The sequence below is a fragment of the Ochlerotatus camptorhynchus genome, unplaced genomic scaffold (assembly GCF_037179485.1).
Source record: "Ochlerotatus camptorhynchus isolate MF236.1 unplaced genomic scaffold, CSIRO-AGI_Acam_v1.1 ptg000336l, whole genome shotgun sequence".
NCBI lineage: Eukaryota > Metazoa > Arthropoda > Insecta > Diptera > Culicidae > Ochlerotatus > Ochlerotatus camptorhynchus.
The window spans coordinates 2302748-2374836 of NW_027040824.1; the positions used below are offsets into that span (position 1 = coordinate 2302748).

General features: G+C 40.7%; 3 protein-coding genes across 4 annotated transcripts; all 3 read left to right on the forward strand.

Moving 5' to 3' along the window:
- Positions 1 to 22309: 22309 nt before the first annotated feature.
- On the forward strand, positions 22310 to 25290 carry LOC135708862 (uncharacterized). Its single transcript, XM_065231036.1, has 2 exons — positions 22310 to 25211; positions 25277 to 25290. The coding sequence occupies exons 1-2, from the start codon at positions 22310 to 22312 to the stop codon at positions 25288 to 25290; spliced, it is 2916 nt and encodes a 971-aa protein (XP_065087108.1).
- Positions 25276 to 28272, forward strand: LOC135708868 (uncharacterized). Of its 2 annotated transcripts, XM_065231042.1 has the most exons (3): positions 25276 to 27936; positions 27997 to 28071; positions 28125 to 28272. In XM_065231042.1, exon 1 carries the CDS (start codon positions 25328 to 25330, stop codon positions 27689 to 27691), a length of 2364 nt encoding a protein of 787 aa, XP_065087114.1. In that variant the 5' UTR covers positions 25276 to 25327; the 3' UTR covers positions 27692 to 27936; positions 27997 to 28071; positions 28125 to 28272. The 2 variants fall into 2 exon arrangements, with proteins under 2 accessions (XP_065087114.1, XP_065087113.1); XM_065231041.1 differs by having other exon boundaries at positions 25276 to 28071.
- Positions 28273 to 54734: 26462 nt separating this feature from the next.
- On the forward strand, positions 54735 to 65424 carry run (segmentation protein runt). Its single transcript, XM_065231043.1, has 3 exons — positions 54735 to 55667; positions 56364 to 56540; positions 64520 to 65424. The coding sequence occupies exons 1-3, from the start codon at positions 55202 to 55204 to the stop codon at positions 65266 to 65268; spliced, it is 1392 nt and encodes a 463-aa protein (XP_065087115.1). The 5' UTR covers positions 54735 to 55201; the 3' UTR covers positions 65269 to 65424.
- Positions 65425 to 72089: the final 6665 nt, after the last annotated feature.

The window sequence follows — 72089 nt, forward strand, 5'->3', positions numbered from 1 at the left end:
TTACATTTCCATCCGTATCTCATTCATGCGTCTTTGGAGCGTCTCATTTTAAGTGGAAACTTAAGGGCTGAACACAATGATAGCGGTATAGTGGCATGAAATCCGTTGGACAACCCACAATGAGCGCGTTTCGGCAAAAGCAGCATTGTACTAAAACGCGTTTTTTTAACATTTTGGAAAAACGTGGTGTTGTTGAGCGGCAATCTGAGAAGTTCTCAATGATTTCAGTGGTATTTTTTGTAATTTTGAGACCTTCAAGACCTTCAAGATGTGAACCAAATAATCATCCAAGGTCGTAGTAAGTAGTCATGCATTAGAACATGTTCCGGGTATCCCCGAGAAAGTGGTAAGATTCTTCTTGAACCAACACCCTCATGCGACTCATCAAATTACATGAAAAATCAAGAATATGATCAGTGGTGGCCATAATAAGTACTGAAGACCACGTTAGCCAGATTCAGACATGTTCCGGGTACTCCCGGGGAAGTGGTCACAGTTTTCTTGACCCTACACCCTCATGTGACACATAAATAAGATCATTGGTGGCCATATTAAGTACTCAGGACCATGTTGGCCAGCTTCAGAGAAGAGTAACTTGAACCTCCATCCTCATGTGACACATCAAACTACATGAGAATTCAAAAATAAAGAATATTGGTGGCCATATTAAGTACTCAGGACCACGCTGGCCATGCATGTTCCGGGTGCTCCTGGGGAGTTTCATAAATTTCCCGACATTTTCCTAAGGTCAATGGAACTTTTCTTGAGCTCTCGGAACTTCCCTGAAATTCTCTTCAGAACTACTCTAAAGTTCTTCTCTGACTTACTCTGAAACTCTCTACAGAAGTACTCTAAAGTCCTCTTGAGAACTACTCTGAAATTCTCCTCAGAACTACTCTGAAGTTCTCCTCAGAACTACTTTGAAGTTCCATCAGAACTATTTTGAACCTCTCCTCAGAACTACTCTGAAGTTCTCTTCAGAATTACTTTGAACTTCTCCTCAGAACTACTCTGAAGTTCTCGTCAGAACTAAGTTCTCTTCAGAACTCCTCTAAAGATCTACTCAGAATTACTCTGAAGTTCTCATCAGAACTTCTATGAAGTTCCCTTAGAACTATTTTGAACTTCTCAGAACACAGAAATACTCTGCAGTTCTCCTCAGAACTACTCTGAAATTCTTCTCAGAATTACTCTGAAATTCTCCTCAGAACTACTTTGAAGTTCCCTTAGAACTGTTTTGAACTTCCCCACAGAACTACTCTGAAGTTCCCCGAGTAGCACACTTTCATCACAATAAGTTACAGCAACTTGTTTATGACTGAAATAAGTCGTATATAAGTTTCTACAATTGATTTGTGACAAGCGTACTACTAGTGTCTCCTCAGAATTACTTTGAACTTCTCCTCAGAACTACTCTGAAGTTCTCCTAAAAACTACTCTAGATCTTCGATGAACTTTTCATCATTTTTCTGAAATGTACGAAGTTGTCTGAATATTCTCTAGAAGATCTTTAAACTTTACCGAAAGTCAGGACTTCCCAAAAGATATATTTACTTCCCAGAAGTTTTTTTTAAACTTTTCAATAAATTAGAGTTCTCTGGACTTCCCTAAAACACATGGAACTTTCCTTAATCTCCAGAAGTTTTCCTGATATTCATAGCTCTTCTCCGAAGCTCTCGATATTTCCCCACGGTTCAAGGTACTACTTCAAAATGCTACCACATTTTTTGAAGATAATGCAAATTTACATACGCTCACTGAACTTCGGAGGATCTCAAAGCCCTTTGGATATTTTTACGAGGATTCAGATTGATTAATTATTCAGAAGACCTTCTACTGATCTTTCTTCACTATGTTAGTTGAATCAGAGATCATTCAAATAACAAATAACTCAAAACTACAATGAAAATAATCCCGTTTACGTGGTTTGTTTACGTACAGCATGCAGCGGAAGAGGAAAAATAAACAGATTTTGCGCACATGGATTGTGGGTAAGGATTCGGCGGTACTAGTACATTGTACGAGTTAACGACGTTGCTACCTGTACTTGGACAAATTCCATCGACGGTGCCACCAGCGTCAGCAACTTTCATCAACACATTAGGTTTTTTTTATATATTGGCAGTGGTGAGGGGGACACCCCTCACCATTCCTCTCCAAAGGGGGAGTTTGGTAAAGAGAGATGATAAAACTGATTTGTACCTTCCTAAAAAGTTGTCTAGCTCGCTTTTTACTCCCTATATTCAATTTTCACACTGCCGTACTCTAAACGGAACTATCAATTCAATACTTTCATCTCCTCATCTATCGTATAAAAATTACCACTTCAGTCTGTTATTTGAAATAAGCTACTTCAACTACATTAGGTTTATTTGAATAAGTGTGTAAAAAGTTATAGCTATTTCCATCTTACTAAAAATAAAACTACATTTTCTTGCAATACGAAAAATCAATCTATTTGTAAATTTTTCCCGAAAAATTAGAATTTTACTAAAATTACTCAATTTTCATATAAGCTATGCAAAACAAGTCCTAAATCAATAAAAAGTTGATAAACCAATAGTCAAGATTCCAAAAATCCATCTTATAACAGTGTTTCAAAAAGTTGTCCATTCAGATGTACGGGCAGTTTTTTTGGCAAACTTCTTTACAATGATCATCACGGATTTTCCTGAATGACCGTTAATGTTTCAAAAACGTTTGATTTCAAAATCATAATTCCCTTTTTCAATGGACAATCACAAACCAAAGAAACATAATTACTGTACCATTGTTAATCAAACCGAGGGTGCAGGACATAAACAGAATGATTATTAACTAATTGATACTCTCTACCTGTTTCTTCAAATCAGTTCTATAGTATAGAAAAAGAGGGTGGAGCTTGTATCGCCAACATAGCAAATGATTTGCCGTCCTTCAAGTAGCGCTAAGTGCTTTAACATAACGATCATTACTAAACAGGTAAATACTGCGAGTAGATCAGTGTCGAATATTACCTGCGAGTAATGCTTTCCAACGATTCATATATCTCATTTTGTCACGTGAAGGATGTTAATGAATCCCAAATTTAGTCAAATCTTTCGCCTGGTACAGCTAAGCATGGAGATCCAGATACTTAGTCCGCGAATTCATACAATTTTAAAATTGTATTTTCAGTCTAAAATGCTGAAAAATTACGTAATTCATCTTACCTTCGTAATATTAAATAAGAAAAAGACCTAACATTTAATCAAAAATGTCCAGATTAATAAAATGTCTGATTTTCGGTGCATGACAGCACTAACAAACTTTGTTTTTTGTTTTCGCTTTTAAAATCGATATTTTTGCAAACGGTAATCCATTGATTTGAATTTTAAACCATGTTGAAGTCGTACAAATTGGGCTGCAATACAAACCTGATTGTTATTTTTATGCTACTGAAAACGACTTCAATTTTAAACTTCTGAGAACATTCTGATATATTTTTTTTACATAAATTTTCAACCAATTTGAGGAAACAATTCGAATTATCTTATAATAAATCAAACCTTCCAACAAATCCTCTACGGTGTCTCTAGATGAAATACTTATATTAAAAAATCAGTATCACTGGAACACCCGTCAAACGAAAGTTCATATGAGACAAATATAGAAATGTTGTTTCGGTGGGCCTAGAAAATAATTTCTCGGTTTTTTCAGTGTTAAATAATGTCCAAAAATTAACTCTCTCGACCATCGGACCCAAAAAATGAATGGAAAAATTACCCCCCGGAAAAAAAACATGTTAAAACCAGTTTCAGACCCGCTATCGACAGCTGTTAATTTTTTTGTGCGCTTTGTTCATTAGCTGCAGCTCGGTCAATGCCTTTGTTGTCGCCGTTGGAAGCTAAAATGTCTTCTTTTAGTTTTATTTTTATTTTTTTTAACTCTTTATTTCTTCCAAATTCAAAATAAATTACATTTCATTTTAACCTAGGTGCTCCAGTTACACCAGTAACTTACCAGCCTTTATGGTTATGATATATGTATATGTATGTATGTATGTATATATATATACCGTTCCGATTCAAATTTCGGACGATTCAAATTTCGGACACTTTCATTTTTAATTAAATATTACATCCAGTTAGAAACAAAGTAATAATGTTAGATGATCGTGGAGGGCACTAGTCAAAAAAATTTAAAATTTACAAGACATGTGGATCATATTCGACCGAGATAATCAACTTTTAAAAGTGTCCGAAATTCGAGTTTAAGTGTCCGAAATTTGAATCGGCACGGTATATATAGATGCATGTCAGTATAACAATTGAAATCTTAAAACTGAAAACTAAAACTCAACGATTCTTCTTTTCCTTTATTTAACGTCGGTCTCTGTTCCGAAATCTAGTGCCAATCACCGACGGACATTGATTGCCATCCATTGACGGCAATCGAATGTGAAAGAAGGCAGCTTCCACACCTGCGTAGGATATCGCACCCATTCAATATACTTGGCCGGGACCAACGGCTTTACTTTCCTTCCGAAGGAAGACGTGACCAGAGATTTTTATGCCTCAGAAAAATTCCACCGACCTCGGCTGGGATTGAACCCAGACCCATTAGGGTGAGAAAGAGGCTAAAATTTCAGGAATGTTAAAAATAAAGTGAGCCCTTTGTTTTGCCTATACAAATGGGTAATATTGGATTACGATCCCGCTGACATGGATGCCACGTACTCGATTGCGGAGAATAAAGCAATCTTCATCAAGTTTAAAACTGAATCAAGTTTGCATGATGCGCTGATGCATAACCCAGAGCAATTAATTTTATATTATGCTAATGAACAGCAATGTAGCGGCAATAGCACTAGTAGCAGAAACGCTAACAAGTACGAGTGTACACGGTTAGAAAAAAGTACCCAAAAGTAAGTTATTTTCACTCATCTCAGCACTATAGTGCAGGAACCCAAAAGTAGGTAAAGCTAGTCAAAGTAGTTTTCATTTACTTGTGTGCAATTTGTATGGAATTTTCCACTAGCTTTCTACCCAAAATTAAGTTAGTTGTACCCAAAAGTAGGTAAATATCATTATACTCAACGTTGGGTTCCCACACTTTGGGTGGTTTTGCTCCTCCGTTTTTGACAACATTAGGAGGAGAAAAGGAGAAAAAAAACTAGTCAAAAGTAGGTAAAAGTGAGCTGGCCGTTGGGTACTTTTTTCTTACCGTGTACGGTTTACCTCCAGAGTTGCCAGATAATGATCCAACGTTGCACAGTGCTTCAAAACGCGATAAACGTGATCGTCAGCATTTTAAATGTATTTAGGGGCTGTTAATAGACTACGTACACCGATTTTTAGAAGTTGTAGACCCTCTCTATCGCATAGACAATCTTCCATACATTTTTTTTAAATTTGTATGGACCGTAGACATTTGTCAACCCCCTCCCAAGTCTACGTATTTTATGAACAGCCCCTTATGTAGATAAATGCTTTACTATGTTCGGCGAAGTTCTTGCACATATCAAGGGATACATTTTGGCAAAACGAATTTTTAACGAAATATTAAATTTTAAAAATAAAGCAAAACATTACGGCCAAAACGCGGTTCCAAAAGTTATATGACCAGGTACTGACCAAATTCAACGGATGCATCCTTATGGACGATGAAACGTATGTCAAATTTGACTTCACACAGCTTCCGGGATAGAAGTTTTATGCTGCCAGGGGTGACGGAGATGTTCGCAAGAAATATAAATTTGTTTTTGGGGAAAAGTCTACCGGTAAGCTGATGATCTGGCAGGGAATCTTCAGCTGTGACCAAAAGACTCCGATTTCCATCATAACCAACAATATAAACGTACAGTTATACATCAACGAATGCCTGAAAAATAAAACGTGTATTGCCATTCATTAGGTCCCACCAGGGCAGGGCCCCGTCAAGTTTTGGCCAGATTTGACAAGCTGCCACTGCAGTAACAATGCACGACAGTGGTATCGCGATAATGGAGTAGACGTCATTGAGAAAGGGATGAACCCCCTAAACTGTCCGGACTTCCACCCAAACATATCATGAAAGTTAAGCTGACGAAGAGTGGAAAAATGGCTAAGGATGCTATTTCAATGGCCAGGTACTGGAAAAAAGCAGTCGGTGAGGTTGACCAGCAGCTTCTGCAGAAGTTGATGGCACGTAACAAACCCATAGTTTCGAGAGGAATAAAAATCGCAATACCCATATTTTATCTTCAAATTACAATAAATAAATAACATTTTCTTCCAACAACGTTTTATTCTAAGAAGAGATGAACTAGCCTATGGCTAAACATCTCTATAGTAAAGAAAAAAAAAAAAAAAAAAAAACAAAAAGTTTTATTCTAAGCCAAGCAGTTTTTGAGATACATCCGATTGAAGGCGTACCGATTCTTAATTGGCAGGGCTTTATAATAATTTGTGAAATACACTAGAATGATTCTGATAAACTGCTTTAAAAATTCTAGCTAATTGAGTAGGGTGGCCATAATGCCAATAATTTCTTCTTCTTATTTTTTTTTCAAAATGTAGCGCCCTTGTAGTGGCGCACAGCTGACGATGATGCGCACAATCTGGTGATTGTCGGAGCACTTATTCCAAGAGGCGCGATCGGTCCTCTTCCACTGCACAGTGGTCCAGAATGCATATTTAGGTGGAATGATATGTTTTGAGCCTGAAATTGAATCTTTAGACTAAAAGTATCTTCAACAAAGTTGTTTCTTATAGTTAGGACAATTTAACGACAATGAATTCTTGGGTGGTTCTTATTATCATTAAAATCAAAAATCTAACTTTTTGTTTTTTAGAAATTAAGGTATACAAAGTTATAGCTGAGCTAATTTGAAGCAACTTTCTATAAAAAACTTTTTTGTTGATGACTGATTTAAATCTATTTTCTTGAATTGAGTTAGGATGTCTCTAAAAAAAACAGTTGTTTTGTTCTAGTTTTCGTATTTCAAATTTCTCAGTAAAGGTGTTTTCAAATAACTTTTAGATCTTTAGAAGGCCGCACTAAGCTTGTCAATATTTTTTGCCGATCAAGAGTGATTGACGTTTTTCTACTAAAAATTGGCCCTTTCGAAAAGTTTATATCTCTGGATGGGGCAAACACAAAAAAATTACCGGCATTTGAAAGGGCGTATGTTATTCCTAATAATATGAAAAATTAGAGGTATGTTATTTTTTAAACTCGTATTAAATCAATTTAAATTTATTCATATTTTTTACTATAATTGGGTATATCTTTTTATTGGAAGAGAAACAGACCGCAATTTTTGCTATAAAACGTGCATATTATAAAGCTTTAAAGGTCTCTAGAAGATGACTTTAATGAGAAATTTCAAATAGCAAAAAAAAATTAGTACTCAAAAACAAGTCACTCGAGCCATCCAAAATGTTCGTTATTTTATAAATTTCGGTTATAACTCGAGTGACACTTTGATAAAAAAAACACGTCTACTGAGGATTCATATTTCTAAAAAAAAACATCTTTCAATGAAACAGTCATCGGTCATCATTGAAGAGCAATGCAACTGTGTTCTATCAATCTAATTGAAACTTTTATTGGCTCTGTTGTCTTGTGAATTTTAGATAAAACGGCCTCTTTTCTGATTTTTATCCCTCTATCTATGGAATCTACACGAAAAATATGTTTGAACGAAATTTATAGAACAGTATAAGGCACATTATGCCGTAGAATACACATTTTTATATCATATGGGTAGAAAGTTCGCAGAACAAATACTTTAAATTCTTCACTTTTTAAGATATCTTCGAGTATGAAACTAAGTCAAACTTCAATAAAATCAGTTTGAATAGTCAACCTTTTGTCATAAAGTTGGTCGAAAACACATTAAGCTTTGCTATGAAAGTTGTTACAACAGTTTTCGTTGTTTCAGTCTCGAGATACAAATATTATAAGCCGTAAATTACCTTAAAAACATAAAATTAACTTGAAGCACCTCTAAATTATCACCGATTTTGCTGAAAATTTGCACAGAATTCCAAATTAACATGACAAACGGTAATCACGGTTGATCCGGTACATCCCGAACATTTCTGTTAAAATGAACACGTCTACGCTACATGCTGCCCTGTCCCTTGTCACTAAGTATGGATCGGTAAGCCATCAAGATCGTAAATTGGAATGCTTGCTCCTTGAAGAGCAAAAATATCGAGTTTGTTGACTTTCTCAACGAACGGCACATCGACATAGCCATCATCACCAACACACTTAGAAATAACTATTTATACACGTGACGTAATTCAAGTTTCACGTAAATCATGGAACGTAAACAAAGATTTCATGTAGAATTAATTGTTCCTAAACCAAAGCATACACAAAACGACGAGAAGTGTGTTTGATTAAATTGATTTTCTCGTCTCTTTCAACTGATTCTTATGTCATTAGGGCCGCTTGCAAGTGTCGGTCTCAGAGAACCAACATTTACATTAATTTTTCGACTCACTTGAAACCCGAGCTGAACGTCTTCCTTCCCGACTTTCGGTTCGTAAGGCTAGACCGCACCAGCTCCGGAAGAGTGGGAGTAGCCATCGCTGCGCGACGGAACATTAACTGCCGGCTACTACCAAGCTTCCAGCTGAAAACTATCGAAGCCATCGGAGTTGAGATGAGCACTTCCAATCACCATCTGCGCGGTCTACTGCCCCAAGCAAACCAGCATTAGGGACGGCTCGGCCGCAGACCTCCGAAGAGACATCATCAAGCTAACTCGACGGCGGTAAAATTTCATCATCACTGGTGACCAAGCTGAAATGGTCGGCGAAACCAGAACGGCACAATTTTGTACAACGACCTACAGGCATCCCACTACAACATCCTGTCTCCGGACACTCCCACCCGGTTAAAATCTTTATCAGCATCATTGGCGATAACATCTCTCAGCCTGTCACCTATCCCGGAACTGAGTTCGGACCACTATCCGGTGATGGCCGAAGTAGGTTCCTCGGCCAATAGGTTTCAAGATTCCCGGCGAAATTTCCATCGTGTCAACTAGCAGCAGTACCAGCTCTGTGTGGACAGAGCAATCGGCTACGACATCCTACCGGAGTCGTTCGAAAAAGTCGGTCGGTGCCTGTAAACCATCGAAGAGGCGTCCCGTGCCAGGGAGCAACATGTACTAGCATCCAGACAGGTGAGTCATACTAGGAACCTTGACAGCCTAACAACCAAAGATCTTATCAGGCTCCGTAGCACCATTCGTAGGCAGTTCCAGCGTTCTGGGCTGCCCCACTTGAAGACCAACAAGATTCGCTCTCTCCCAGATTGTGCAAAGCCGCTTTGGAAGATGACCAAAATTTTGAAAAATAAGCCGATCCCGATCCCTCCGCTTTCCTCTGTTGACCAGAACTGAGATCCCAGTTGAAAAGTCCAACGCTCTTGGCCAACATTTTGTGATTTCACATAATCTTGGCCAAACCATGGTGAGCCCCCATAAGTCTGCCGTACTGGAAGCAATGTCTAGAGTTACTGACACCCCCGTAGTAGTGCATGATGATAGTAGAATATCGGCTGATGAGGTGATAGCAGCTGTTAGAAGCACTAAAAACATAAAGTCCGCGGGTGCGGATAGTGTAGTCAACCAGGAGCTGAAAAACTTGAGTATTGACTTCTTCAACCATCTTACCCTTATCTTCAACAAATGTTTGGAGCTTGTCTACTTCCCTGTATGCTGAAAGTTAGCCAAAGTGATTCCAGTACACAAACCTGGCAAAGATAGTGCCAAAAGCTATTGCCCCATCAGCCTCTTGTCCTCCATCTCCAAGCTATTCGAAAAGTTGATACTCAGCCGATTGTTGGAGTTCTTAAACGAAAATAACATCTTACTCGAGGAACAATTCGGGTTTAGGAAAGGTCATTCAACGATCCACCAACTAAGTTGAGCTACTAGCATTATCAGGCGGAACAAGTCCGTTTCAAAAACATCTGCTATGGCATTGTTGGACGTTGAGAAGGCGTTTGACAATGTCTGGCATGATGGCCTAGTGTACAAACTGCATCGATACAGCTTTCCGATCTACCTCATGGAGATCATGAAAAACTACTTGTCGGGCAGATCATTCCAGGTCTACTTAAACAATGACCCCTCTGATACGTTCCACGTTGATGCAGGGGTACCTCAGGGTAGCTTGCTTGGACCTATCCTATTCAACATTTTCAGGTCAGACGTTTCTCCCCTACCGGGTGGTGGTATCCTGTCAATGTTCGCAGATGACACCTCCATCGAGTGATCCGTGCTCTTGCAAGTAAACTACAATCAGGCCTGGATGTTCTGTCCGACTATTTCAAGAGCTGGAAGACTTGTAGCAATGCAGTTACAACACAAACCATTCTGTTTCCACACTCGAATTCACCTCGGCTTGTTGCACCTGCTAACGTCAAGGTCCATCTTGATAGGACTCCCATTGCATGGTCGAGTGAAGTAGTCTACCTTGGTCTCACCCTCGATATCAAATTGCTATTCCGATCCCATGTGGGCAAGACATCCACCAAGTGTAACATCTTGATCAGGTCACTCTACCCTCTGATAAACAGGAAGTTCACCCTGTAGCCAAAAACAAGCTTGCTGCCCACAACCAGATCATTCTGCCAGCTATTTAGTATGATATGCCAATCTGGGAGAGTTGTGCTAAGTGCCTAAGCTTCAGAGGATCCAAAACAAGATCCTTAGAATGATCCTTAACAGTCCACCACGAACTCGTAATTCTGAGATTCACCACCTGGCCTGTCTTCAAACACTCGAAGAGCGAAAGACGTCTGGAAAGGTTCATAGTCGCCTGTCTGCGATCAAACCAGCAGATCACTCGTGATTTGACCTAGTTCAAGTAGTTAGGTAGGTTCCTGTGCTCAAGTAGGTATGTTATCAAATTTTTAAATTCCAACGAAAACAAGCTCTTAAAAGGGTAACCTGTAAATTAGCGCTAAACGCAATCATCATATTAGAATAACCAATTAACTAGAACAAAGATGAAGAGCAAATAAACGTAAATTTTACTACTACTACGGTGGCTGGTACCATATTGCAATGAAGTGATAAGACAAGTTCACAAGATTTCATGCACAGATTGTCAGATGCTTATGGGATTTTACCATAGAAGTAAAGAGTTGCAGAGTCACCGTCAACGTCAATATTTACTGAGCATGCAAATAATTACTTTTTCTTCGAATTTTTCGAGAATGGAAACTCGCTCTAGTAAACCACCACGATGATTGTGTACAGCGAGAGTCATCATGAGAGAAATTCATGAAAGATGCCATTGTCTACGTTTTTGACATTGGTCCTTATGAACGCTAAGTGTCGATATCACGCAAACTTTATTTTGACAGATCGATGTCCAACTACGCCAGTTATACCAATCAGGCAACACAAAAAAAGGGTCAACTTTTAGTCAGCTATTTTGCATGAAGTTCCACATATGTTATGTGACGGTGGGCTTTCACAAAACCCACTTTAATCAATCCCTCATGGTGGCTTGGTTCGGAATTTTAGTGTTCAAATTTTCCCACATGCTGTCAGAATTAAAAGTGACATCAAATATAACATTCTGTGATAGAATAATCTGTTTTTGTCATAAAAAATAGTAAGAGGAATTTTCGAATCGTCATTTTGATTTACAATCATGCACAGCTTGATGCATCAGTCAAAGGGAAATATTTGGTAAATGATGACTGTCAGCAGAAACTTAGCATACATTACAAATTCCAAATGGTGAAGGCATTTTTTAGCATTAATCAGCTTTTTGAACAAAAAATGCAATCCAAACAACAAGTAATGTTACATTTCACATGCTCACATATGATAATACGCCTGCTTCAAGCCTTAGTCCAAATTCGTTCATATTTCATTTTAACAACCGTTAATGAAAAAAGACAGCGAAAATTCACCTCATTCCATGATCTGAGCAGAAAAAAAAACTAAAAACACATCACATCGAAATGCCTTGCATAAAAAAAAAAACGTAAAGTAAAAAGCAAAAAAGCAAAGCAAAAAGTATAAATTTTATTATTTATGTATAGCCCCATCAGCGTGAAGTTTTCCCACATATAGCCATCGACGGGTTTTTCGCGGCTGCGACAATGATCCCAAAAAGGTCGGTCGGGTTGGTCGGGTTGGTCGGATGATCCCGTATGTGCCGCACCGTGTATCCTATGTGTGTGTATCTCTTGGCTGGGATAAACAACACGTAATAAATAAAGATAAACATTAGGTTTTTCACTCGCGGCCAGAATCTGGTGCTTCTGTTGTGTCAAATGAGGGAGTCCCCCGGGCGGTGGCAACGGCTGACTGGGTGGGTGGGTTTTGGCAAAACCCCAGAAATGTGGAAAAATCTCCGCTTGCTCGGCCATCATTGATATTTGCACCGAACAGCGAACGAGATGAGCCAGAGAGGTAACAGCAACAGAAGAAAAAAAATGCAGGCAGTGACATGGAAAAAAAAGGCAATACAAATGTGAAATTTCTCTGGCCCAGCCGTAGCGGGATGAATTTTCCGCCAATCTCGTGCTCGGTCCATACTGTTCTTGCTCTCGCCCAATTTTCGGGCTTCTCATACTTTGAGATCGCCAGAGCGGAGAGTATTCCGGGCTCCTCGTTAATATCAGCAACTAAGGACAAAAAAAAGTCACCAACCACATCGTTCGTGGCGTTGGTGATTGTGTATTGGTGGCCACCACACACCGCTGCTGCCGCTATTGCTTCTGGTGGAAAGCCTTCGCTACTCCATGCCACCGATGTTGATGGCACGGGTGTTGGTGGGATATGTATGGTGCCACAAACAGCTTCCAACCCACAGGCGAATATGGAGCTTAACAGAGTAGCAATTTGCGAAAGATGGTTTCGGGGAAAAAAGTGCCATGGGTCGCGGTGGGTCAACAGCAGATTAAAGCGTCAAAAATATTTATTTGGTATTATATTGAATTAATCTATTAACTTCTCAGCCATTAGCTCCATCAATGGTTGCCTCTCCCCATTTACAGCCACTTCTCTTATAATAGGAATACGTATTTTTTGACGTAGTATTGAGTCTTTTGGCAACATATAGGGGGTGCAATTAAAAAAAGAAAACCAAAATCGACCGCGTAACGAAAAGTGATCAGGTTTTGACCACTTATAGCTCTGTCAATAACAAATGGATTTTAATTCTAAGCAAGGCAAGCTATTGGAAATTTTTCTACAAATCTGCTAAAATGAACACTTCATCTATTAACAATAGGTCAGTATTGTCAGTACATAAATGTTCAACTATTGCCGTGATTCAGCGAGTTCACGACTTGCAAAAGTGTTCCTGGCTAGACGTAAACCTCCTCCCAGATGACCATGGCAATGCAGAAAGTATTACAACAAAGGTAATTGCTTTTAGATATTTTTGCAAACAGTGACAGATAGCAGACATGAAGCTCAAGTGGAGCTGCCAGGCAAAGGTTTCACATCCTAGACAAATGGTAAGTTACAAATTCGCTGTTGTCGCTGTCGTAATCGCCGTCGTAGTCGCCGTAGGCAGTACTGTTTGTATATTTAAAATTAACCATCAACCGCCGAAACTATATGAATTATCGCGTATTTCTGATGTTCATTACGTACCAAGTGATATTCGAAAACGTAAATTAATTTGAATAGCTTGTTTAACCAGGGCTTAAACAATCGTCACGTCGGTCATAGCTTGTTATGATTGCCTGAACAATGCGCAACTCGAAACAGTCAACGTCGCGTGAATGTAGAACTTAATGAAAGTCAAAGTACTCTTTAGTAGCTTTTAGTTTTAGAATTTGAAAGATCGTCGATGAAAGTGGCTTGCTTACTGAGCTGAAAAACGCGGTCTTTCATATTAAAAATGTATGGTAAAATCACTTGTTTATCGTGCATTTTGTAAAACTTTTCGTTTAATCTCAAGCCCATTCACATTCAAGATTTGTCAATCGTTTTATTTGTTAACATGAATACATGGTAATAACAGCAACTCGATGATTAAAAAGGAGCTCGTCTGCCTAGTGGCAAACGTTTTTTCTTACTGAGCAGAAGGCCGTGGGTTCAATCACAAGCTCCTTCGCGTTATATGATCTTTAGGACATCAATTCAGCTTATTGTTTACCTAAACGAACCCTGCTGCAAACCCAACCCTATTACCCAATATTCCAGTGATTCTTCGTGGAAGTGTAGAGGTGTTCTTGGCTTCCATCGAAGCGAGTGCACGTCAACACATTCCTAACCCTTCCTTTCTTGACCTGTAAACTGCTCAAAGTCAATACTCATCGAGGATTATTGATGTGATGTTTGGCGATAAGAACGTCGTTCTGATCCTTCGACACAGAGGACATCCAGGTATAGACCTAATTAAATCCGTTGCTCGAAGCTTTGTCTACTGACCGAACATGGACGAAGAAACCAAGAAATACTTTTATTGAATCCTGGCTGATACCTACTAAACCCTGGGATAGAATTCACATCGACTATGCTGGATCAATCGACGATTTCTACTATTCAGTCATCGTGAACGCTTTCTCGAAGTGGCATGGAATTTACTGCACCCGCTCCAGTACTACTTCTGCAACAATTGAATTGAAACCCATCAAATAATATTCCTAGATGAAGTCTCCGGCAAAAGCTTTGCCGAGTATCACTTCCGTAACCAAATAGCTTGGGTACCAGGTCGAGTCATCGCACTGAAGGATTCTGTGAACTACAATGTTGGGCCTTTAAGATCCAAAAAAGATAATCCAGTCACTTACGAATCAGATCCTACCTCGTGTCGAAGCAGCAGAGCTGAAGCCTATAATTCCTACTCTAATTCAGGTTCCTTTGATTCTTATCCAAGAGTTTTCCAGTATAGTACCACCACCAAAATATCCAGTAGCTCGACCTGTTGATCCATTACTTCCAAATGAAGACATCGAGTCCTTGATCCTGTCATAAAAGAGCTTTCACCTGCGCACCACTCTCCTGAAGAAGCACGTCTGCATCCTCTCCGCACGCTATGTCTGAAGGCATTTTTGACGTAGCACTACGTCTGTGATTTTTAACAGGGGTACACTTTGTGAAAACGTAAAATGGAACATGTAACAAAATTATGAAAGATTTTGAACGTTAATTACTCAGCTGCCCCTGGACCAATTTCATTTATGTTATCACCAATCGATCAGAAATATTTCCACGTATCGATAACAATACTTATGATTGTTGATTTTTTAACAAAAAAAAACTTTGAAAAAGTGGCATGTATCAAGCATTGTCAAATTTACAAATAAAAAGTGATAATTTTATCTCTGTTTTCTTGAAATAAACGTTCTTCCCAAACCCAGTCGTCATAATCGAGTACTACTTGGTTGCACATAATTCTGCTTGAACCTGAAAATATATAAGAGAGCGCTTTTGTCTAGACTTAACTCGTTTTCGTTTCGGACGGCGTGGTGAGCAGGCAGCAGAAGGAACAGGATCATAAATTCGCCGAAAAAGTGTAAAGCGTCTTTTTGCTAAAGGCTAGGATTTACCAACATGTTGAGAGAAGGAGTTTAACGAGAAAAAACTATAAAGGGGAGGAGCTTTAGCTGGGTGGATACTGATATTCTGCGGCCTTTGAACCTGTCGCAGACACCAGTTCAACCCCTGTCCAGCAGCAGAAGGGCCGAGACTCTTGCGAGTGCCCAATCATTGGGCCGAAGAGCATGGTATTGTCCGGTCCGATTTGCTTATCAAGCTGCCTACTCGTCATCATCATCTTCCAAAGGCTTTAACCTGTTATACCATCGGCCCTTTTCAGGACCACTAAGATTTTCCAAAATAGTTAAATTTCTGAACATGTCTCAACTAAAATTCATAACAAAAAGTTTTTTTTTTTTCAGGGCAATCATAGTCATACTAAAGAGTATAAACAGAGAAAACTCCGCTCAAATTCCTATTCCTACACAAGACCGAAGACAACATATCAAGAAGACTGGTAACTCTACCATTTTCTCAAACAACCAATCACGTCATCTGCCGCTCAAAGGTAAATGCTCCGAACAAATTAGATAGTAAAGGTTCCATCCTCAGAAGAAAGGTTTGTGTATTTGCTCATTTTTCTATGCGTTGGTTCCACCTTCACTCGAGCGCAGCGGTACTGTGGCTGTCGCTCGGATTCAGGAAAAGTTGTCAGTCTTCTTGGTATGTTGTCTTCGACAAAACACAAGCTCCTGCTGCAGTTAACAAATAACATGTATTGTATAAGACCACGTAGTCCTACGTTACCATTTCATACAACCCCATAGGGCTGTCCCTTCTAGTTTTTTGCTACTTTTATGTACCTCAGTTTTTTCTGCACATGAAGATTTTAAAACATTCCATATTGGGTTTTTTTAGAAAAAGTATTTTGAAGTCTACATAGTCGTTTATGAAGGCTGATAGGAACTATTGATGATCCAAAACTATTGCGGATCAAATAATAATGTGCTGAAAAACGGGATCAAAGTAGTCAAAATACTAAGTTTCAATGGTTCAGTAAGATTCCTTCTTTAGCCGTAAGATATCGTGACTTTGTAACGATTCCATATATTTTTATTAATTAAATATTTCAACAATGGTTCGACTTTCTAAATTTACTATTATTATCAAATACATCTAATGGATGGATTAATCTTATCAATCCTTATATACAGCTGTGTTCGATAGCAGCGCATGCCGATGGCCATACAAAAAGGTCAAATTGGACATTATGTAATTATATTAACTTATGATCAATTGTGCTGCAACGTTCGCCAAAGAACTACAAATATGTTCAATTTTACGATAACAAGCACCTGCCGGAAAGTGAAGCACCAGGTAAAATTGTTCAAAATAATAGCATTTTTTTTATTTGAAAATTTACGTGCTGCAAACTTTATAAACATTTTTAACTTTTATGTACATTTGTTAATTGGGTGGAAATTGTTAGAATTTTGAGAAATGTAAAATTTAAATCTAAAAATTGAGCTGAAAGGCAAATTATTAGTACTGCTATTATTTTGAACAATTTTATCTACACGAAACGAAAATCAATTATTTTATTGATAAATTTCACTTATACATTTTTGCCAAAACATCAGCCTTATACATTTCGAATACAAACCACATAGGTCCTATAAGAATGCATGAAAGGTATGTGTGACCGCTTATACATTTCATTTGACACATGATCTTCATTAACTTTTTGCAAGACGTCTGCTTATAAGTTGACTTATACATTTTATGAAAATTCAGCAATAGAAATTTGCCAAAAGGTATAAGGAGATTTCTATCCGTGTAGTGTCTTACTTTCTGGCAGATGCTTCCAAAAATTTGGTATTTTGTAATCGTAAAATTGAACATATTTGTAGTTCTGTGGCGAACGTTTCAGCTCAATTGATCTTAAGAGAACAAAGATACAACTTGTCAAAGTTGACCATTTTGTATGGAAATCGGTATGCGCTGCTATTATATCGAATACAACTGTACATATTAAGTGATTTTCCGCTACACAGCATCAAATAAATTTTAATATTAGACCAAGAGGATGCACTTCAATCATCTCATGTAATTTTTATGGCCTCAAAAATAAACAAATGCAGTAAAAGCAGCGTAATGTTAGTTCATGCACTTCATTAATGACAATGCATTTATCACCATGTGTTTGGATTTTTTTTAATTTCTGTGCCTTTCATAATAATTTCCATCTTTTGAATTGGTTATGCTGGTAATTTTGTGGAGCATTAACATTTAAGCCGAAAAAAATCTTTAACACGGTAAGACATATAAATTGCACCACCCTGTTTGAAAAGCACCTTGCCTCTTACTTACTTACTAGCTTAAGGGTCCTGTGCTGCACCAGCGGTGCAAAGGGCCAACGTGAAAGACTTCCATCCTGGGCGGCTGGTCACTTTTGCCTTGACCTGGGCCCAGGTCAGATTCCTATCGACTTGCTTAATTTCCTTATTGAGGTTCCGCCACCATGAGCCCCTGGGTCTGCCTCTGCTGCGATGTCCTGCCGGATTCCAATCCAGCGCTTGCTTGCAGATTTTGTTTCCGCCCCGTCGAAGTGTGTGGCCGACCCACCTCCACTTTCGCTCTCGAATTTCTGTTGCTATCGGCTTCTGATGACATCGACGATGGAGCTTGGCATTCGAGATCCAGTTGTGAGGCCACCAGGCACGAATTATATACCGCAGGCATCGGTTGATGAAGACCTGCAGCTTTTGAGTGTTCTCCGCTGATACACACCACGTCTTGCTGGCGTATAACAACACAGATTTCACGTTCGAGTTGAAAATTCGGATTTTGGTGCGTTGACTTATCTGGTTGGATCTCCATACGTTTCGTAAACTCGCAAAGGCAACCCTAGCCTTCTTGATTCGTGCACCTATGTCGCTCTTGGTCCCGCAGTCCGACGCTATTTGGCTGCCAAGATATTGGAAACTTTCGACCTTCTACACTGCTTGCCCCGCTACCGTAAAGTTGGAAGGGTTGCCCGTGTTGATATCCAACGATTTGGTCTTGTTGACGTTGATGGTGAGACCCGCCTCAGAGGAGCGTTCGGCTAGGTCATTGAGCTTACTCTGCATATCAGAGCGCCGTTGTGCTAGTAGAGCAACATCATCAGCCAAATCGAAGTCGTTGAGATGCTCCATGGTGATATGCTGCCAAAGCAGCCCACGGTTCGGTACACGGTCAATTGCACCTACTATGATTTTGTCGATTACGATGAGAAACAGTAGCGGTGATAGTATACATCCTTGTCTCACACCAGCGACTACCCGGATAGGGTCGGACAAGGCTCCGTTATGCAGAACTCTGCACGTGAAAGCCTCATACTGCGCTTCGATGAGGTTGACGATTTTATCCGGGACTCCCTTGCGTCTCAGGGCGCCCCACAGATTCTCGTGATTGAGACGGTCGAAAGCTTTTTCGTAGTCAATGAATACCAAATAAAGAGACTCTTGGAATTCATTGACGTGTTCCAGGATGATGCGGAGCGTGACAATATGGTCCACACAAGATTTTCCGGCACGGAATTCTGCCTGCTGCCGTTGGAGAGTCACGTCGATCTTCTCCTGTATCCGATTCAGGATAACTTTGCACAGAACTTTGAGAACAATACACAGTAACATGATGCCTCGCCAATTGTCGCACACAGTCAGATCCCCCTTCTTTGGGACCTTCACTAAGATGCCCTGCAACATTTGTGCGGATAGCATGGGGTCAACTTTGAGCATCTCTGCTGACATGCGATCGACCCTCGGGGCTTTGTTGGACTTCATACTTCGGATAGCTGCTTCTATCTCCTGCAATGATGGAGCTTCAGTGTTGACGCGAGTAACGCGCCTCATACTTGGTGGATCATGCCGAGATGTCGAAACTTGAAGAAGTTGTTCGAAGTGCTCAAACCAGCGTTTCAGCTGGTCAGTACTTAGCAATTGTCCAGTCGTGTCCTTCACTGGCATCCTCGGGTTCATCCTTGCTTCACTCAGGCGTCGTGAGATATCGTAGAGGAGGCGTATATCGCCAGTGTTTGCGGCTTTCTCCCCTTCGTCGGCCAGGGAGTTCACCCACGCTCGCTTGTCCAGTCTGCAAGAGCGCTTGACTTCCTTCTCTAGAGCCGAGTACCGTTGACGGGCTTCGTTCTTGGCTCCTCTGGTTCTCGCCCGCTCTATAGTGGCTTTTGCTTCTCTCCGCTCCTCAATCTTCCACCAGCTTTCATCTGTGATCCACTCTTTCCTCTGGGTGCGCAGCTCATCCAAGTTGTTCTCGCTTGTTTCTATAAAGGCATTCTTAATGGCCGTCCATTGTTCTTCTACGCTGCCACCTTCTGGAACGTCCGCAGCTCGAGTCTCAAGTTCTTCAACAAAAGACCTTTTTACCGCTGGATCTTCAAGTCGCCGTATGTTGAACCACCGCCCGAGTCTCTCCTCCCGTCGCTGGATCCGCACCATGCGTAGGTGGATTTCACAGATTAGAAGGTGATGGTCAGACGCGATGTCGGCACTGCGTTTATTCCGGACATCAAGAAGGCTCCATCTCCATTTTCGGCTGATGCAGATGTGGTCGATCTGATTTTCGGTATGTCCATCAAGGGAAACCCACGTGACTTTGTGCACTGGCCGATGAGGGAAGAGCGAGCCCCCGATCACCATGTTGTTATTGCCACAAAATTCTGCAAACAGCTCACCGTTCGCGCTCATTTCGCCGAGACCATGGCGTCCCATCCCAAGTAGCATTTCTTGTTTTATTGCACTCTATTAGTGGTTATTGAGATCAATTTCATAAAACCGCCAATAAAATTAATAGCTCCAGCACAACCTTTTGATAACCGCTATAAGATCGTCTTACAGCTTAGTGGACCACTCTTGATAAGGTTTATAAAGCATGTTTGAGAATCACAATAAAGCTGTCTTAAAGCCTTTTGTCAGGAAGCCTCATACTCTACAAAAGGTTCTCATAGCCTCTATAAGAGTAATATTGTATCCAAGCAGTTTTATTACGCTTTTGTGAAAATCAGTTATAAAGCCAATTTAGTTTGTATTGGCTTCAAAGCAACCGCCATAAATTAGCTTGTTGTTGTTCTGTTCTGTTGAAACTTTTTTTCCAAATGGAAATCTTTAGCGGTAAAAATAGGTTTGAATGTTGGTGTCAAGATCACCATGCAATCAATTTTGTTTCATGGCGACATTAGTGAAAATCTTAGAGAAAATATACGACTTTTTTGAAGTTCCAAAACATATGTGTGGCGACCCCTCGGTCGGCGCGCCTCACCACCTGGGTTAGATCAACCGTGCATTCACATCGAAATGATTTTTATCACCAGCTCGCGGTTGATGACAACTGTCAAGTTGCTGACAACGAACGGGAGCAGTGTGGCGTGCGTTTTTGAGGTCATTTTGGTCAAGTGCAAATTTATTACCCTACAATCTCTTACAAACTACAATTATTAAAAGCTAAAATAATAGTGAACTGTAATCTGAATTAAATTTACTTATACTCTAATATCGACAGTTAAGTGTAACGCTACGGTAAACAGTAAATTATAACATAACATTGAGTTGAAAACTTACAGTTAAAATCTCTTAAAGCTAACCTTAAAACTAGAGTAAAAATCTCTTTGTGGAACCATACATCGTGGAAATCGAACTGGGCTGCCGTATACGGTAATAGAAATATGAAACCAGAAAAGATAGATTATTAATATAATGAATTACAGCAAAAACACATATAGAGGACAGGAAAATAGGAACAAAGGTCGTTTTACCAACAATTGAAAACACTAAACGTAAGTAGCCACTGTGTACAATGTTTGAAAATTGCCTAATTAGCTACACTATTGTAGGATTTTTTTAATACACGCTAGTTATTAAAAAACCGGAATATTATTTCAATTCCCGTTGGCCGAGCGCCAACATCTTAAAAAAATCGTTTATCCCCGTCCGGATAACGATGTCGAAGCGGAGTGAATCGGAAGCGACTAGTACCAGTTCCGATGCGGCAATGCCGGAAACCTGCAAGGCGTGCAACGGAACGGATGACTCCCGAATGGTCCAGTGCGACAAGTGTGACGACTGGTACCACTTCGACTGTGTGGGGGTGAATCAGGACGTCGAGAATCAAGATTGGCTCTGCTCGGTCTGCCAAGAGAAGCAGCAAGCCAAGAACAAGGAATCGACGGAACCTATTCCTCCTCCGGTGCCACCCGTAAGTACATGCGTCACCTGCCCGGTGAGTACTACCAGCATGATTCCGTTGAACTCCTCATCCGATGTAATGACGAGCACATCCGTCACATCATCCGTGATTTTTCCGCCAAATACACTATGTCCTCCATTCATGCAAAATGTGCCAATGCCATTCCACTCACTAATGCCACCCCACTCGCTCATGCCACCCCAGTCGTATATGTCGCCTTATTATTTGATGCCACCCAATCAGTCAATGCAAATTAATTGCCCTATGTCAATGCCACCAATATCGTCGTATCGTCTGTCAAGTTCGTACGCTTCGTTTTCGGGAGTGAACAACGGGTCATGTTATACAGTGCCATCAAGTTTCGCTCAGCCTATTCCGTCAGTGCCCAGCACCGTGCCACCAACGCCCAGTCATGTTGTACCAACGACCGTCCCAAGGGAAAGACTTCGAAAACAGCTACCGGAGCCACTGCATCCAGAGAATCCTCTGAAAACCAAGCAACAAATTTTGGAGGATAACACGAGCCAGTATTCCGAAGCAAGTTCCAGAAGGTCCACCAAGCAGAGACAGTTGAAGTTGGAGTTGCAAATTCTGGACGAAGATAGGAAAGTACAGGAAGCAGAAGAAGCACACCGACGCGAATACATGCGCAAACGACACGAGCTGTTGAAGGAGATGATCAACGAGAATGGTTCGATGACCGATGGGGAGAAAGAGCGATCGGACAATAGGATAGCTGAGTGGCTTAATGGATCTTCTGACGCAGATATCTGTTCACAGAAGTCACACGATATCAGCAGATTTGGCGATCCAGAACCGATCCCAGCAAGAATTCGCCCTAACCAAGGTCCCAATCCACTACCAGTAGATCACCCAAGCGTGACTACAGGAAGCAGACATCCACGTTTTGACCAGCAGCCAGGCAATTTCATTCCGATTCTACGTTCTACTCCAAGACAGATGCCATCGGACGATGACAACAACTTGACACGTAATCAAGTCGCCGCTCGCCAAGCCGTTTCGCGAGAACTCCCCCAATTCAGCGGAACTCCGGAAGAATGGCCGTTGTTTTACTCAACGTTTACAACAACGACCACCATGTGTGGTTATACGCAAGAGGAGAATCTGATACGCCTGCAGAAGTGTCTAAAAGGGAAGGCGTACGAAGCGGTTAAGTGTAGATTGATGCATCCTGCCAACGTTATGGGAATTATATCTACTCTGAAGATGCTGTACGGAAATCCAGAGATTATCGTGCAGAATATGGTGACCAAGATCCATGCTACTCCAGCTCCGAAAGCGGATAGGTTGGATACACTCATCGAGTTTTCGCTGGCTGTGCAGAACCTGTGTGCTACGATCGACGCATGCCAATTGGAGGAGTATTCGTACAACGTTGCCCTGTTGCATGAACTTGTGGATAAGCTTCCTCCAGGGTTCAAAGTGGAATGGGCTAAACATCGTCGAACTATACCACGGGTGAATCTCGAGGCATTTTCGAAGTGGCTGTACGAGTTAGCGGAAGTAGTGTGCCCGATCGCAAATTTACAAATCAGCGAGTCAAAACCATTGCGTGGTAACAAGAAACCTCCTGCCTTCCTCAACGCGCACAGTGGAGAGACGTCATACAAGCTGGAAGACAAACTGCATCATCAAGTGAAGAGTGGCCCAGCCGGCTCCGACTCCAAGACGTGTGTGGTATGCAAGGGCAGCTGTCCAAATCTGGATAAGTGTCACCGTTTCAGTGAATTGGGGTACAACGCCAGGTGGGCTGCGGTGAAGGAGTTCGGGTTATGCCGGAAGTGCCTCCGGAAACACAACGGTACGTGTAAATCCAAGCAAGTTTGCGGGAAGAATGGGTGTACATTTAAACACCATCAACTTCTCCACAACAACCAACGTGATGGAGCTGCCACCAACGTTTCCAGAGCTTCGGGCGAGAACTCCGCTACAATTGCGCAAAACACTTCCGTTCGTGAATGCAATGCTCATCACAAATCCACAAACAAAGGACTTTTCCGAGTAGCGCCGGTTATCATCCATGGACCGGGTAAGTCCATCAAGACCTTTGCGTTCCTGGACGATGGGTCGTCACTCACACTTGTGGATTCATCGATAGTGCAGGAGTTGAAGCTACAAGGAAAATCGGAACCGTTATGCCTCAAGTGGACTGGCAACAAGAGGCGAATGGAGAGTGATTCAGTAAAGTTGGACCTTGAGATTTCCGGAACAGGAGAGATACAGAAGAAATATCGCCTCGCAGGAGCTCATACTGTTGCTAGTCTGGATCTGTTCCATCAATCCGTAGATATGCGAAAGCTGAGTGAACAATATTCTCATCTGAAGGGTATTCCGATCGAGTCTTATAAAAATATTCAACCACGAATCTTGATCGGAATCGATAACGCCAACCTCACATTTCCACTCAAGGGAAGGGAAGGAAAGATGTACGAACCAATCGCAACGAAAACGCGTCTTGGATGGATCGTCCACGGAGGTGCGGATACCGGAGAAGCTCTAGTGGGGCACCACAGCCACAGCGTCCAGACTTGCCCATGCAGCGAGCGGTCCGATGAAATGTTGCGGCAAGCTGTACGTGACTACTTCTCTCTGGATGGGCTTGGGATCTACAAGTCGGAAAAGCTTCTCATCTCTAACGCAGAACAGCGCGCGCAGCGAATACTGGAGTCAGCCACCCAGAAGGAAAGCGGTCGATACGAAGTTAGCCTTCTATGGAAGTTCGACGACATCAAGTTACCCAACAGCAAACCGGCAGCTTTACGGCGTTTCCATTGCTTGGAGGCTAGAATGAAGAAGCAGCCGGATCTAGCGGAAGTATTGCGAGAGAAGATCGAAGATTACCGACTGAAAGGGTACATCAGGAAACTTTCTGACGAGGAGTTGCAAACTTCACAAGAGCGGGTGTGGTATCTGCCGTTGTTCCCGGTGTTCAACCCAAACAAACCCGGAAAGGTGAGAATCGTGTGGGATGCAGCAGCTAAAACCAACGGTGTTTCGCTGAACTCAATGCTCCTGACAGGGCCGGACCTTCTCACACCGCTTGACTACGTTCTCTACCGGTTCCGAGAATTCCTAGTGGGGCTCAGTGGTGACATCAGGGAGATGTACTTGCAGGTGTTCATGTGCAAGAAGGATCAGCATTGTCTCAGAGTGCTCTGGTGCGACGACTCGTCTGGTGACCCAAGCATCTACGTGACACAAGTTATGCCGTTCGGTACCTGTTGTTCGCCAAGCTGCGCACAATACGTGAAAAACCTCAACGCCCGCAAGTTTGAACGAGAATATCCTGCAGCCGCTCAAGCGATCACCAAGCAACACTATGTGGACGACATGCTGGTGAGCGTCGAATCAGAACAGGAGGCCATTCAGCTCGCCAGGGATGTAAAATTCGTGCACGCTCAAGCTGGGTTCGATATGCGAAACTGGATTTCCAACTCACCTGCAGTCGTGGAGGCAATGAAGGAAGAGAAGACCAACGAGAAGAGCTTAAATCTCACGATGGAACTGGGAACAGAGAAGGTTTTGGGTATGTGGTGGTGTACGTCTACCGACACGTTCACCTACAAGCTTTCACCAAAGCATGACCGGCAGCTGCTCGAAGGTAAACGCAAACCGACGAAGCGGGAGGTTCTACGGACGTTAATGGCTGTCTTTGATCCGCTAGGACTGATATCGAACGTGCTCATCTACCTGAAGGTTCTCTTCCAAGAAGTTTGGCGAGCTGGCATCGGATGGGATGACGTGATTCCGGAAAGTCTCAACGAAAAATGGGAGAAATGGTTGGAGATTCTACCGAAGGTGCAGGACATCAGCATACCTCGCTGTTACCGTTCCTTGACGGAACTGAGTCCACACACGAACATCCAATTGCACACGTTTGTCGACGCAAGCCTGTCAGGCTACGCAGCGGTCGTTTATCTACGTTTTGAGCAGGGCAGCACTGTGGAATGTGCTATCGTAGGTGCGAAGACTCGGGTGGCTCCCCTCAAGTTTGTGTCCATACCGAGGTTGGAGTTACAGGCCGCGGTCATCGGAGTCAGGTTGGCTGATAGGATTACGAAGTCCTTGTCGTTCAAGGTTCATCAGCGGTTTTTCTGGAGCGACTCGCGTGACGTCCTGTGCTGGATCCGGTCAGATCATCGGCGGTATTCGCAATTCGTTGCATTCCGCATCAGTGAAATTCTGGAAACAACGAACATAGCAGACTGGGGTTACAAGCGGTCGAAGGAAAATGTTGCTGACGATGCTACCAAGTGGCAGGGTATGCCAAACCTCACCGAAGATAGCCGGTGGTTCAAAGGACCCAGTTACTTGTGGGAACGTCAAGACCGCTGGCCATCTAATCCGTACCGTGAAGCTGGCACCGATGAAGAACTCCGTGCAAATCTCTTCTACCATCAGGTGCAACCTCAACCAATCATCAACGTTCGCGAATATTCTTGTTGGGGGCGCCTGTTACGAGTCACAGCTACAATATTTAGAGCCGCACGCAACATGCGCAGCAACGCGAACAACACAGAACGCATCACTGGTCCGCTATCAGCTGAGGAACTGAAGCATGCAACTAACTATCTGCTTCGACTTGCTCAGGCAGAAGCCTTTCCAGACGAGATAAGTGTCCTTAGCGCGGGTGCTGCCAGCAAGGCGTTGCAAACGTCGAGTACGATTTACGTACTGAACCCTTTCATGGATGAGCAGAAGGTACTTCGGATGCATGGCAGGATCAACGCATGCGAGAACGCTTCCATGGACGCTAGGAATCCAATAATTCTCCCGAAAGATCATCATGTCACATGGCTCATAGTAAAGGATCATCATGAGCGGTACCATCATCAAAACCACACTACCGTCGTGAACGAGTTGCGGCAAACATTCCGGATCCCGAAGATCAGGCGGCTATTTCAACGAGTAAGAGCAAGCTGTCAGGAATGCAAAAACCTAAGGGCTGTCCCACGTCCACCTCCTATGGGCGACCTTCCTGAAGCAAGACTGGCGGCATTCACGCGGCCGTTTTCGTTCATTGGCATTGATTATTTCGGTCCTTTGTTGGTGGCAGTAGGGCGTAGAACTGAAAAGCGGTGGGGTGTGCTTATAACATGCATGACTATACGGGCGGTACATATTGAAATTGCACATTCGCTTAGTGCGAATTCGTGCGTAATGGCATTGAGAAACTTTATGGCACGGCGAGGCGTACCGAGAAAGATCTATAGTGATCGAGGCACAAACTTTACGGCAGCAAGCAAGGAACTTGTGGTGGCGAATGAGGATCTTGAGGCGGCGCTCACGGAGATGGACCAGGAGATGTTAATCAAGGAGATAGTCAGTCCCGAGACGGAATGGACATTTCTTCCTCCAGCGTCTCCCCATATGGGAGGAGCCTGGGAAAGGCTAATACAGTCGGTGAAGAAGAATCTCTCAGCGATGAAACCAGGGCGAAATCCAACCGACGAAAGTCTCCGCAATATGCTGATCGAAGTGGAAAATATCATTAATTCCCGTCCGCTTACGTACGTTCCGGTGGAGGATCCAAGTGCTCCTGTATTGACACCCAACCATTTCCTGCTGGGTTCCTCCAGTGGTCTCAAACCATCCACGGTGTTCGACGATAGTGCAGTGGTTCTACGACGGTCATGGTGTGCATCACAGGTAGAGGCGAATATTTTTTGGAGACGATGGGTACGAGACTACCTGCCGGACCTAACCAAGCGAACAAAGTGGTTCAACGAGGTCAAGCCGATTGAAGTGAACGATATTGTGGTAGTAGTCGATTCTGGATTACCACGGAACTGTTGGCCTAAGGGAAGGGTCATCTCAGTCAACAAGGGTAAAGACGCACAGGTGAGGTCAGCGGCGGTTCAGACCCAGACGGGCATCTACGAGCGTCCGGCGACAAAGCTGGCCGTCCTTCAGGTTCGTCGCGATGAGGAGGTAAACCAAGGTCTTGGCGTACCCTGGGGGGAGTGTGGCGACCCCTCGGTCGGCGCGCCTCACCACCTGGGTTAGATCAACCGTGCATTCACATCGAAATGATTTTTATCACCAGCTCGCGGTTGATGACAACTGTCAAGTTGCTGACAACGAACGGGAGCAGTGTGGCGTGCGTTTTTGAGGTCATTTTGGTCAAGTGCAAATTTATTACCCTACAATCTCTTACAAACTACAATTATTAAAAGCTAAAATAATAGTGAACTGTAATCTGAATTAAATTTACTTATACTCTAATATCGACAGTTAAGTGTAACGCTACGGTAAACAGTAAATTATAACATAACATTGAGTTGAAAACTTACAGTTAAAATCTCTTAAAGCTAACCTTAAAACTAGAGTAAAAATCTCTTTGTGGAACCATACATCGTGGAAATCGAACTGGGCTGCCGTATACGGTAATAGAAATATGAAACCAGAAAAGACAGATTATTAATATAATGAATTACAGCAAAAACACATATAGAGGACAGGAAAATAGGAACAAAGGTCGTTTTACCAACAATTGAAAACACTAAACGTAAGTAGCCACTGTGTACAATGTTTGAAAATTGCCTAATTAGCTACACTATTGTAGGATTTTTTTAATACACGCTAGTTATTAAAAAACCGGAATATTATTTCAATTCCCGTTGGCCGAGCGCCAACAATATGCGCTTGAAATTTTATCGTGTATATTGGGATAATATGAGCGTTAAATAAATGCGCCTCCAAAATAATTCAAGTTAACAAAAAAAATTGAAAAATGAATTTGATGATATCACCTTAATTTTACAGAAAATAGATCTCAATACATAATTTCATACCAATGCACACTGGAAATCATTTCGGATCTCTTATTTAGCCATTATTTTATTGAAATTTCTTGGATTTTATTCCAAGGCTAATGGCATTTTCATAATGACAATATGGCGACAGAGGACAGCAGGCAAGAAAAACACCAAGCCCAATTTCTTAAAATGTCTAATGCTTACATTGCACACTGGTTCAGGAATGCAACCTAGCGGAGCAAAATTAATAACTCCGAAACGAAGCATTTCCGCGACTTGGTGTCTTCGGCAAAATTTCTCGTCATAATAAGGACCATCTATTGACATAAACAAATAGTTCAAAACTCTTCCGCAAAGATGGTGTCACAATCTAACTTCTTTCTCTGACGTTTTGGAGACTTGATGTCTTGGGCAAAGTTGTTTATCTTGACAAAATGAACAGCTCTTTCAAAGACGTTAAATTTCCACTGTCTACTGATTCCAAGTTATATGGAGTTGGAGCTAGGACAACTTTTTAAGGAAGGTACAAATCGGTTTTTTCATCTCTCTTTATCAAACTCCCCCTTTGGAGAGAGATGGTGAGGGGTGTCCCCCCCCCCCCGCCACCACTGGTAAAAAGAGATGAAAACCGACCCGGTCAAGTACCAACGGTGTGTTGGAAACAGTTCTACCGGTTACTGTACCTTTCGACCATTGACAGTAACTCTATGCTTTCATCTTCTCCATCTATCGTATAAAAATTACCACTACAGTCTGTTATTTGAAATTAGCATCTTCAACTATGCAAATCGTTGACTTCACGTAGAAGTAATACTAAAACATATAGCAAAAAAAAAAAATTGGATTATGGTAAGGATACGAACCCGCGTTCTAAATCTGGTATTGATTATCCTCTCATTAACAGGCTCCCACTTGATGAGCGCAGCACTTGCCTGGACGCTAAGTAGAAGACCAACTTCACGATGGCGGGAAGCGTTTTCACCTCTAATACCAGAATATAGTAGTACCTGTCGCGACGGCAGTTTGTGTTCTCCAAAGTTTGGCCAACGAACTTCACTCAGTCCCAGGATTTCTAGCTTCATGCGTCTTGCCTCGTTGGCGAATTGTGCCAGTTTACCCTGCTGGGCTAACGTTAATACAATCCATGATCCAATTCGTGTCCGTTGTTTTGCGCTAAAAGTCGTTGCTGTTAAATCAGTTCGATGTCTTTCTCTGTTGGTTTCTGTAACAATTGTAAAGTTTTCAGAGACAGTAGGTGGTTGGCCAAAGGTCTCCTATCCACCATGATGGGGCTGCCATCTTAGGTGTAGCTTCCGGGGAAGAGCATTTCTTATTCATCCACTGGATGCCAGTCAGACGCTGTTTGAGCCGCACCTCCATGGTGAACAAACGCTCGCGTTGGCGAAGCATTTCCTCTATCACCGGACTATGGTTACCGCGCCAGTGTTCGCGTAGGACCTTGCCTCGCATATGACAATTATTTGTTTTGATTTATAACATATCGAACAAAAGTCTAAGTTTTGTTAAAGTTTTAGTGAATTCGATTTTTTTTCCGAATAAGTTTTGCAGCCATGGGTCAATCAAAACAACCTATGCTCGACGATAATTTAAAAATCAAGGCCTATCAAGATCTCTCTAATAGAGAAATTGATTGAAAACCCTTCCGTGTGCAACTAATTTTGTCAAATAGCGAGAACGTGAAGTGGCGTAAAAGACTAGGAAAACCGAACTCAACAGAATGACATAAGTTCAATCGCTGTAATTACGTAAAAATATATTTCCTGGACCGATGAGTGGGATACCGTGCTATTCCAGATGAAATGAAGTTCAACCTTGATCCAGACGGCTGGCAGCACTACTGGCACAATTTGTGCAAAGAACCAGATGTTAAAATGAGCAGGAACTTTGGTGGTGTAACACTGATGGTTTGTGGAGCATTTTCCTTCCCATTTTCCAACAATTCGATAACTTCGAATTCGACAGTTCTGGTAGCCGATTAACCAGGATACCATTGAAAAACTGGTTTTGTCCATGAAATCGCGACTAGTGGAAGTTCTCCGAAACAATGGCTCGTACGAACATTACTTAGTACTCTTTCAAGTATTATTTTGAAAAATTTAAGCTTACTTTGATTAAAAGCTAAGTTGGTGTTATTTTTATTTCACGCACTTTTTTCGTTTTCTAGGGCTGTAATTTAAATGGTCTCAAAATTCAAAATAATTTTACCCTTTTTCAGATCATGTTACAAAAAGTTATTTATATGATGGTTAATTATTCATATGAAGTAATAAAAAAAAAGCGTGATGGTGCTATTCTTGTTTTGCTAAGGAATTTTTTTGCGAAAAAGAAATCTTCGAACTCGGACTTCATGTTGCTTATAGCTGAATTGAGGCCAGGCTAGATAGTTGGACGGCCGTTAATTCTCATGCGTTCAACCAATTTTAGCATCTGTTAAGTGTTAAATAACAAAAAGGTAGTGTAAAGATATGTAAAACATAAAGTTATCAATATAATTAACTATTACATACTGTCCTTATTAACACTCAGAATTAGATCTGTCTTAATACTGATTAAATCTTTGTGAGAAAACTTCTATTTTCGTCCTGACGGTTTACATTTTAACTGCATTGGTCTTCGTGTAACGTTTGAAAAACTAAACTTGGCTAGTTTTTTCTAGCTACCTCCCTAACCTATTGGAAACAATGTGGTCCTTACTTAGATTATGAAGTTTCTGGTTTTTACTACATGGATGACGATGCCCAGGAGAAACCTGCCTCAGATATGCTTTGCAAATTTTAATGAATTTGGTTTTCTGCAGCTTTTTCGTACACATATCTACACACTTTAATTGTGCAACTAGACAGAGGTCACAGCCGAGATGATTTGAACTTCTTGTTAACATCTTTTCTTCTTATACTGGTCACAATGTGACATACGTGTCACAAAACTTTCGGATACCTACTATCATCTTTATTGAATTCCGGTTACAATCTTTCAACGATCGTCGCTACTAAAGTGGCGTGATGACGGATTAGCTTTTCCGAAGTACAACATGCAAACTGTTTTTCTATTTCCATCGTGAGATTTTTTTCATTTTAACATGTTTGCTACACGATACATCTTTAAAAAAAAACACCCGAAACCGGACAAAAAATCAATGCCTATGATTTCGGGGCTAACTGTTCTGCACGTTTCTTTCTCTTTTACTCATATGAGGGAAGAAAAATTAAACAAGTTGTTGATCTAGCATCAAATATTAATTGACTTTGCGCAAAGTCAACGTAATCAATATGAATCATACTTGAAAGTCAAAGAGACCACTTTAATGCCTTTTGGATTAGTTAAATCAACTTTTGAAACTTATTTAACTGCATATGTTCAATCCTTCATGGTTTTGTATCCAAAATAGTTTGCCTTGATAAACGGCTATGTGAACTTCAATACACATTTTCTCAAAAAAAACCTGGGTGAAATATTTTTAAGACTTCTCAGATTTGATTTTTAAGATCAATACAAACTTCCAGTGAAAAAAAAAACTGGTGTACATGAAACATGCATCTCCGTAACAGAAGACTTCCATCTTGGTTGGCTCCGTACGATATCTTCAATGAAGAAGATATAGCATAGCAATGATGATGCTGCTATGCTAAGAGGTGGTAAACTTTTCTTTAGCTCAGGCCTGCCGAACCATTCTAAAGCTTTTTCAAATGGCTGTATCTATGTCCAATGCACGTGTTTCTAGCTGCATTTTGATTATTTCTCATTCATTCTTGGCAAGAAATAAATCTATTCCCTATCGTATACCATCAAGTATTACTTCAATTCGAAATACAACAATTAGGCGTAATCTAACCTAATAACTTTCCAGGATGTTTCTTCGTACATGCTGCATTTGAGTTAGATTAGATTAGATTTGAAAAAAGATATATGAGAAATATCAGTGATCAAATACACCTCGATGAATTTGACCCCGTTATAACATTCAAATGAAATCGAGATTAAGCATCTTTCCGGAAAGTCATTGAATCCATGTCATATAGAATTTCGACTTCACTGCTTTAAAAAATTATCCTACATTATTTTAATCTGAATACTTTTACCCAATTTACAAAGTAAACCGCATTGCATCCCACCGCCAAAGGATAGTTTCTTCAGGGAAACTACGAACTGCATTCCATCCAACCCTCTCATCACACTCGGCAATCATTCTCCCCACAAATGAGCCACCCTTCACAGTGCAGCACCGCGAAGCGCAATATGGCAGCTCAAGTGAGTAGCACAACTCTTGGCGGCCAACAGGAAAATCTCCGAATCGGTTTGTTCTTTTGGTTTTCACCCTCCGTTCGCACTCTCCAGTCAACTTCTTCTCGGGGATATTTATTATTTTCGTATTATTACACAGACACCAGAAGGGGGTTTTCACATTGCGGCCACTAGGGCGCGCCACAATTGTGGGCGTCGTAAACTTGTGTGGCCATATACCTATGTAGCTTTCAAGTCATCGTCTTCGGAAAGACGGTGGTTCAAACCAACACCAAGCCCAGATTGTGACTACGAGAGTTGGTTGGGGACGGTGGTGAGGATTCTCTTCCTTAAACTTGTCATTGCGGAGGGGAGTACGCGGAGACCACTACAGTGACAGCGCTCACCTCTCCTATTTTTATTTTCCACGTATTTTTTTCCAGACGCTTTCCCTACCAATACACCTACAATGGTGTTTTCTCTGACTGACCGTTGAATTTTCCCCTCTTTTGAAAGTGTATTTTCTACTTGTGAGGAACTTTACATTTTTCTCGTTTTCCACGGTTCAAGAGAAAAGTTTAGTGGAAAAATTCACGACCATGTGTAACCATTCTCCTCCCACACGCTCATCGGATCCAACACATACCGGCAGCGACGGATTCGTGTTTCTACATGCATCGCGATGACGACGACGACGTCTGAGATGTGGTTTCCACACAACCTACTTCCCACTTTTCCGAGCCCCTCTTTTCAATTCGACAACATTTGTTGAAAGGTACATTTTTCACGCGCTCGTTCACCGAGAACGGGTTAAATTTGTTGTTTGGTTTACATTTCTTCTTTCTGTTGGAAAACTAGACGAGGTGCTTCGCCGTTCTTTAAATCCCAATGTGTAGAAAATATCTCCGCGAACTTGAAATAAATAGCTACACAAACCAGCAGCGATCGTGCGGAAAAGGAAAATGAGTATCGACTCGGTAAATCATGGTGTCAGTTTGGTTGCCACAAAAGCAGCAAATAGTCAGCGCAAACCCCAACCGACGGTTGACAGCGGCCGTGGGTTTTGCGGAATTTAGTAGCTACGTGCTTGGGAAGCAATATTTTTTTTTAGGCGATTTCGATCAACATTATTGTGCTGAGAGGACGGTAGGAACGTAGCAGTTATAAAATGTATAATTACTGATTTATGGTTAATTTTGATACTTTTAGATTTTATGCGATTTTGATGTACAAAAAGCAATAAATAATTAGATGATTTTCGACCGGTACAGGATTTGTGCCATTTTGACTCTATCTAAAATAAATGTATGAATTCCATGTCAAATTTAAAAGGAAACTATAGTATTACGTCAGTGTAAAATGGAGATTTTGTCTGAGAAATTGACAGTTGGCTGGACGAGTTATCTTTAAGATAATTAAATATAAACATTTTAACCAGCTTTGCAAACAAAATTAAAGTACATTCCCTGTTTAATATGCTATTGGCATCAACCAAAAACATTCACAGGTTTAACCAGTTAACAAGAGTCGAAGTATAATCCTCGACAATACTTACATTTACACGTGACCTGGGATTTACACGTATAAACTTCCGCACTGCCAGGACTTTATCCAGGGAAAAGACTTCCAGCCATTTAACTATACCTGTATTCCTATTCAACCCATTGAAGACTACTCAAAGTTATTTTTTTTACTATAACTACTACAAAATCAAAAAACTAAAACTCCATCATCACCATCGTGGCAAACAATGTGTGTTTTTTTTTTGTATATGCTACACAAATTACTAGAATGTCCTTATGACAGTGTCCTTATAAAATAATCCGTTAGAGATAACTTCGTCAAGATACATTATTTATCAATTCATTAAAATATAACTGCTCAATGAACAGCTTTGACATGTGAAATGCAGCGTCTCTTAAATTCTTAAAGTGTAGTTACAGGCTTTATGTGTCTAGGCATTGATTTGAAAACATTTATACCTTTGAAATATAAAGAATTTTGTGAAGCATTATTCAAAAGATGTGGTGTTCTTACTTCGTCCTACTGCAATCTAGTGTCATATCTATTAAAATCACTTCCTCTTTCAATCCGATCAGACAAATATCGAGGCAACAAACCATCAACAACTATACAAATGAACACCACAGTCAAATACACAATTTTTTGCTTCACTGACAGCCATTGTAAAGCGCCCAGCATAAAAGTTGTGGAAGTGAATCTATTACATCTTAAAATCAAGCGCATCACTTTATTCTGCAAATTCTGTAATCTCGATATTTGTGTTTCATTGGCCAAAAATAGAATGGACGGGCAAAAGTCTAGATGAAGGGAGACGATTGATTTATATAAGGACTGTTCATTAAAGAAAGTGGACACCTGTTAATCAATGGTTTAGGGTTAAAACGTAACGAAAAATTGTGAGCTTTCGCTCAGTGTGTAAAAACATTGTTCATTTTGGCAACATAGTTGAAAAAAATGAGAAATTTAGAACGATGGGTCGGATCAGCTTATCAACTCGCATTTTAATTCAGCAACAAATGGTTTTCCGAAAAGTTGTCGTTTCGAGAATTGACAAAAATCGTGAAGTGCAGTAAATCTACAGTATTCAAGATTGTTAAGAAGTTTGGAGAAACGTGTTCTCTTGAAGATTTACTGAACCAGAAAAAGTAGCTGGCAGAAGTACACCTTTTGAAATCGCATAAACCGTGTTCCGTTCGTGAAATTGCCAAAAAAAATGGACATTAGCGTCGGAACTGTGCAGAATATAAAAAAAAAACGTAACAATATCAGAGCCAACAAGAAGCAAAAAGCACCCAAAAGAACGGATTCACAGAAAGCAAAAATACGGTCACGGAACTTGTATGACTCCTTCAAAAGCCGAACCGATGCATTTTGATGGACGACGAGACGTACGGCAAATTGGATACCAGTACACTTCCCGGGCCGGAATTTTTCAACGCTGAGCAGAGGACAGATGTGCCTGATAATTTGCGATACATCCGAACCGAAAAATTTGAAAAAAAAAAGTTTTGGTGTAGTAAGCCATTTGCTCCTGTGGCTTGAAGAGTTCTTCGTATTTCACAACGGGCACTTTCAATAGTGAAAATTAAGAAAATTAAGAAAATAATGCTTCAAAAGACGGCTTCTACCCATCTACCGAAAGCATACGGATCCTCCATTGTTTTGGCCGGATCTGGCTTCTGCTCTCTATGCTTCTGCTTTCCTTCTTGGAGATGCTCAAGATGGAAAAAGTCGATTTTGTCGAAACATTCCAAAATCCCTCAAACTGCCCTGAACTGCGTCCTATCAAAAGATACTATTTTTTTTTAAATTTATTTATTTATTTATTTATTCATCTGACTTTTTGTCGTCTTAATAAATGGGATGGAGAAAAGCCCATTTAAATGGCGTAAAAACCCCATATCTTTTCACAATACAGTACAAACATTACTAAACAAGCACATCCGTGAACATAACATAAAGTGAACATGGCTTCAAATATCAACTGTAGTCAAAAACATAAAAAAAATATAATTCTATCAGCTCCATTGGACATCCATCATCCGAAGCAATCCTCGTCGGCAGTGGTGAATCGAGAAAAAAAAGGATACAGGTAGCATAATCGTTACTATTTAGGAGCAATGGAATATTACTCACCTTTCACAATAACGAATCTCACTCGATCCATTAATGCAATTCAGTCAGTCTACGCTTAAATGTTTCCACAGTAGAGTTGAAGTCGAAGAGGATGTAGACTTCGTTGAACCTAGTCGACATAAGGCGGACAGGATCATGAAGGCCGTACAAGGAGTTGCGGGGCTCAAGCAGCAAAAAGTTCCGTTGGAGAAGTAATCGTTCAGGAACGTAAAGGTTAAGTTGACCTAGTAACTCCGGTGCGTCAGTTTCTCCTGTGAGAAGTTTAGCTACAAACACCGCTTGGGCATCATTTCGTCTCTGCTCAAGCGTCTGCAGTCCCAATAATCTGCATCGATCTCCATATTGTGGTAGGTTTAACGGATCTCGCCACGCAAGGCGTCGTAGGGCATATCTAACAAATTTTGTCTGAATTGCTTCGATCCTACCAGTCCAGGTTGACTGGTACGGGCACCATACTACAGAGTTGGATTCCAGAATCGATCGCACCAGTCCGCAGTACAGAGACCAGAGGCAGAGAGGATCGGTAAATTCGCAGGATATTTTGAACATAAATCTCAGCTGTCGGTTGGCTCTACAGATAATATCGTTGTAGTGCGATCGGAAGGTCAGCGCTGAATCCAGGATGACACCAAGATCACGAAGTTGAAGACAACGCTCAAGGGACTGACCATTAATTGAATAATCATACGTAATCGGGTTTAGCTTGCGATGAAACGATATAACGTTACATTTGTGGATGCTCAACGTCAGTATGTTCCGGGTGCACCAATCAGCAAAACTATTCAGCAGCAATTTTAGAGCATAGCAGTCCTCGATACCTTTAATGATCATGTATATTTTGACGTCATCAGCGTAAAACACACGGCAGCCAGATGGTAGTACGAGAGAAAGCTCGTTGATGAAGAGTGAGAATAACAAAGGACCCAGGTTGCTACCCTGTGGCACCCCAGAAAAATTTGAAAATTGTTCCGAAGATTCAAATCCGATATTAACGGTGAGGCTACGATCCGTAAGGTATGATCCAAACCAGCTTACAAGATCCGCAGAGACACCAATTATTTCTGAACGCTTCAGTAATATTCCGTGGTCAACTCTATCAAAAGCTGATTTCAAATCAGTGTATGCGGTGTCGATCGGAGCACCAGCATCAATGTTGCGTATGCAAAACGAAGTAAACTGGACGAGATTGGTAGATGTTGATCTTTTAGGGTAGAAACCGTGCGGATCCGTAGAAATATAATTCTTGCAGGAGTCGAAAAGTATATCATTTATTATGATTCTGAAAACCTTCGAACAAGCACACAACGAAATTATTCCTCTGTAATTCTCGATGTTCTGCCGATCCCCCTTTTTAAACACGGGGAACATGACCGATGTTTTCCAGCTTGTGGGAAAACTACGCTTCCGTAATGATATATTGAAAAGTGTCGTAAGAGGGAAAATCAACTCATGGCCGCATTTTTCCAGGATGCATGACGGTATGCCATCTGGACTGGACACAGAGTATTTCAATTTGTTTATTGCGGAGTCCACCTGATTCGACGTGATCGCAAAGCTTCTCAGAGACCCCACTAGGTGTATCTCTACAAGCTTCTGTGATTTGACGTGCAGACGACGTAGAATCATTAAATGCCCTTCTAAAGTGAGTGGCAAACAAATTGCACTTTACCAAAGCGGAGTTAGTGATTTCATCGCCCAAAACATCTCAACGGGTAACCCATTCTCCTTCCGTTTAGAGTCGACAAATTTCCAAAAATGTCGTGGATGTCTGCGTAGATTTTCCTGAGTTCGTTTGCAGTCGCGTTTGTACAGATAACGGTTATACATGCGATAATTGTTACTAGCACGTGCGAACTGTTGCTTGGAAAAAAGGACAACGAGACTGGCAATAGGTTCGGAGTGCTTTGGATCTTAGACGTTTGAGTCGTCGTAAATGTATATTTCCCCAAGGTGGTTTCGAAGATGGCCTGCGCAGTGGAACAAAATCAACCAAGTTACTCTTCAACACACTGGTGAAGTACTCTACAGCAATGTGCGTTTATTTTTCCAGGCTCATTTGCCGTAGCTTTGCGGAGCCGATATTCAACGTTTGTGTTACAAAATTACTTAAAACTAACGTTAGTAATGCGGGGGCCGATTACTCGCGGCTACCTCGACGTTAGGGGTAACAAATTGTAACAAACGGATGACAGGGTAGGGATTGAGAACACTAGGTTTTTTCGAGCAATGTGCTCTTGATCTAGAACTAAGCAACATACTGATGAAAAAGACAAGCATGGGGGTTCACCGATGGGGATCTAGCAACTTGAGAGAACACTAGATGACACTAACTACTAAATCCTCAGATCGATCCGTTTTAAAAACACGTAAATTAAATTAAAATAATCGAGATCTTGGCTCACCAAGATGTCTCTAACGGGCCGCAAAGGTTGTTTTTCTCGGGCCCTGAGGGATACGGATAACTTGGATCTAGCAACACAATGGAGGGTGCATGACCAAAGCACATGGTCGATCTCGTAATAACCACTACCACAAGCGCACAAATTGCTGCCTGCGAGCCTGATTCGAAAGAAATGCAAATCTAACGAGCAGTGATTAGACATGAGCCTCAACATGACATGTATAAAATCATGGCTCATGTCCAACCCTTCGAACCACGGCTTGTTCGACACCTGTGGGAGAATAGAATGTAACCATCTTCCCAGATCACTCTCATTCCATTTTGTTGCCAGTTGGTGAAGACTTGCTGACGGGTAATTGAAAAAAAATTCCGCAAAGGCGATTTGTCGATCAAAAATATCGCCTTCCATAGCGCCCACTTTGGCCAACGAGTCCGCTTTCTCGTTACCCGGAATAGAGCAATGAGATGGGACACAGACTAAAGCGATGGTATAGGAGCAATTTGATAAAGTACTCAATTTAGCTCGGATTTCGGTCAGCAAATACGAGGAGTGCTTTATAGGCCTCATTGATCGAATAGCCTCCAACGAGCTAAGGCTATCAGCAAAAATAAAATAGTGATCAGATGGTAGTGAGGCAATTTGCTCTACTGCGTAATCGAAAGATACTAGGCAATAATTCAAAGGCATCTTAAGAAAGATGGAAGTGCAGCAAGCTCTGTTGACTGCTTCAAGAAAATTTGATCTGCAGCGCAACGAAAAGTTAAGAATAAAGTTGTGCAGAATATAATGGAAATATAATTCAGCTTTGACGTAAATCATGGAACGTAAATAAACATGGCATGTAAAACTAAGTGACCTGAAACTGAAACATATGCAACTCGACGAAAAGTGCGTTTGATTGATTTGATTTTCTTGTCCTTTTCAACTTATTCTTATGTTTGCATGTGTCGGTCTCAGGGCACTGAAATTTCCATGTCCTTTTCGTAGTGTGTATGTTGATTTTTATTTATATAAAGAAAACATATGAATTTGTTGGAAAGTAAATATTTTCCTTTGAGAAACACGTGTGTACTTTCATTAATGAACAGTCCTTAACTGTATTTAACCACTAAAAGTTAAATCGTTTTTCAAGCGACATAGCATTCCATACTTCTTGGCAATTTTCCTGATAACATTGTCAATATGAGAATTGAACTAGAGTTTGTCATCAATAATCACGCCAAGGTATTTAATTTCTTGAACGCGATCATTTGCCTCATCATCAATAACAGCAGAGACATCACCATCAACAAGTGTAGTGGTAAGCGTGATTACCTCTCACCCCAGAAGGCCTGGGTTCAATCCCAGTCGGCACCGCCGGGATGTTCTGAGGCATAACATCTCTGATCACGCCTTCCTTCGGATGGGAAGTAAAGCCGTTGGTCCCCGGTTCATGAGTTGATGGGTCGATAGGCAGGGTCCAGGTGTGGGAGCTGCCTTCCTGGCGTCGGTAGCATTGGTGCTCAGCACGGAAAACAAGATCAACGGAAAAAACAAACCAAAGTATAAAAAAAAAAAAAAAAAACAATCATTCACGTAGACTTGTATTTCATTTCACGCAACCGAGCAACTTGCAAAAAAATGTTGTTTGAAAAGATGGGCTTTTGTATACAATATTTGCTACATTGCATGAAATGTGTCAGAACTTTACATGATATATAATGTAAACGTATATGATATGTGACGCTCCATATTGAACAGAAATTTGCACTTGTTTTTCGAACTGTGCAGTATCGTCAGTATAAATATTTATATCACAAATCCGTAAAACTTTTCACATGTCATTAATATACAAAATAAATAAAAGGGGCCCATTCAACACACATAGTTTGTATATACGCTGATTCACTAGCTCACAAGTGTAAAAACCCCATATGCTCGGTTTACATTAGTGCTGGTTCATTGACGCAAATGAGCCAGTTGCTAGCAAAAATATACATCAGCATAATGTGAACAGGTGTCAGCAACTAATTGTTATTAGCACGACAGTTTCAGCTCCTGAATTTGCAAGCTGACTAACATTTTGTGTTTTCAGCATGATCAGCTTGCTCGCATTGTTTTTTTCTTCTCTTGATTTGTTTTGCGTCGATCTTGTTTTCCGTGATGAACACCATTGCTACATGCAGCTCCCACACTTGGACCCTACTTAACGACCCATCAACTCATCAACCGGGGACCAACGGCTTTACTTCCCTTCCGAAGGAAGGCGTGATCAGAGATGTTATGCCTCAGAACATCCCGGCGGCGCTGACTGGGATTGAACCCAGGCCTGCTGCTGGGGTGAGAGGTAATCACGCTTACACTACACCACCAGCGCCGCTATACTTGCATTGCGTCAACACTAGTGTACTAGAACTGTACTAAAAGGAATCAGCATAATGTAAACAGGTGTCAGCATCTACGAGCATGAGATTTCAGCAACAACTGAAATTCGTGCTAGTTGGTCGTGCTAGTTGGTTGGTGAACTAGCATAAGTGTGAACTGCCCATTACCGTTCTTCAACGCGCAGATTGAATGTTGCTTATGGGATTTTCCAATGGAGCGGGATATGGAACAACTTAACTGCTTAATAAGGAACTTTTCCATAAGAATAACAGACTCGTTACAGAGGCGAATTTTGAAAAGCTTGGACTTTTTGGGTCATGTTAGTTGCTAGCAATGCTGTTTATAAAATTAACGGAAAAGCTATGAAAAACCGCTTCGTGCGTTTTGTCCCGAGGTGCCTTTTGAACTGTCCTCTTCTACTAGCAATAAGTTGTCTTTCTCATACCACCTCAAACCCAGTCCCGTACGGTATGAGCTAAGTTCTGTCTGAAGACAGCTGAGAATCGGGTTCTCGGGAAGAGTGAAAAATCATAATCACCATAAAAAAAATTGTCAAAAAGAAAACGAAATTTTCGGCTGTCACTACCGAATGAGACAAAAATATCATGGTTGCTTTTTCTTGATAGAATTGCTTGATCTGAACAAAGCGCTCTCACGACCTATCACAATCACGATCGTCAAACAGCTGATGGTAGTAACGCTTTGTACATTCCTATCAATGTGCTCGTCGAAGCTCTCTCCATGACCATCCATCAAGTTGACGAAGTAGAAAGCAACTGGTGAATGTCGTCTTCGGTTGTGATCCATCACCGATCTGGTCATTCCCGACAATCACGACACTCATCTGTGCTCGTTTTAAAGCAGTTGCTATTTTGCTTGCATATGTGAGTGTGTTGGTGGGTGAGCCTAACAGCTTCCGTTTTATGTTGCCTGCTTTATTTGTAACTCACACAGTTGCACCTGCCGAGATAAACTTGGAATGCGTAGGCATTATTTTCATTTTCTTCTGTCGTTTCGCTTTTTCTCATGATCGGACTGCAGAAGTCTTCGCTGTTTTCGTTGTGCTTTTCATCATCAGCAGCGAGTGTAACGTTTTGCTTGTGAGCAGCGACCATTACTGGTGATTGTTGGTTGCCATGGCTCTACCTCTCACTGCGTGACAAAACGTTCTGTCAGCGATAGTCGGTTGATGCGAAGACGAGTGTCACGTGAGTTTCATGATATTTTGCATCACTGGCTCTCACTTTGTGCTTTATCTTTTCATCCTCTGTATTTGTGAAAATTGTCGTTTCTCTTCTGCGCTATGTTTCACAGGGTACCAGCAAAGGCAACAAAAGTCATAGAAACTCTGTTCTGAAAATCATAATCTTATTCTGGTAAACGTGATTAAAGTTCATGAGTTATAGTTAACAATAATTTTCAATGCTTTGATTGGATCGTATAGCATGGAAGTGGAAGGAAACTGAAAACGACGGAAGATTTGGCTAGAAAAACCGAACAATTCAGGTTTCACCCATACCCCAAATAAGCTGCGGGTGGCAGGTGGGCACACATTCATCTCATCAATTCAACGGATCTTCGGTCACCATGAACGCAGATATCACCACCTTCATCTTTATCATAACAAACAACAAGCACTGATGACTTCATCACCGATGCTAGCAGCAAATCATACTCACTGGTTTTGGGGAAATCTTCAAAGTTTTCTCCACTACTGGTTCCGCTTTGTCGCTTTATTCATCCTTTCCTTCGAGGATTTCGGCCAGCTTGATGAACTCCGCCACTCTCTGACGATATGGCTCAGCTGCATGCACTAATAAGCAACACACTATTCTTCACCAATTTAAGCACTCGGTAGAGATAAGTTTGACAACAACCTGAAAATAATAGCTGCAGCTGTGCATGTGATTCAAGTTCAAGATTTCAGGAACGAAGTACACAATTTTTGCTGCACGCAGTGTAAATATTTACAATTTTTTGACAAAACTCAGTTAATCATTACAGATCCTGACGCAGTCGTTCTCTTTTTTTTCATTTGCGTTGTTTTCAAAGATCAAAATGTCATGATTACCTGAGATTTGTCAATCATGTAAATGTAAATATTTGGACAGCTGGTACAATTTGGATCTTTTGCGTTTTAAACGGAAAAGGAACAAATTGTACCAACAGTTTTGTAGATAAAATAGTGACAATTGAAATTGGAATTAATACAGAACCGCTCGAAATAAATATTCTCAATCGATTAAAAACACTCGTTGTGAATATATTCAAAGGAAGATTGATCAACATCAAAACAACAGCAACGAGTTATGGAAAGTGTTGAAATCTTTATTAAAACCTAGTAATTACAAGCCGCGGTCCATAACCTTCAGTTTCACATTAGAGCAATCAGAAGAAGTAATTGCATCAACGTTTAATGATTATTTTGTAAATAGTGTTTTATTGGATTGGTCGATGAACCTGATAAAATGAAACAGCCAGTTAACAGTAGTTGTAGATTTGAAGCTTTTCACCCAATTACATAAACTTAGAGTTATTTGCTTTTCATTACGAACATCGGCTGGAGTAGATAATGTTAATGCTAGCAAAAGAAAAAAAAAGAAGATTGCTTTCATTTCATTAGCCACATCTTGCTGGACCTTATTAATGAATCATTGCAGACTGGACATGTGTCACAAATTTGGAAGGAATCCTTCAGCTAACCAACGGGAATTTGCACTTTATTCGCACTCTGTATTCTTATTAACTTCAAGAATTACTTGCTAAAATATTACGATTTAAAACATCGTTGAACATTGAAACTATGCTCATTATTGTCTTAAATTCCATACACGCGCCTCTTTACGCTCCGCATCCAAACACAAGGGCATCTCGTAAATTCCACAACCATGCCCGAATGACGACTGCTCAAAAGCATCTTAAATCATCGTACCTACAAAAGCAAAAAGGATGCTAATTTTAGTTAAGCCGAACCAGTGAAGCATTTTATATTTACACTCGAAAAGTCGTTACTCCACACACGTCGTCGGTCGGTCGTGTCAGTAAGAGAAAAATGGTTCCTCTTTCTGGTTTTGCTGCTGCCATTCCTATCCTACGCTTCCGAGCATGCACAGAATGAACACACGCGTTGACCCTTGAAATCCATTCAGCTGTTGTTTCTTCGTCTGCTAGGTTACCCATCTATAATGCGGTGAACAGGAGAAGCACTTGCTCCGCACGAGTTGAACATATTTCGGGACTGACTCGCTGCACCCGCGCTCTGCCACCCGTTCGTTTAATTTTAATGGAACGAAAAATACATATGTTCAACACACAGGAACTGTTCAATTTAGCTGCGTGTTTGGAGTCGGCTATCGTCGGCGTGGTTTGGCATGTTTGACCTGACCCAGTAAGAAATCTCACTAGTTAAAGTATTGTTGAACTTTTCGTTAAACATTTCGAATGCTAACCGTTTATCATGTGTTTGAATAAGACAACAGGCAACACCAAGTGTGGTGATACTTCATATTATTCCGACTGGAATTAAATACACAACGATGTGTATGTGAAAAAATGTCTTTTCACGTACTTTTTTATCTCTACAAAAATACACCAAATGGCAAGCAGGAACCTGTCTGGGATAGTTGAATAATGGCCGTGGAGGTATTCGATTCGAGTCAGTGTGAAGCTACAAAAGAAGGAAGAGACACATTTAGCGCGGGAGTTAAAATGCGACAGCTGTTTTATTCGAATTTATATTCGATACATCTTATCGCACGCCGTGTCCGAAGTTGCGGATTATTCATCTTTCATGTACCTCGGGTTTCTCTTTACCAAAAATGTATGGATACATTCCTAAACCGGTTGATTTAAAAAATCTATCAGGGAATAATGTTGGTGCTTTTTTTATGAGAAGGTTTTAACTATTGAGATCTGTCTCTTAAAATGTGTATGAATAATCTTGATAACTTGGAGTAATTAAAATTTTCCTCAATAGAATATTTTAAAATCAACAGACTTACTAATGGAAGCACCCATACTAACTTTTGGTGAAAGAAACCTGAGCTACATGAAAGTAGAATAATCCGCCACCGTGGACACGGTGTATCGGTGAGATTTGCATTTGCACAGTGTTAAGCTCAGTGTCATTCCCTTGGTAAGGCAGGGTCAAACAAATCTCAACCCATTCAAAATTGTCACTTTCTCTGCATTTTAACCTAAAGCAAGGCGGTTTATGATTTTACCCAGAAATAGTAAATAATTACTAAGAAGTAGATATTATAGTCAATTTGAAGTGAGTATTTTCATCAACCGCAAACGTTGTTGTTATTGTTGTTGTATTCAAGAGTCAGTTTACTTTTATACATCTGGCAAAAATGCAAACAACTGCGGGTAACTTTCACGTGTTTTTGTTCATAATCAGAATACTATGCTATTTTAATAATTTACAGTGAATACAATTCATCGTTCAATTTTATTTTTGAAGATATATAAAAAGCTTTATATTTTGACCACAACCGAAGCATCTTTATCCATTGTGAGCGAGTGCGATCGATTATACTCATGAGTTCTCTGAACACTGTAAACCTTATGTAGAGTCCATATTCATCAACATTCTAAATCAGTCCGCATCGTGCTGTTTTGCCGTGCGGATTTATTAGCTTTTTGCTGAAGGAACACAATTATAAATAATTAATTTTACACGTGACGGAATCCATCTTTGCCACAAGAGATGAAACGTAAACAAACATGTTATGTAATATTAAATGCTCCGAGACTGAAAAGTTCGTTGATCGACGAAAAGTACGTTTGATTAAGCTATATTTCGCGTTTATTATGACTGAAATTTATGTCAAAATTGACGCTCGTGTCACGTGTCACTCTCAGAGCACCTAAATTTACATGAATTTTTCGAAGTGTGAAGTATTGCTACTACTTAAAGCTACAAAAAATTTAAACAGCACTTCTCAGTGCTAAATATCACCTGCCAATACTCTACCTTATTTGACTCTTATTCACCTTCAATCCTTGTTTGGACCGTATCCGAGGTAATCCTGCTTGGACATCAATTTGGAAAATTCATCTTCGATCCTTCGTATTCTTATAGCAATCGCAAAATAAAAGAGCAATCTTTTGATCTCTCTTCTGATGAAATTAATTTGAGCAATGAATTTAATGTGATCAATTGTGACCAATCAATTTTAAATCGATGCTTATGGAGAATGATCCATAATCAGGTTAACATTTTAGTAAACTTTTTTCGGTTTAATACCAAGAAGGAAAAAGTCACCCCTATTGTGATAACCACTTCCGATATCAATGCTCTTCGCACGGAAGTTTTCAAGTTTTCACTTCAATTAAACCGTCGGGATGAATTCTCCGTATTGACTGAAACCTTGGACGGATTCAAATGTCTTCTCAAGTATCTTACTGAGAAGCAACGCATTGTTTTGCTTTCGGTATCAAAACTGAACGTTTCTTTAAGGTTGTCTTGAAAGGTCTGCCCAGTGGTGAATCCCTGGATCAGATCAAAGATGAATTGAAAAAAATATTTGGAGCTGAGTCAGTCCAATAATTAAAACGAAAATTGAATCCCATCCTGGCGTTTCGCGCAAAGAGATTTCTAATCATTTTTATTTAGTTCACGTCAATTCTAGTGAACTAAACAACCGTAAGGCGTTATGAAAGCTAGCCTTATGTATCATATCCGAGTGAAGTGGGAACACTTCAGGAAGACAGGAGGAAATTTCCAAAGCCTCATCCAGTGCCGTAAGTACCAGGGATGGGGTCAAGGAAGAAACAAAAATGCGACATGCCAGCTAAATGCACGAATTGTAGTGATTCCCCTTACGAAAAAAAGAAATATCCTAAAAAATTTATATGTTCAAATTGTCCAATTTTTGAGAATGACGAAGCAAAACTTCGATATCGTTATTAGCGACAGGTAAAAAACGCTCCACGTTCCCAACATGTACGGCTTGGATCTAATTTGGGCCTACCAAGCACAACCCACCCTTTGCCTCTATTTTTCGAACGGATTTTTTTTTTCACAAAATGGAATATTCTCACTGCAGATGCTTTCCAAATTTATTTAACATTCCGTACGTATCGTAAGATTTTATAAAGAGTAACACATTGATGATATATAGTTAAAAATCTAGCATTGCTTCTTGACCTTAAACTCGGCCTACAGATTCTAACCTCAGCCTAACGCATTGAAACGCAATTTAATTCACTTCGGCCTATCGGATAAAGATAAAAATTGATTTGGCTCTTTTGTTTTAAAGAATAATGGGTACAAACATTCATAGCACACGTTCTAATTGACTTCGTTTGGTAGATTTTGAACGGAAGTATGGTGCCAAACGCATAATTGACTTGTTAACACCTAAATCATGATTTTATTAATGTTTTCTGCTTGATAGACCCAAATTAGGCGACTAGGCCGAAGCAGCTCTCTACCCTACTAATTTATCTGCTGTTAACAACGGTCAGCGAGGAGCACATTCAAAGAGCTCATAAGCTTCAAATAGATCTATTATAGAGAGGGGTCATTGTAAAAATATACTCATAATGTGGCATATTTTAACATTAGAAATGTTTATATCACGAAATGCCAACCAAATAGGATGTTGCTTCCTTCTCCTTCAGTGAAAGATATTCCAGAATGCAGGGTCTCAATACTATGGACAAAATTTACTCTCTAGATGATTTACACATTATATAACTCTATCTACAGACCCTGCTCCTATGGATGGTTCTCGTCTTCATCAATGTTATTCATATGGACAAGACCTATATTATGGTAAGGAATTCGCTCAGAACTAACTCACCAGGCGGTGCTAGGGTGCCATTAATTTTCCAGTATTTGCCCTAACTTAACATATGGGCTAGATAGACAACTTTGTCGAAGACGGGAACCATCCATATGAGCAGGATTTGAATATAGCGTTATACAGTGCCAGAAATTCTTAAAAGCACAAGGAGTTTTATCGGTAGTAAGCTTAAATAACATGTCCAAAACAAACTGCAGTATTGTACATGGAAGATGTTAGACAAATCGGTTATTTCTGCTGTAAGACAATTCTATATTATTTCTTAATATTTGCTTCGAATAATTAAACGCGTTTTAAGGATGGACATTTTTATAAGCACAGTTTTCTTTTTATTACTCAAACTGTTATAAACCAATGGATTACAAAAACTTGTATTTGGTTTGTTTACCATTTTTCAACATTGTTTCATAAATTCGTTTCAGAATGGAATCAACGAAATTTTCTAACATTTGTAATGGAATATTACGCCATTCATCCTTTACTACTGTTTGTAGTGCATTCATTTTCAGAAACTGCCGGCCATCACTGTTGCGGTCGGGGTAACCTTTTGAAGTTCTCTGTAGCAAATTCACCCTTTTACCGGTAAAAATCAGCTCCATGCTGCAAATTTATTGGTAAGAAAAGTGCATGATAGAATAACAAAGTTAAATTACATTTGATCTCGTAATTGGTAATTAAATTTCAAATTTAGGTTTATTCTAGTGTAATTTAGTATTTAATCTGTAATTAGTAGTTTAATTAGTATTTATCATGGCAAAACAAAAATTTTTTAATTTACTTCAATTTTCCTCAATCCACGTTGCTTTCAAAACAATAATATTCTTATCAATGCTTATCACCGACTTCGACAATTCGTATTCGCATGTATAATGTCTCGCCTCCGTGGGACCGCAGGAAGGGCAACAGACGCTTGTGGAGGCACTCGGTGCGGTAAATTTTGCTGTTGATGGTACCCATTGTGATGTACGGTTTACTCAGTTTACCGCATTGGCATATGGGCCTGCCAGAGCAAGTATTTTTTGGCGAATTTGTCCACTTTCTTCTCAAACCGTGATTTGACAACGTAGAACTCCAGCCCCGGTATCTGCTTTGCGTCTGCCTTGATGTAGGTTTCGTCATCCATAACCACACACATCGGTTTCGTTAACTACTCTAGATACAGCTTCCTTGCGCGGGATTTGGCCACCGTGTTTTTTTGATTACGCCGGTTCGGTGCCTTCCGGACCTTGAATACACGAAGCCCAGCTCGTTTCATGGTTTGCTGAACGAACCAGGCGGAACACTTTGCCTTCAGAGCCGCGTCGCGAATCGAAAGGTTCGCATTACGCTTGAAATAATCCCACACCTTCCAGGCCTTCACAGGGTCAGCTGTCTTCGATTTTACCACCCAAAACACAGTTATATGGGTGATTCCCAGTTGTCTTCCGATCCATCTCATGGTCGCAGTCGGATTTTCCATGACGGCGCGCAAAATTCTCCGGCGATTTTCTTCTTGTTTCGATGACATCTCAATAACCACTGAACCGATTGATATGAAATTTTGCACATGTAAACAATTCACTCAAAACAAGTTATACTCAGATTTTCATCATTTTTCACCCACGGATAAAAATGCTACATTTTTTTTTTCGAGTACAAGCCTTATTCGCATCGAAGACGGTCGAAGATCGAGGAAAGTGAAACATCACTATGTGATTTTGTATTGCCTTAATTTTAAGTAAAACCACTATTTAATAAATGTGCTAGTTGTATGCAGGCATGGAAAATCATTTACATTCATTTCGTGCATTTATTTATATTCATTTGCCCCTAACTGTTTTCATCAACAGAATTCCGCAAAATAATGTTTGGAACTTTTGTAGGTTTTGTTATTAGCTACAACTTTTGTCAGCATTTCAAATCCGTATCTCTTATTTATGACGAACCAGAGCGAACAGAAACCACTACGGTTTTTCAGTGAATGTATTTAACATTCACTGAAAAACAGTAACAAGTTCTGCCCGCTCTAATTCGTGATGCATAAGAGATACAGATTTGAGTTATGGACAAAAGTTCTAGCTGATAACAAAACCTACTAAAGCTCTATACATTATTTTGCGGAATGCTGCTGATGAAGCTGCATTAGAGCTAAAACGGCTCCGAACATTGATTATAAAGTGAACCGCCATTATTTTCACTGGGCTCACCAAATCATCAACAAACGGATAAATTCGATAGGCGATATTAGTGATTCCCGTAAGTCCATTAAACCCATTAAAGTTACAATGTTGACAAGTTTTTCTGGAGCACATTTCATCTAATGTTACAAAGCTTTGGTGGACACACCTAGTAACGAAAAAAATAGTAAAATCCATCGACAAATAAAAAAGTTACAGCTTTTCAAAGTGGTCTGCGGTCAAATTGACCCCAAGCTTCACACAAAGGGTTAATCCTCGATTAATGTAGGAAAAAACTCAAACAATTCAGTTTAAAAAATATGAAACTTTCAATGAGAATATAATTAGAAACATCATAAGCATTGAAAAGACAACATAAGCTTTGTGATGGCTAAAGGGTGTATTCGATTAAAATGGTACACCGAAAATCTTCTGTAACTTTTGAACCGTATGAGTAAAAAACCTGAAAATTTGAGTAAATCTTATTCATAGTGCATTGTGTACATCTACTAAAATTCATAGTTATTCATCCAGTAGTTCCAGTCATGTCATCAAAACAAGAAATTGCCCGTGAAAAAAATGTGTGCACTCAAATCAAATCCAGAGGCGTCCCACCGATGGCTCGATAAAAAGCTTGGAATTTCAAATACAACTGTGTATTGTGTGAAAAGAAACTTCAAGGAGCGTCTGAGTGCCCGAAGAAAGGAAGGTGGTCGTAAAAGTGGTCCTGGACAGTAAAATGGCCAAAAAAAGTGGTGCAACAGTTCAAGAACCGTCCAAACATGTCAATTAGAGGTGTCGCTAAAAAGTCCAAGGTGTGAAGCGTGCTGTGTTACATGATTACATAGTGCAAAAATCCCCAAACCGGAATTAAAAACACAACATAACTGCTAAAACCCGCGCCCGGAAACTTTACACGAAGTTGCTCACCAAATCGTGTTGCATCGTGATAGATGACGAAACTTACGTCACGACCTACTTCCTTCAACTTTCTGGGCAAGAATATTTCGTTGCCAAGTCTAAGTTTGATGTTCCGGAGGTTGTTCGAAAGAAGAAAATATCGAAATTTGCAAAGAGGTTCCTGATCTGACAGGCAATTTGCAGATGTGGTGAAAAAAGCGCTCCCTTCATCACTTCCGAAACAATCAATGGTGTGATTTACACGAAAGAGTGCATTAAGAAGCGTCTCTTGCTCATAAAGAAGTAAAAAGGATCAACTCTGTTTTGGCCTGATCTAGCATCCTGCCACTACGGTCGAAACGTGTTGGAGTGGTATCGAGCCAACGGATTCAATTTTGTGCCAAAAGATATGAACACACCAAATTCATCGGAACTTCGCCCAATTGAAAAATTCTGGGCCATTATGGAGACGGAACTTCACAAACATCCTAAAACTATTGAAACAGAGCTGGAGTTGAAGAAAATTTGGGTAAAAACAATAAAAAACACTGGGATTGGTTGTACAAAATTTGATGGGTGGAGTGAAAAGGAAGGGGCGGGCATTCGGGATGGGAGACGAAGTTGAATAAAAAAATTTTGTAAATCATAACTCATTAGTAGTTTTCCAGTATTGAGTAAATATGTGTGTGCCATTATTATCGAATACAACCTTTATATCGGAGATACATTTCTTCAACAAGGACATTAATTTTGTCATATAAGGGAAATGGATGTAATGTCGGCCTAAGTGCCCCTAATTTGAGCCCATACATAACATCAGCAATCGATTAAATTTGCAATAGGAAGCAAAAATATCCATAAGTACCGTCCCAATTACGCGTTCATCTAGATAAAATTGATAAATAGCAGATTTTTAACGATGGGCCCAATTTTAGATCCATAGGCCAGTATTAGAGCCATTTCCCCTATTTGGAAAATATGTAACACATCTATATAGGGGAAATGGCTCTAATGTTGGCCTATGGATCTAAGATTGGGCCCATCGCTAAAAGTCTGCTATTTATCAATTGTATCTAGATTAACGCGTCATTAGGACGGTACTAATGGATATTTTTGGTCGCAATTGAAAATTTAGTCGATTCTTGAATTTATGTAAGGGCCCAAATTAGAGACATGTAGGCCGACATTACCTACATTTCACCTATATATACATGAATTTCTGTCTGTCTGTCTGACCCTTATACACTCTGAAACTACTTAACAGATTGGCGTGAAAATTGGTATATAGGGCCGGAAAAGGTTCTTACGATGGTTTGAGACCCCTCCTCCTTCTGTAAGGGGGGGGGGGGGCTCCCATACAAATGAAACGAAACAGAAATTTCTGCGAGAACTAATCAAGCAAATGGAACCAAATTTGACATGTGGAGGTATAAGGAGATGGTAATAGAGGGTAGCCACTTAGATAAGAGGGGGGGGGGGGGCTACGTACAATATAGTATGCTTATTTTTTTTTGGCGCATAAACTCAAGCTAATATTGAATCGCGAGCAAGGCCGGGCACACTCAGCTAGTACTATATAAAAACTCTATACGATATCAAAGATAATACCCTGAGCTTCAAAGTGGAACCAATGTTTCCAATTGGGAAATAGTGCAGAAGGTCAATATAATCATTATATTTTACTATCAAAGCTACCCCGTTTTACGGTACCATTTTTCAAACTGCAATATTTATTTAAACAAGGAGCCAAATAAGCTAATATTTGGATCATTTGTTACAAAACTATTGGCTTATATTTGGCTTCAATTTTACTAAACTACGATAATTACGAAAAAAAATTACAAGAATTAAATTTATTCTGTTCAAAAATAGTCGTTTGTTGGCACAAATATTGCATTCGGATTGTCATTTTACGTTTGTTGTGGCTCAGAAAAATAAGGATTGTTGATAAACACTCAAAATTTCCACCAGTTAAAAAAAAAGTATAAAGATATTGTGAGGGAACATAAAAATATCAATTGTTGATGAAAATATAGTTGCCGCTGTCTCACAAAGGGTTAAAGAAAACTGTTGGGAACTCATTCCGAAAACAATGTATCTCACGCTAACTTGGTGACAATGAAATCAATGGAGACGCTTAATACCTTACCCAACATAAGCAGTTATAAAGTTTTATGAAAGGATTTATCATTCGAGGCTGAATTTCTCCACAATAAGTGGAAGATGACATCATATCTAACGATCCCCATTTAACCATCCATGATCCATTTGAGCTTATTATCATGTTGAAACGTAGCCGGTAATCATTGAAATTCATGGATGAATAGATACAAAGTGGTTTTTGTTTTTGTTGTTGTTGTTGTTGTTGTTGTTGTTGTGGTTCATCATTGATATTTTACATCCGGCGGATGCATTCCTGCCAAGTTTAATACCAATTGGTACGATGGAATGCATTTATTTTTATTTTCCGTCAGTCTATGTTACTCAAACGAGTGCAAATCCTCACCTTATCACATTACGGGGTTTGATTCAATTTGAGGTTCAGCATCTTCTTCCGGCTTACGAGGATCGTATTAAGACGCAAAGAATTGCAAACTTATGTGGCCAACAGTTAATAGTTCACCTGCAGTATATGATGCGATACCCAAATGTTCCACACCAAAATAAGCCTAACCAAGCCATCCCAAAAACCCATAGCAATTTGGCGTGGACACACGCATCCTTGAGGACACACGATAACCGTATCCCAACATCACCCAGCTCGTGCCATCATCGTCGTTGAACATACGTCCTTCAAGGCCAGCTGCCCGTTGACTTCCATCGAACTGCTCACACGCTTGCTCTCTCACAAACTAATTGAGATGTTCCATCCTATAATAGCCTGGCAAGTTATTAACACTCCCGAACCATCCACCCGATAGCCTCCGTTGCTGCTGCTGCTACCTTCCTACCTCAGCCCTCAAGGACGAACCGATTGCATTTGGCTCATTGAAGATCCTTCTTGTTTGTTTTCCTTTCGCATGCTACGTTCGTCCCACACTCTTCACCGAGAGAAAAAAAAATCAACAAACAACAAGATCAAAGAACGACCAAAGCTTCCGTGCATGACCCCTCCGCTGCTTCCTTGCTGTTTCTCTTTCCCACCCATCGTTTGCAGCAGTGTTGATCCTTGCAGGATCCTTTTGGATTCGCACATACAGTGACAACTGCGGTCTGTGAAGACTGTACTAAGCGGACCAGCCAAAACAGACCGTTGAGTGGTGGGGGTGATTCATGGTACAAGTGAGAGAGAAATTATTATTGAAACTGAAAAAAGTGAGAGAAAGAGAAAAAAATGCTGAGAATGTGGTTGTGTCGAAATAAAAATGTGCTTCCCCCGAAAAGCACAGAATTTTTTTTATGCTGCTGCCACGCTCGCAAGTGTGGAGAATGACGACGGCTGACTGCTGGAAAACAAAAAAAGGGAGCGAGAGTGAGCGAAGGAGAACCCGCGCGGTTTTTCTGTGGGTCGCTGCCGGTTGTTCGATGCAAGGAAGCAACGAGTCGGTGCGAGAGAGCGAGTGAGGTTGAGGGGAGGAAAAAAAAAGCGTGTGGAAAACCAAACAGAAAAAGTGTTCAGATATATGCGAAGGGTACAAACACAGTTGTAAGGCCTAGGAGGGGTACACCGTACGCACAGAGTGGCTGCTGGTGTGTATTCGCGCGCGCCGTCTGATGCCGTCCGGAGTCAGGGAGGAATCGGTGAGCGATTTTTAAAAACAGTTCCATCTGAGACATTGTGTGAATTACATGTCCTGGGAAGTGGTCCGCGGAGGAGTTCGAGTAACTTAGAATTTTATGTGCTGAAAGCTCGGGACGTGATCAACAGATCTTGTGACCGATTAAGGTAGATCTATGATACATTTCTGAAAAATTAGTGAAGTATGTGACATCACCTTGGATAAGGATAAGGAGAAAAATCACGAAGGATTTAATCGGTGGTGTGGTGTGACTCGTAACGGAAAGAGACACGCTTTTCTAAGTTCGCAGTTTCAAGCGTACGCATGCTTGGAAGACGCTACCGATACGGTTGATAGTGGAGTGAGAAGTGTAGCAACTGTTGCCATTTGATGGATTAGACAGTATCGTGCAAGGATATCCGAGTGCGAGAAACAAGTGAATACAGTGAAAGGAAGTTATCCGATTGCGATCCAAGTTGGAATCATTAAGTGAAACTCAGATGCATCTTCCGGCTAGCAGCGAGTGTCAAACTCCTCCGACAGCAGATAAAAGTATGACTGATATGTTCTCGAATCTTCATGATATGCTGCAGGAGTACCATGGGGAGTTGGTGCAGACCGGCTCGCCGGCGGTTCTCTGTTCGGCTCTGCCGACGCACTGGCGCTCCAACAAAAGCTTGCCATGTGCCTTCAAGGTTATCGCCCTGGATGATATCCAGGATGGAACCATAGTTACCATCAAAGCCGGTAATGACGAAAACTACCATGCCGAACTGCGTAATTGTACGGCGGTCATGAAGAATCAGGTGGCAAAGTTCAACGATCTTCGGTTCGTTGGAAGATCTGGCCGAGGAAAGTCGTTCTCCGTTACGATAACAATCAGTTCGTACCCCAGTCAGATTGCCACCTACACCAAAGCAATCAAAGTCACCGTTGACGGTCCTCGGGAACCTCGATCTAAACAAAGTAAGTTTTTCCCAGTGCAAGAGTTCAGTGTGTATTTTATGATCTATTCGTTTTACGGAGGCGCCAGTTTTCCAATAAATTCTTCCGTTGTGATCCATAAAGTGTTAGATTTGTTTGGAGTTGAAGGCGCCAGCCAACAACGCTGGCTCGTCTTTCCCCACTGTATGTCAGTAGATGGTAGCGTTACAATCGAACCATATGCTGCGCGAGAGCATAAATACCAACATTAAATATTAATCGTCTGAAATTGGGTCGTTCGGAACGTGCGTGCATTATCCCCTCGCTCCCCTCCACCCCCCGTTTTTTGGAGTGCTCCCGACGACCGGAAAACAAAAGACTTCCGGAAGTTCATCTCTTTGATAATTTAAACATGAGTCTCCGCCCTCACGTGCCGTCTTTTTTCTCTTTCTCACGCATGGGTGAAGCAAGAAAAGAAAGAACAGACAAAGAGTCGCAAACGAAAAACTCTTGCCTTTGTAAACATTTGAATTTCACACATCTCAACTTACTTCTCGACTTTTACCGCTCCGCAACAGTGTCGTTTTGCTTTGTTTGTGCGCCACCATCAAAGAGCTTTCCCAGTTCCCTTTGACAATTCTAACAGCGCGCCTCCATCATTCGACTTCAAAGTCAGATCGCAACCTAACGGAAGACCGGTTAATCTTCACCATGTTGCTCTTCTTTCTCAACCCACAGATTTCGCCTACGGCCATCCGGGAGCATTCAATCCGTTTATGCTCAATCCGGGATGGATAGATGCGGCCTATATGAACTACGCTTGGTCCGACTACTTCCGGCAGCACCAGCAAATGCAGGCTCAGCAGCAGCAGCAGCAACCGGGTCAGCCGACTCCGGTCACCTCCGTTGGAAAAGGTAAGTGTTTTGTGGGTTTTAGTGGAGGGATTTTTTTAGGTTTAGGCATGTATGCCCGCATTTATGAATGGAATGAATGTTATGGACCTTAAAGCATACTTGTAGCAAATGCAAAGTTGAATCTTTGCAGACGCCTTTTTATAACAGTGGCCAATTTCACCTAGGCAAACTATAAATGTTTTTGTGAATGAGCGCAGTCGATTGTTTACTAGGAGCCAGTTATGTTTGAAATTTACAAATTTGTAAACGTTATGAATCTTACGAAGTGTTATGAGAAAAAAAGGCTCATCAAAGATACACCTTGAGGAAGGAAGAAATTGAAAAAAAAAATACGTAAGTCTAGGTGAATTCCACAAAAGTGATGAGATATCAGCCAAATAAAACCTCATTCGGGCTCACAATCCCAACATTAAATCACATTTCTTATGTAATTGCGAATCAGCGATGGTTGGGTATCTCTATCTTATGACTTCCAAACATTGCTGAGAAAAAGAGACTTTTGTCCTGCAGCCATCAATCTTTGTTTCATTGCGTTTTTCAACTACTTGAACTGTAGAATATTCAATCGTGGATTTGTTTATGAACACTTGTTTGTTTTTGGAAAAGTTCAATAACAAATGGCTCAAGACAAAAAAGAAAGTGTTAATTGATTTCGTTCATATAATTCTGATACCCTAGAGACTACATAAAGTCGACGCACAGGATAATCATCTTATAATCAAGATAAACAATGCAAACCATGTTAATTGGAAGATCTGTAACAGCCGTAGAAGAGATACGTCATGATAAATAATTTAAATCAAAAGGAATCGTGACAAATTTGAATATGAAGACTTGCAAATAGAACAGGGAAAATGGGTGTTTATCAACTGACCTTCCGAAAGATCCGGTATATCATTAAAACAGGTCACTACACGAAGCAGATCTTAAAATATGATGTGTTTTTAAATCCAAATGTCTCGCCGCAAATTTGTAAATCTTTTTTATTGTGAACTCGAATCAAACCATGCTGGAGAATTTGGAATATCCGTGCATCATGGCACAGATTTTGAAGCTGTATAAATTTGTAAATGTCGTATAGTAATCAGAATCCACAAAATTGGGTCTCTAGTGGCCACGAACTATTGATGGTCAGTTCGTGGCCACTAGAGATCCAATTTAGTGGATTATGATTACTTTTTGAAATTCGGAAGATCCATTACCTTTTTGAGACCAGTTTAAGATAGGGTAGATGTTACAGTCATAACAATGCGTTTCAATATTGGTGTGTTCCAATTATGGCCTATGTAAATCCCACAAAAGGAACGAAAAGCCATGACTGGTACATCTTCCCTATGTGATATTTTTTAAATCTAATAGGGCGCATGGCCAGTGCGTAATGCAATATTATGCACTGGAATAACCGCGTATTATTATTCTCTCAATAACTGCGGACTGGAAACTGCATAATACAGAACATACGTAGAAGTGGTTACGATGCAGAACTAACATAGCTGTGTTTTTATTATAGTCGCTTTAACACTCTTTACTTGTCTAGCATTGAGATTTGAACTCGTAACTTTGGCGAGAGAGGTATGGATTTTCGACCCTAAAAAGAGCCGTCCCCTTAAAAGTTTTTTTTTTCAATCAATACTGCTCGTTATAAATGAGCAAAGTTAAAAATGTAAGCAGAATCTGAACCTTTGGTTGCCATGAACCAGCCTTTCGAACAATCCAGGTCAACCTGGTTCAAGTACATCCAGATGTATCGGAGATCAGGGCTCTACATTTTCGAAGCTCTAAACTGAACTCGACTTTTGTTTCTTTCATACAACTTGTTCAACGCATCATTTCTATAACGCCTAGCTAAACTCAGCACGAAACGAGAGTGAAAAAGAAGCACGCTTAGAACGAAAGGCTGACTGTGGATTTTCTCGTCATTGTTTTGCTGATCGGTTTCAATGAAAGTAACTTCGATTCCTTCCACTGACACTCCATCACTGCTTTATGTCCCGTTTTCGATGCTTTTTTTTAGATAAATATGTAAATGGAAGATAACATTACGTAAACTCTTCAAGTTTTTCCACGTGCGAAATGCTTTAAGTCCTATATATTTTCATTTTCCGTCACACACGTCATGAAACCTTTTTTGATGCATTTCATGAAAGACGAAACCATCAAAGTCGAGCGCTCTTTCACTCGTCCGCTTCAGCGAAGCTTGAAAGAAAGACCAATGACCAATTGGAGAAAGAGAGAAAAGCGATTGAACATTTTGTTTGTAGACGTCAACTGTGTTTCAAGAATGCTGCGAAGCTGTTTAACTTCAACAGAAAAAGAAAGCTAGCAGTCTCTTCGTCACATCGCTTTGTTTTCATTAAAGCTGATATGGTGACGCCCTGATTCCAAGTACTTCGAGGATGATCAGAAAACTTCAGAACAGTTTCATTAACTTCATGAACTGTGGTTCAAGAATGCTGCAAAGCTGTTCGACTTCAACAGAAAAAGAAAGCTGGCAGTCTCTTCGTCGCATCGCTTTTTTTTTTTATTAAACCTGATATGGTGTCGCCCTGATTCCAAGTACTTCAAGGATGATCAGAAAACTTTAGAACAGTTTCATTAACTTCAGGAAAATTGCAAGACGAGGAGTTGCGAGGATATATGGGATATTTCGAAAATTTCAGGACCGTTTCGGATACTTGAGGGACATTTAGGGGTCCTTAGGGAATCTTTGTGAATATTATAAAAATTTCCAAAAATTTTAAAAAACTCTAGAAATTTTAAGGTTGCTTCAAAAACTTCAGCAAGGTCCAGAAAAGTTCAGAAATAAAAAAAAAATTAGGGGATGATCCACCAGTTCCGAAAAAGTTTTCAAAACTTCAGGAAAATTACGGGAATGTTAAGAAATATTTAGGAACTTCAACTTCAAAAAAAAAACAGAGTAATTAGGAGCAGCCTAAGGGATCTTTAAGGAAGTTCAAAGTTCTATGGGCAGTTTCAAAAACATCAGTAAAGCACTTAAAACATCAAAACAGATTATACTGTTGGGGACGATTTAAGATGTTGAAGAATTAGTTTCGATAATTTATAGGCAGTTCCAAGAACTACAGCAAAAATTTAAGAATTTCATTTAAAATCTATGAACTGCCTTAAATATTGTGTGTGGCAGGATAATTTCTCAAAATGGGATTATTTCATCTGTTTTCTGTTTATGGCCGTACGACTGCGCCCATTGATTTAATACACGGCGGCTCTTTATCCTAGATTCACTCCTCAAGCCGTTGCCATAAAATACTATCTAAGTGTACTGTGTACTGTGTATAATCCTTATGGGCGGGGTTGCAGCGCGATTATATGCGGCGCGCTTCGACCGTCCCCAAATGAGAATTTAACATAAGCGTGACAATATACTCCAAGAGAAATTTCGGGAATCTAAAAGAAGCTCTTGAAGTTTCAGTGGAGTTCAAACACCTCCAAGGAAGTTAAGAAATTCCAGGAAAACTTTAAGATCTTTACAGGATATCAGATAATATCAGGAACACTTCGGGAGCTTCAAAGAAGTCCAGATAACGTAGCTTCAGGGAAGATCATTACAGCTCCATTAAATTCTAGGGATAGTTCTACTGAGTTCAGGGTAGTAGCAAGAGCTTCAGGGGAATTATAAGAATTTAAGGTAAGAAGAACCAATGGAGAAGTTCCGAGAACTTCAGGAAAGTCAAAGAACCTCAAGAGCAGCTTTATTTACTTCAGGGAAATAACATATTTTAAGAGAACATGTTAGAAAATGATACAACTACAGGAACTTCATAGAATTACAGAAAAATTGCGGATTCTTTAGGGAAGTCCAGAAAAGTTCAGAATTATAAATATTGCAAGGAAATTCCTTAAGTATCAGGGTTGTTTTAAAAACTTCAAAAGAACTTTAAGGCAGTTCCATTAGCTTCAGGAAAATTGTGGGTAAAACTTCTGACGACTTCAGAAAAGCGCAAAGAGCTTCAGAATTAACGGAAGAGAATTTTAGGGAAGTCCCGATAACTTCAAGCGATTTTTCATTCGATTTAAGCGATTTTTAGGAAAGCTACGTGAACTTTAGAGTAGTTTTAAGATCTTCACGGAAATTGAGAGATCTTCAAGGCTGTTCGATGAATATCTGGAAAATTTCAGGATCTCTATGATCTTTGTCTTACTTGAAATATCTGATTGCAGCAAATAACTGGCACGTTTCAAGTTACCCTGGAGATATCTATTGGAGATTTATATTCTCGCTGAAATTTATGGTATCTATTGACTGTTTCTCTTTAATGCAGCGAAGAGTTTCGATAGTATCGCTTTCCGATTCTTATTTAAACGAAGATAGCGAATCAATCATGGCGGGATACAACAGTAATTCGGGGTTTGGCTCATCAAAGCGAGGGTCTGGGAAGAAGTATTTTTTATCTCAGATGGCAATAGCTAACAAAACGAATGGCATTTTATGAATGGTGCTCTTCCCTGTTTTACGCATACCCCAGTGTCAATTAAAGGAAATTAAATTGCGCGTACATGCACTTATACATTCCTATATTACAATAAAGGGTGCTCTTGAAAGGGACGCATGGATTTAAGGTGAGCAGGACGCTCACATATTAAAAATCAATTAGTAACTAGCTTTCAATTGACAATCATAGCACTGAGAACAACTCAACGGAGCTGAGTAGCAATGAAACAAACAAAAAGTTCGAAAATACATATAATTATGAGTTCTCCTTCCTGGGCGGTGACTTGATTGCAGTTTTCACTAGTGCTTGCAGTTTCCTCCTTATTTCATATTCAAACTTGATGAAGATCACCTTCTCCTTCACTATCGCATCTGTTGCATCCATGTCGACTGGATTCGCGACCAGTAATTTCACGAAATTGGTAATCTATCCCATCGTAGGCTTTGACATTATTGTGGCATTATTGTTGAAATTTTTGATTCCAACAGTGACGACAAAGCCCGATCTGCAGGCAGTAATACTGCTGCTTCAACAGCTGCCAGCAAACTGTTCTTTCAACTTATAAGGAATGATTTTTGATATCTTCAACTTATGAGGATCGACTTCTTTAACCTTTCAAACGATGTTCAGCTTCTGCAACACAATACGAATGATTTTTTGCCACTATACCTAGGACGGTATTGAGCCATTAGATCGATTTCCATTAGGACGAATTAAGAAAAATATATATATTAAACGTAGAGTATTCTGTGGAACAATTTCTAACACTTACCGAGGAACAGAAAATTGTAGGTTGAAGTAAAATTTTCTTTTTAATTCTGCAAATTAAAAAAATCAACATCACATATAAAACAACCAAGACCTTATGCTATGAAAATAAAACAAAACGAAGTGAACTAAGCCCTAACTTTAAGAACGCCGACTTAAACGCTGGCCATACTGAGCAGTTATAACATGTTATAAGCCTATCTTGATGACATATTTCTTTTCGACAATATGTTATAACTTTGTATTTTTAGGGAACTTTTCAAGATTTTGATGTATAAATAAATTTGCAACTCATTTGTGTAGAAAATGTTGAAAGACTTGGAACAATTTTCGAGATTTCGCATATGACAGTTCCACGCCAACTGACGAATCGATTAGCATACCAAAAGAAGTGAATAACGGCCGATAGCGTGATCGAACCCGTGTAGCACTACTACTGCTGCTTCAACAGCTGAGAGCAAACTGTTTCTTCAACTTATAAGGAATGATTTTCGATATCTTCAACTTATGAGGATCGACTTCTTTAACTTTTCAGGAACGATTTTCAGCTTTTGCAACATAATAAGAGAATCAAGATAATGCAATACTGGTCAAAACTTCATCCGCAAATAACGGTAGTTCGCTGAAAATTGTACCTACCAATACATTCAAATCTTTTTTCTGTTATCCATTAACTCAATCTGAGGATTATCCTGCTCTAATATTATGAACAATAACAGCAGAATATCAATTTATGTTTTCACTTTATTATCATTCTCTGGTTTGGTAAACGGATGGCTTTGACATTACAATTCGTATCAATTATCGGCAGTGTTGACATATCATCAATCGAATGATATTTTCCAGCTCTCATACGCTCTCAATATTACGGATGATATTGGAGCAACATATCATACTTGATATTGATTTTACAAGCTCCTTTTTGATATTGGGAGACTAGTCACAACATGTAAAAATGAAGCTTAGAGTTGATTCGACTCAAAAATGATTCCGTTGCTCATCGTTGTCTAAGAAAGAAAAAGTATAGTTTACTATCTCTTTTTACTCTTCACCGATGACATACTCGAAGCTACTGATGCCAGCAGTGACGGTAGTTTCGAGCCGTGTTCGGATGTAAAGCAAAAAACAATGACAAACTCACCACGGTTTGGTTAGAATTGTAGTTGGTGAGTTTTGTTAGCTTGATATTCGAAGCTACAGTATCACAGCTTGCAATATCAAGCGTGATTTTGGGCATTGGTGAGATTTTTTTCCATATGCAACCTCTTACACAGTAATTTTATTGTATGCTCTTAGCGCTGCTCATTATCTCAAAACGTTGAATACTCGTTACTTTCGCAGCAAGCATTTAAATGCTGAAGAATAAGATAGGCCCTTTTTAATTACATCCGATTAAGAACAAAATTGATAGCATCCACAAATAGCCACTATCATGGCTGATTTGCCTTGTCATCAACCATGTCCTTAAACTGACTTTGCTTAGATCAACTTGACTGATGTTGGTTTAGATTAACTTGCAATTTTCCATATTCACTCATATTACCGCACGATTCTTAACATTCTGGATATGCAAGAGACCTGTGGTACACAGATTCGTATGACATTATATGATTTTACAACGCCAAACCCTAAACCGGTTCCCGTCAACCCATCTGGTAACCACTTTATCGATTTCGGATTATTAAACATCACGCTTTTTCGATATACCGCCATCCAACAACGGAACGTCAGGCAAGGGTGCCGAACCCTGACCGCAGTTGCAATTGCCAGTCCGTTGATGTGCTCGTCGCTCTCTACTCACTATGTGTGTATACTTCCTCGGTCACTCTCGTGGTGGCATCCGGTGGCGATTTTGGTACACCGCTCAGGACACATCAGCCATGGTGGCCATCTCGTACATGCGGCCTGTATTTGGCCTTACGTTCCGAAACGTACGATTTTTTTTCCATCATTGTATACCGAAATGCATTTTAACTGTTAGTGCAAAGCTTAGTTGTTTAATAGGATAAATGGATTTTTTTTCTCGCACTCTGCTTTTTCGTTCGCTCCCGTTGTCACACTTTTTGAACGACGCCATTTTTTTTATCGGTGCGGGTTGATTTTTGGACCGAAAATCCCCATTGGGTTCCAAGCAACGGGTGAGAGAGGGAGAGTGAGAAAAAAAACTCAATTAATTTTAAATTACAATGAAAATGGAAAATTGTCGGTTTTGGATTGCATAAAATTTTGCGGAGTTGCCTCGCTACTTGGGGGTTACCGAAATCCGCAGGCTTACTACGGTCACCGCGTGAACCGAAATTTTATGCACCGATAACACGCCCCGCTTGAGTGGCAGTGAAAAAGTACAAACATCGCCAACGTGGCTGGACGGGAACGAAAACAACAGCAACGCTTGTCCCGATTGTCCCAGTGGCCAATGCTGGGGAATTAAAATTGCATATAAAAATCAATTCCTAGGGGATTGATTTTTTTTTTATTTTGCCAGTCCGCTCTCTTCTGTTATTCTACTTCTGCTGAACTGCTGTCTGTCGCTTTCCGGAGCACCCTAGCTACTTCCGCTATAATCCGATCAGAGTGAGTGAGCGTATGTGCAGAATGAATGAAGTGGAAGAAACGACGTTTCCTAGCAGCCACCATTGCCGCCACATGCATGCACTTAATCCCTCTTGGAAATGTTGAAATTGCTCACCCATCGTGGTCCGTAGAAGATTACGATAGCTCATGATTTTTTTTTTCTTCTTTCTTCTTCTCCCGCAGGATCTCCAACGTTACCAACGGCCAACGGTACAACAGGACCTCTACTACCAACTCCGCCGGCAGATTTCATGACAATGTCAGGAGCACCAAACACCCCCAATGGTCTTGCTGCCCCAACGGGACCAGTGTTACCCAATGGAGCCACCTACCTACAACAATTCCCCTTCAGTCCTCATACCGAGCTGCACCTGAAGTCTCCATTCCTGCCTTACGACATCTCACCACTCCGTGCCAATGGTCTTCGAGGGCCTCACCAGTTATCCGCCACCATAACCTTATCCTCGAGTGACTTCATATCCTCTTCTCGCCTTTCTCCCGCTTCGTCGCGAAACTCAACATCCTCTCCTCCCTCCACCACCAATCAATCCCAAATTAAAATGAGTCTTGAGCTCAATTCCACCAACGACCATTCATCTGCCGAAGAATCCGATGAAGAGCACATCGATGTCGTCAAGTCAGCCTTCATACCAATTTTACGACCAGCTCCAGCGTCCTCGGCCGATACCACTTCAGACGCGCTCAACCTTCCGCTGAAATCGGAAACCCCCGATTCCACTACGACAACTCCAAGTTCTCCACCTCCACAGACACCGCTATCGGTACGCTGCGAACTCAAAGCACCTTCGTCCAAGAAGCCTCAGCTGCACGAAACGGCTCCAAGTGAACCTGCCTCACCAGAAAATACCAAACTAAAGTCGCCCAACCTTATCATCAAGCAGTCAGCTAAAACTGTGTGGCGACCCTATTGAGAGTATCTGCTGCTCTCTCAAGTGCTCTCCCGGTTCGGGAAGTAACTCGTAGCGAATTATTCATACATAGTTCAGAGATCTGGTGATATTAATGTTAAATGATAATCGGTGATTTTAGGAGTTAAAGAATGAGACGTCAATTGTACATACTGAATGCAATTTTGTGAATACGATGTAGAGCACTGCAAGATTTCGTTTTTAGACATTCAAAGATAGAAATCAAAAATTGTTGTACATAGTTGAGAACGGAAAATTCTCTGTTGGAAAATCGGTCATTAGAGTTGTGATAGACTCAATCCATTGATTTTTCATTTCCAATCACAATTACCAACAATCCAAACTGTACATAAATATAGATTGTAATCTTATTCTTATTTTATTTTAAGTTAGTAAGCGAAAATGAACAAGAAACAGGTACATTTTTTATAGTACAAAAACGTGGTATTTAATGACAGCTCAGACAAACGACACTGGAATATGTCAGAACGTAAGAGAATAAATCTTTATAAAAAAAATCGACAACAATCAACCCTCGCATTTCATTTCTGTCGTCATCGCACACATGGTAAAAAAAAATCCGAAAGCATTCTTTCACTTCCCGATGGAAAATTAAACCCTCCGGCATTTGAAATCGAGCGTCAATAAATCATGCGTTCCCTTTTCAACTATACTGTAAACCTACACAACATTGGTTTTGCTCCTACCATATCTGCACTAGCATGCCCCTTCCCGTAGAATCTGTTTTTTGTACAATCCCAATACCGTGAATTGTAAAAGTGAATATTGAAGTGATTATTACTGTACTTATATATCGATTGAAAAAGTCTTGCATTTCTGTTAATCTGTTCCAAAATGTAACTCAGCTGTTGGAAGCAAACAAACTTTGGTGATTACTGATTAGTATTAATGTGAAGCACACGCTTTGCATCGATTTTCCTAACGAAAGTGTGAGGTCCACCTAGGTGTGAAATTTCCAAGGCAGTGGATGTAGATGCTGTTGAGATGGAAGCAACTTACCGGATTTAAGGGGGATTTCCAGTTCAATTGACCTAAACTTTGGATTTTTTCCAGAGAACTGGTAAGAGTTAGAGGCCTGAGTTTTTTGTCAAATCTTTACTAATTCTTGCTCTACAACTGGGAATTTGTTCAAGTCCAAAAATCCAAAATGGCGTCCAATATGGCGGCTGCCCGGCGGGTACTTCCCAAAACTGCGAGCAGCCTAGAGGTCGCAAACCGTCACCTAGAAAGAACATCGGCTCAGTTTCTTGAAGAGTATAGTTCAGAGAATGGAATGAACTAGAATCTTTGAAAAATCTCAAAATTTGACAAAATGGCGGGCATTTGAAAAAAAAAGTCATTTACCTAGTTACCAGATTTGAATGTATTGGTAGGTACAATTTTTAGCGAACTACCGTTATTTGCGGATGAAGTTTTGACCAGTATTGCATCATCTGAAAATCGTTCCTGAAAGGTTAAAGAAGTCGATCCTCATAAGTTGAAGATATCAAACATCGTTCCTTATAAGTTGAAGAAACAGTTTGCTGTCAGCTGTTGAAGCAGCAGTAGTACTACACGGTTTCGATCACGCCGGCCGTTGTTCACTTCTTTTGGTATGCTTTGTTCACTGCCTGCAGATCGGGCTTTGTCGTCACTTTTGGAATCAAAAATTTCGACAATAATGGTCGAAATAAAGTGTACCATTTATTTTGCCTACCGAAATGAAAGTGCGAAGCCCACGATGGGAGAGATTACCAATTTCGTGAAATTACTGGTCACGAATCTAGTTGACATGGATGCAACAGATGCGATAGCGAAGGGGAAAGTGATCTTCATCAAGTTTTCATATGAAATAAGGAGGAAGTTGCGAGCACGAGTGAAAACTGCAATCAAGTCACCGCCCAGGAAGGAGTACTCATAATAATATGTATTTTCGAATATTGCCCCATTGAGTTATTTTCAGTGCTGTCATGGTAAATTTAGAGCTCGTTACTAACTTAGTTTTAGGATATGCGCGCCCTATCCTTACATCCATGCGCCCCTTTCAAGAGTATCCTTTATTGTAATAAAGGAATGTAAAAGTGCATGTAGGGGAGAATGGTATACAACGCACCAGCTGACTTTCATTTGTGTTTTTCATGGCTTTTACGTAACTTTTGTGTTGTCTTTTCAAGCAGCACTTCTAGCATAGCATCTGAACTCAAAATCCTGCATGATAAATCCTAGAATTGGATTAAAAATTCCAAGAAAAACTCAAAATAAAATGAAAAAGTGCGTCTTACCCCGGGGGTGCGTTATGTACTGTTCTCCCCTACACGCAATTCAGTTCCCACAAATTTGACAAAATGGCGGTAACTAGGTAAATGACTTTTTTCAAATGCCCGCCATTTTGTCAAATTTTGAGATTTCAAAGATTCTAGTTCATTCCATTCTCTGAACTATACTCTTCAAGAAACTGAGCCGATTTTCTTTCTAGGTGACGATTTGCGACCTCTAGGCTGCTCGCAGTTTTGGGAAGTACCCGCCGGGCAGCCGCCATATTGGATGCCATTTTGGATTTTTGGACTTGAAAAAATTCCCAGTTGTAGAGCAAGAATCAATAAAGATTTGACAAAAAACTCAGGTCTCTAACTTTTACCAGTTCCCTGGAAAAAAAAATCCAAAGTTTAGGTCAATTGAACCGGAAATCCCACTTAAGAGAAGAAAGCATTTTCCACATCACAACTGGGATGACCCTTTTTCTATTAAGAGGATTGAAAGGTATTGAAGGTTTCCATAGCTAGTCCCGGATCGTAATGCAACATTGGTGCTGGATACATACAAAAAATTTAATCGAAAATCTCATTAACTTTGGTGCTCTGAGACTAACGTATGCGAGCGTCACTTTTAACATAACATTGAGTCACCAAAGATATGAAATTCAGCTGAATGAAATTTACTTTTCATCGACTTATATATTTATCGGTCCGGGAGCAAATAATGATGCATGAAGTATTGCAAAATTAGTCATTCCATGTGAATCTGGGTCTAAACATGCACACCGAAGTGCGAGGTGTTTAGATGGTAGTGAAATAGGAAATCTCTCCGTCACTAAATTTTCTCAATCGGAAGGAGTACCTACATATTCTACGATGAAATTAAAAAAAAAATAAAAGTTTCTAATGTATATTGATGGGAGGAAGGGGGGTCTCCAGATTAATACCTGTGCAAACTGGAAGGCTCGGAAGCAGCAAGAAATGCAACAGCAGAACGAACAACAAATTCAGGACGATGATAAGCAAAAAGAGGACGTTAGGTGGCTGAGAGTGCATCGATGGACAAGGAAACAGAAGAAGGGATTGAGATACTTGAGGAAGAGTTGAAAAGTGCAGGGAAATTCTGCTGCGATGCCAACCTATCCAACTCCGCCAAGTACGTTTCAACGCGTATATAAGCGTCTATAAGCGTGCTGCCTTTTGTCTAATCGTCCTTATGTCTCCAACTCCGTCGTCAATCTACGATTCACCATGCGCCCGAACACCTTCGCGATACAGTTGGTCAGAGTGATAGGGCGGAAAGCTGCAGGACCAGACTCAGATGAATGCGGCTTCGGAATCGGCACTATTATTCCGGTTCGCCAGCTGATAGGATACACGCCACTACACCAGACTCTGTTTAGAAGCTCCAGTAACGCGATCTTGACGCATACAGGCAGACGTTGGAGCATCGGATACCCTACCTAGTCAGGACGTGTAGAGACACTACGTCCTTTGTCCACAGAAGCTGTTCCAGGGAGAAGTCCGAATTATAGATGTTGTTGGTGTTTGGAAGAGAGTCCACACGATCCCGCTCCGCTCTTTCCTTCGCTGCTTGGAAGAGTGGGGGATAGCTAGAGGTTGCCGATCTCTCACAGTAGTGTTTCGCCAGTTCTTCTGCTACTTCTTCTGCCTTATCTGTGCAACCGTCGGGTCGTTTGATAACAGCCTTGTTGTGCTGCCGCTTACCTCTCAGGTTGTTCATTGTCTGCCGTTGTGCTGCTTGGAGATATTTTTACGACAAAGTCCTCCCATGAACGTTCCTTAGCTTTTTTCATTGCTTTCTTAGCCGCTGCCGTCGCTTTCTGGAACTGCTCCAAAACATCCGCCGTGTCTAATCCCGCTTCTCTGCTGCGCTTCAATGTTCTCAGAAGTTTTCGGCGCTGCTCCACCATGGTACCGATTTGTGACAAACTCGTCCTGATGTTCGAAGGATGCTTGCTGTTGCAATACCCGATCGTCGAACTTATCAACGCCAAGCTCGTCGTCTGATTTGATGCTGCGGGAAGTCAGCCGTTCGAATGATGTCCAATCTGCTTGGTCGTAAAGCCATCTTCTCCGCTTCGTTGTGACCTGTGAGCATTCAGGTGAAGAGACGGTGATCGGAAATTGGTCGCTGCTGTAGGTGTCCGGAAAAGTTCACCATATAAATCTGGGAGCTAGCACCTCCGAACAGATCGAGATATCTATAGCTGAAGATGAACCAGTTGCAGGGTTCATTCGTGGTGACATCGTGGATTCCCAGGCGGGATGGTGCGCATTGAAGTCGCCAAGTAGCAGCAGTGGCGCTGGCAGTTGCTCGAAAAAGTCATTCAGCTCAGATTGGCATTGTTGCAGGGAATTCAGGAGGATTTATATCGACAACACCCTCATAGGGGACGGAAGTGGATACGCACTACGATGGCATGTACGTCACAGTCGATGTCGATGAGCTCGAATGGAACTCTTTCATGGATGGCAAGGCCTACTCCCTGCTGCCAGTACCGACGATTACCGTTTTGAAGAACAAGGTATAGTTCTTGCCGGCAAAGTCTAGCGCAATAATTCGGTTGTCCACTATCGTCACTTGTAACGCTATAACGGACGGTTCATGCTTACTAATGAGCAGCTTGAGCTCGCTGATGTTGCCATGTAGACCACGTATGTTCCACTGGAGGACAAAACAATTTGTGGGTGGCCTGTTACTGACTGCTGACGACAAAGATTATGATGACGACCTGTACGTTGGAACTGATGGATCAACCGGATTCCATGAGGAAATAGAAGGTGCAAGACACTCGTAACTGGTCCAACTCTTATCCCACGGACATCCACTCCCCTTCTGGGAAGGGGGGAGCTTACTCCATGCTCTCCTTCTCCACGCCGATTACGAGATACCAATTCATTATTGGTTCGGTTCGATTCGATCGATGAATTTTTGGCTATGGGTGTACTTGTGGTAGATGAGTTGTGTGTGTGCGGTGTGTTTTGTTCTGCTGCTTCAAAATCGACCGCAGAGGGGGATTCACCACCAACGGGTTGGGGTAAGACGTCCCGGACGGAGGAATCCTGATGAATGTGGGCATCTTAGTGCGTAAAGAAAGAGAAGGATTAGTAATATCGATTTAATTCCACTATCTTATTTGCTTATCCTTGACAGATACTCGTCGAGTATTAGTACAAAACACTAAAGAAGTCTGCACATTGAAGACGAAATACGCGTATTTATCAAGGATTAGCAAATACGGTAGAGGAATTAAATGGAAATGACTAATCCTTCTCTTTTTCGTCATAAATGAGTTAATTGAAATGGGTTCAGTCGAGAAAAAATTTCATCTTCGATAAAAACGCTTGTAGTGTTTATATATATTTTTTAATGAAAGGTAAAGGTACTTGTCATGACCCTCATATGCAGTTGCAACGGTTGCATATTCAGTCAGCTGTTAATCTTCTATCGTGCTTGTACTGGTCAGCTCCGTTGACATACGGTCGCTGGACAATGGTTGGTTGTGATCCACAAACACTTGCCGCAACATCGAGGGGAACATCAATGCAAGCGTGATCGCCGTAGTGTGCCCCTCAACATCCTCACCACCCTGAAATGCTGGGATTTTTGAAAATAAAAAAAAATAAACTAACCCTTCTCGAACAATGAGCTGTTGGCAATTTAGATATCTGTAAGTTTATAGAGAAACTCTCTTGACTCATCGGATGTCGATCGGAAGAAGATTGTTATTTCGCACGGATCACCAGCGCTTGGTTCTAGCCTGCAGTTGGGTTAAATTTTCCGTTCACCATCTCTTCCAGAATTCTTGGAGTCGCTTCTGCACAGTTTTCCATTGGTTCAGACGGTTTGTAGGTATATCCTGGAAATCGAATTCTGGTATCTGGTTCCATATCGTTTGGATCATCAGAGAGCGTTGTAAGTTGCCTTGAGGTTATGCAAGCCTCTCTACCTGATAAAGAAGAGTATTCTTATTCTCTAACGACACTGGATTATCGCCAAGAATCTTCAGCTTAGTGTTTTTTTTTTTATCTTTATTTAAGAGATTTTTAGCCATAGGCTAGTTCATCTCTTAACTTGTAGCTTAGCGGACTTCATCGCAGCCTTCCACAATCCTTCAAAATGTGGTGCAGCGGGTGGATACAGTGCAGTATGCTATCTTTTATGGTCCTAGCGTTCGTCAAGGCTCAATCATATTTTTCACAGATGGCTTAAAAATTGGAACACAAACAGGTGCAGGAATCTTTGGCCCTGGGACAAATATTTCAGTAGCGATGGGACATTGTCCAACAGTGTTTCAAGTGGAAATCGTGGCCATACTTGAATGTGTAAGTGTTTGCCTAAGAAGAAAATATAGATGTGCAAATATCGGTATTTTTTCTGACAGTCCAGCAGCACTAAAAGCGCTTCGTGCTTACAAATGTACATCAAAGATCGTCTGGGAATGTATTCTCTCGCTTCGGCAACAGTGCCAAGGGAACTCAGTGAACTTATATTGGGGGTCAGGACACTGTGGCATTGAAGGGAATGAAAGGGCAGACGATCTT

Bases quoted from the DNA above. Each gene is read 5' to 3' on its own strand.
- run (XM_065231043.1), top strand. From the start codon at position 55,202: ATGCATCTTCCGGCTAGCAGCGAGTGTCAAACTCCTCCGACAGCAGAT. The intron at 55,668-56,363 runs GTAAGTTTTTCC...CTCAACCCACAG, and splicing joins GGAACCTCGATCTAAACAAA to ATTTCGCCTACGGCCATCCG. The intron at 56,541-64,519 runs GTAAGTGTTTTG...CTTCTCCCGCAG, and splicing joins GGTCACCTCCGTTGGAAAAG to GATCTCCAACGTTACCAACG.
- LOC135708868 (XM_065231041.1), top strand. From the start codon at position 25,328: ATGGCTGTCTTTGATCCGCTAGGACTGATATCGAACGTGCTCATCTAC.
- LOC135708862 (XM_065231036.1), top strand. From the start codon at position 22,310: ATGCGCAAACGACACGAGCTGTTGAAGGAGATGATCAACGAGAATGGT.